The sequence below is a fragment of the Salvelinus alpinus genome, chromosome 3 (assembly GCF_045679555.1).
Source record: "Salvelinus alpinus chromosome 3, SLU_Salpinus.1, whole genome shotgun sequence".
NCBI classification, from domain to species: Eukaryota; Metazoa; Chordata; class Actinopteri; order Salmoniformes; family Salmonidae; genus Salvelinus; species Salvelinus alpinus.
Genome location: NC_092088.1, coordinates 58,220,522 through 58,292,610, shown reverse-complemented (window position 1 = coordinate 58,292,610; position 72,089 = coordinate 58,220,522). Strand labels below are relative to the sequence as shown.

The 72,089-nt window shown below is 42.5% G+C and overlaps 3 protein-coding genes across 12 annotated transcripts in view; 2 read left to right on the top strand and 1 right to left on the bottom strand.

The window, feature by feature from the left end:
• LOC139571011 (heterogeneous nuclear ribonucleoprotein L-like) overlaps positions 1–9,975 on the top strand; it is a 63,276-nt gene extending 53,301 nt beyond the window's left edge. Inside the window, exons 7-13 of one of the 2 annotated variants that reach the window (XM_071393451.1) lie at positions 2,751–2,822; positions 4,145–4,356; positions 4,578–4,699; positions 5,147–5,348; positions 5,942–5,999; positions 6,107–6,205; positions 6,818–9,975. In XM_071393451.1, coding sequence (XP_071249552.1) covers positions 2,751–2,822; positions 4,145–4,356; positions 4,578–4,699; positions 5,147–5,348; positions 5,942–5,999; positions 6,107–6,205; positions 6,818–6,873 — 821 coding nt within the window. In that variant the 3' untranslated portion in view covers positions 6,874–9,975. Of the gene's footprint in view, positions 1–2,741; positions 2,823–4,144; positions 4,357–4,577; positions 4,700–5,146; positions 5,349–5,941; positions 6,000–6,106; positions 6,206–6,817 lie in introns of both variants that reach the window. The other variant, XM_071393450.1, reaches the window with a different exon arrangement.
• A 15,532-nt stretch (positions 9,976–25,507) lies between these two features.
• On the top strand, positions 25,508–55,170 carry atl2 (atlastin GTPase 2). 5 transcript variants are annotated; one of them, XM_071393478.1, is made up of 15 exons: positions 25,524–25,903; positions 34,514–34,878; positions 42,254–42,397; positions 42,553–42,657; positions 42,841–42,891; positions 46,241–46,297; positions 46,412–46,504; positions 46,958–47,096; positions 47,296–47,423; positions 47,539–47,595; positions 47,715–47,786; positions 47,858–48,289; positions 53,259–53,273; positions 53,402–53,651; positions 53,912–55,170. In XM_071393478.1, the coding sequence occupies exons 1-14, from the start codon at positions 25,825–25,827 to the stop codon at positions 53,510–53,512; spliced, it is 1,848 nt and encodes a 615-aa protein (XP_071249579.1). In that variant the 5' UTR covers positions 25,524–25,824; the 3' UTR covers positions 53,513–53,651; positions 53,912–55,170. The 5 variants fall into 5 exon arrangements, with proteins under 5 accessions (XP_071249577.1, XP_071249576.1, XP_071249575.1 ...); XM_071393476.1 differs by having other exon boundaries at positions 25,508–25,903; positions 34,520–34,878; positions 53,259–53,651; XM_071393475.1 differs by having other exon boundaries at positions 25,513–25,903; positions 42,257–42,397; positions 53,259–53,651.
• A 4,237-nt stretch (positions 55,171–59,407) lies between these two features.
• The window catches only part of LOC139571019 (equilibrative nucleoside transporter 1-like), a 58,490-nt gene continuing 45,808 nt past the window's right edge, over positions 59,408–72,089 (bottom strand). For all 5 annotated transcript variants that reach the window (XM_071393481.1, XM_071393483.1, XM_071393482.1 and 2 more), the window contains 9 exons: positions 68,905–69,044; positions 68,219–68,353; positions 68,029–68,126; positions 67,059–67,143; positions 66,708–66,793; positions 66,484–66,592; positions 66,141–66,226; positions 60,768–60,967; positions 59,408–60,479 (listed from right to left, as the gene is read on the bottom strand). In XM_071393481.1, the coding sequence (XP_071249582.1) occupies positions 60,368–60,479; positions 60,768–60,967; positions 66,141–66,226; positions 66,484–66,592; positions 66,708–66,793; positions 67,059–67,143; positions 68,029–68,126; positions 68,219–68,353; positions 68,905–69,044 (1,051 nt within the window). In that variant the 3' untranslated portion in view covers positions 59,408–60,367. The remainder of the gene's footprint in view (positions 60,480–60,767; positions 60,968–66,140; positions 66,227–66,483; positions 66,593–66,707; positions 66,794–67,058; positions 67,144–68,028; positions 68,127–68,218; positions 68,354–68,904; positions 69,045–72,089) is intronic.

The window sequence follows — 72,089 nt, the reverse complement described above, 5'->3', positions numbered from 1 at the left end:
AGCATTTCTGTCAGTGTCAATGTGTTGAAATGCCTACTGTAGCAGAGAGAACTGTTTAGATTAAATCCTGAACATTGAGTGTCTATTCTTGAATGCACTGTTAATGGGGGTACATCGTGTGGATGAAGAGAGTCACAGTTCCTTAGAGGCCCTCTATCAGAGACCCAACCTTTATATCTCTATCTGAAAGGCATTGCCCTGTGAAAGTCAGCCCCTTTTCTCCTAGTGCATCCATCTACTCAAATTAACCAGGGGACATAGTCGACTGCTGAGGGGGTTCACCCTATGATGAATATCACCCTTTACTGCATGGCTAAATGAGAAGTCAGGCGAGATGCTAACTCATTTGAAAGCCCAGTGAGAGTGAGTTAGCCTCCTGCTGTGGTGCCGTTCTTAGGACACTCAAATGTATTCCTCCAGCGTCCTCTGTGGATGTCTCTCACCTCGGGACTGACTGCTTCAGTACCATGCCGCTCTCCGCTTACCTGAGAGGAACATATATTTGATTCACTTTAAATCACCCTCACACTTTTATTATACTGGGTACTGGATTGTATATCAGAATAAGTATAAGTCATGGTTCTATCAGCTGCTGTATAATGAAGTATCCCACACCTAGAGTATATACTGTGCGATCCGGTCTGTAGCACATTTCCTTCTAGAGAACCTATATCCCTGGCATTTAGGAACAGGTGTCAACATGGTGTTACAACACGTTAGAGCGCGATGCTCTACGTGCAACAACATGGTGTCTGGTTCACATCCCATGGGGACCAGCCGGAGAGGCTGTCTGTGACATCACGTCCCCTGTGAGTTGCCTTAGCCAAAGCAGGGTTCATATTGCTGTTGCCCACAGCGGAGATTAGCTGCCTTTTTAGCTAGTAGTCCTCCGCAAGGAGACTTTGCTATGACTCTCATCCCCTGGCCCCTTTGGAGGAAATAGCATTCGACTTGGGTGGGGTAAATAACTAGCAATTTAAACTGAAATTCTAACTGACCATTCCGTATAAAACGGGAGAAAGTCAGCCAAGAAGAGAAGCAACGCTTTAATTCTCTAATCATGCTCAGTGCACCAGTTGGCCAGGGAATTATGATTGCCAAAGCAAATCTGTTCTCTGGTAACTTTACCTGGATAAATAAAGGTTGAGTGCACAGCATGGGTCTGCAGTCTCTCCGAGGGTGTTATTAATGATGGATAGTTTTCCCTTCTTCTCCCCCCCAGAGGACGAGCAGAGGAGAGAGGGTTTTTGTGAGGCATGGGGGGTGGGGGGTGGATCTCAGGGTATAATAATAGATGCTGTTTGAGGCCTGATTGTGGAGGGAGGCATAGGGTGAGATGGGAGGGGGTAATGATGGCTTCCGCTGGCACAGCAAACAGGGCGGTGAACCCTGCTGTACGCCCCTAATCTGTGACTGAAGGTCACTTTGACTATCTGATGAAAGCTCCCTCTCTTAATAATCCCCCTTATCATTTTACACCCATGCAGCATTTCAGTAGAGTGTGTGTGTGACTGTGACTTGGCCTGGGGGGACTGTTGTGGATACCACACGGCATCACCCAACCCCCCAACCACAGAGCTGACCTGGCTGCAATAGTTACATAGATCGGTTCCTGTAAGCTATAGTGGAGCATTACTGACTAATAAAGGAGATCGTGTTACTTGTAAGTTATAGAGGGGCTTTTCAGTTGTAGAGGTAAACTTATTGAACTGAATAATTTGAGTGATATTATCTGGGTTTCCATGTAGATATACAGGAGCTCTGATTCATGGAACATGGAAGGTTCCCACTGGGCACACACTGGTTGAATCAACGTCATTTGAACCAACGTGGAATAGATGCTGAATTGACATCTGTGCCCAGTAGGTTTCTTTTATCTTTTCAACTGTATTGTTAGTCTTCTAATTAAGGCTCAGTTTGGACTGCTCTTGTGGGAGATGGAACTGCAGCTGCTCTTTGTCCAAACTGTGCCTCCATGTATCTCTCTGTGATTCTGTGCCAGTTGTGAACTGACTATCTGATGATGCAACACAGGTTGATGTTGTTTCACTTGTGCTGAAAGAGACAACCTGTGCCAGTAAAGCCAAGACCTCAGTGAGAGGGTTGCTGACTGTTCACGCTAGTGATGTAATTCAGGTACTTTTCCTCCACCAATCTTTGTATAAAAATGTAACAATGTTTTCCACCTGTTTAAAATGTGCCCTTTGTTTTTTCTTTCTATTTTTGAATCTTCTCTCCACTGTTCCTTGTCTATAGATTGCTGAAGGATGTAAATTGTATTTAGTAAAGTAAATTGCCATTGTGGTTAACAGTAGACCTACTTTAGGCCTACATGTATTGGTGTCTCCTTCTCTCTGTATGTAATAGTACAACATAGTACTAATGCATGGGAAAGGTACAACTGTGGATGCATTGAAGTCCTTCTAATGCACAGTATTAGCAGGATTTATATTCTAACGTGTGGTAATCAATAGCATTGTTTCCATGTGTTGCCTAATGACTATAGTACTGTTACTATGTGAACTTGTAAATGAATGTTAAAAGTCAACAGACTTGGGGTATCACCAGTGTATTCAGATTCACCTGTAATGTCACAGGTCTTCTGTCGCTTCTCTAATTATATTATGCTTATTTACCTCCAATGACCTTTTTATCAGCATGTCTATTTGAATAGCTCCTATTTGAATGTGTAGCCCAGAGACATTTTCCTCATACTCTCTCCCTATGCTGTCAATGTGTTGATGTTTCAGAGCGTGGGAAGGGCAGACAGAGACAGGCCATACTAGGGGAGCACCCGTCCTCTTACGGAGACAACGGATACGGTAAGATCCCCCTCCTAACCCCAGCACCAAAACACTACCCTATTACTCAGTGTGCCAACCATATCCCTCTTTGATGTCACACAGGTTGATACATTGCTATGTTTTCATTTGAAAAGCTATTTTACAAAAAGTCCCACTGTACCTAACATCATTACTAAACTTTAGACATACGAGTTCCCACACCCGGTCTCAGGGATGGCTAACTCTGTAAATTCCTTTGGTCTCTACTGAGTACAGCTTTTAGTGTTCGTGCACCTTGTTTGTGGAAAGGTCTTCTAAATGTTCTTAAATGTGATGTTTTGGTGCCTCTGAGGACCTTATTTCTGATTAATGTGCTTTTCTTTCTGCATTTTGTATTTATATTTGGTGCGTCTATTTTCTGTAGTTTATGTAATTCAGGGTTCATCTGTAAAATAGACCTTGGTCTCAGTATGACTCTCTGATAAAATGAAGGTTAAATAAAGAAATATCCGCCTCACACAGACTGCTACATTATCCACACTATCCACACATTCTGCTACATTATCCACACTATCCACACAGACCTCCATATTATCCACACTATCCACACATACTGCTACATTATCCACACTATCCACACAGACCTCCATATTATCCACACTATCCACACATACTGCTACATTTTCCACACTATCCACACAGACCTCCATATTATCCACACTATCCACACATACTGCTACATTATCCACACCATCCACACAGACCTCCATATTATCCACACTATCCACACAGACCTCCATATTATCCACACTATCCACACAGACCTCCGTATTATCCACACTATCCACACATACTGCTACATTATCCACACTATCCATACAGACCTCCATATTATCCACACAGACCTCCATATTATCCACACTATCCACACAGACCTCTGTATTATCCACACTATCCACACATACTGCTACATTATCCACACTATCCATACAGACCTCCATATTATCCACACTATCCACACAGACCTCCATATTATCTACACTATCCACACAGACTTCTACATTATCCACACTTCCCACACACCCCTACTGCTCAGCTGGAGGGTGTAGATTCTCAACCCTATCTGAAGGTGAGAGGAGTAGAGACCTCCCAAGAGGCTAGTAGAGAAAAATAAAACCCACCTCCACACTCCTTTCACCATCAGGGTTGTGTTCATGAGGACCGAACGGGACAAGAAAGTAGTAGCTGATCTCCTTCGTTTCAAAATGTTTTCGCCCGTTTCGTGCCTACTGAGCACAACCCAGGTGGAAGTGAAAGTTGTAACCCCAGCTCCTCCTTTCCCCTTGTGTTATGTATTCCAGGGTCACACTGCCCCCTGCTGCCTCTCCCAGGGAACAGCAGGTACAAGCTGAGCTCCCACGACATCCCAGAGGTGGTGGCCTACCCCCTGCCCCAGAGTTCCTCCTACAACCACGGCTCCAGCTCTGTCGCCATGGTGAGCGGCCTGCACCCCGCCAAGATGAACTGCACCCGCATCTTCAACCTCTTCTGTCTCTATGGCAACATTGAAAAGGTTAGCAGGGGGGCCCACCTGAGGAGGAACTTAAGGGCATCCATGTGTGTGTTGTGGTAGTTTGTCTGTGAATGAACATTTATTTTATCTTTTGGGGGGGAGAGGGGGGCAGTGTGTGTTATTCTGATTGAAGTATTTCTGTTTGAAGGAGGTGTAGCTGAAGGTGTGTGAATCTATTTGAGGATTGCTATGCACATAATGTCTGAAACTGTGTTTGGCAGGTGAAGTTCATGAAGAGTGTCCCAGGCACTGCCCTAGTAGAGATGGGGGATGAGTATGCAGTGGACAGGGCCATCACTCACCTCAACAGCATCAAGGTGTTTGGCAAGAGGCTCAACGTCTGGTGAGTGTCCTTGTTAGTACATTAGAGGGAAGCTGAGGACCTGCGGTATTCAACCACGTAATTAATATTATTGTCTACTAGTATCTTATTACTCTTTCTCTGTTATCAAATCCAATTACCGGTACAGAATCAATGTGTGGGTGTACAGGTTAGTCGAGGTAATTTGTACATGTAGGTAGGGGTCAAGTGACTATGCATAGATAATAAACAGCGAGTAGCAGCAGTGTAAAAACAATGTAAATAGTCTGCGTGACCATTTGATGAATTGTTCAGTAGTCTTATGGCTTGGGGGTAGAAGTTTTTAAGGAGCCTTTTGGACCTGGACTTCAACTCCCTCCCTCTCCATTTCTCTCTTCCTCCTTTTTCCCTCTTCCTCCTTTTTCTCTCTTCCTCCTTTTTCTCTCTCTCTCCCCCTCTCCTCTCCCTCTCTCATCTCCCCCTCTCCAGTGTGTCCAAGCAGCATGCGGTCATCCCCAGCCAGGTGTTTGAGCTGGAGGACGGCAGCAGCAGCTATAAGGACTTTGCCATGACCAGGAACAACCGCTTCACCAGCCAAGGCCAGGCCTCCAAGAACATCATCCAGCCACCCTCTTGTGTGTTGCACTACTACAACGTCCCCCCCTGCATCTCAGAGGACCAGCTACTGAGGGTAGGGGTGTGATAAGGTCTATGGTGGAGAGGGTGTGAGCAGAGGCCTGAACAGAGGCCTGAACAGAGGGGTTGAAGGTCAAGGCTAGGGGATGGGATGTAGGGAGTAAGGTAATGATTAACTCCCAGAAGTCCATCCTTTGTACTGCACTACTGCAAATCCCTCCTGGCATCTGAAAGTACCAGCTGCTGAGGGTATGGCTGGGATGGCAGGGTAGGGTATTGGGAAGGGTTTCTGAGGTTCGTATGGGGTAACGTTTAGCATAGACTCATCCTGTGTGCTGAACTATTACACGCCCCTCCCCCTTTATGAGAGATGCCCAGCTGGATCGTGGGTATGTGGTTGGGATGAGGGTTCATATCTAATATTTTGTCAATAGGGCTAAGAGGTGAAATTAGCCTGCTACTCTTTTGCTGCACAATTAAAATAGCTTGCATAGAAGAAGACGACCGCTGATGGTTCTGCCTGTCACTCACTGTCAAAGATGTTTGTAGTTTGACCGAGAGACTAAAGAGCTCCACCTTGTGGTTGTGGTTAGAACAGAATTATTGTCTCGCAACAACCTTTATCTCAGCTGTTCTTTTTTTTTACAGTTATGCTCAGAGCATGATGTGCCAGGTTTCACCAAGTTCAAGATGTTTGATGCAAAGCGTAAGTTTGGGCTTTTTTAACTTTTTCCATTTGTGTGTGTTCGGCTGTTGAAGGAGTTAAGTGTACTTTCATACTTAAGTTGTCCTTTTCTCCTCTCTTCTTGTCAGCCTCCTCCAAAACCATTTCTGGCTTGTTAGAGTTTGACTCCAAGACACACGCTGTCGAGGTCTTGACCGTCCTAAACCACTACCAGATCAGAATACCAAGTAAGTGACCAGATGGCCTTGCTTTCCTCAACAGTGACCGCATACTAGCACCAAACACTCAACCGTTAGTAGTCACTCTCAGCATGAGAACTGATAGTGCCACATACAGTCGGAGAAATGCCCATAAAATTGGATTCAGACCAAACTTACATGAAGACCTGAAGATAATATATATATCTTTCCTGGGTGAAATAGCATGAGGGAAATGTTATAAAATCCAAAAGGGGAGAAAGCTGTAAATGCTGTCTGTTCTAGCAGCAGGTGGTTATTTTTTACATTATTTCTGTGTTGGTTGGCACCACAGGTGTTTCAGCCTGGCCCTGTGGAATCAGTCGCTATCAGAGAGGGAGATTAGATGTGTGTGTGTGTGTGCTTGTGTGTGTGTGCTTGAAGTGAGATAGAGGGAGCACACTAGGACAGGAGTCTGCACCATCTGCCGCACACCTTTTCTCTTCCCAGACCGGACTTAACGCTCCCATCTTCAGAATTCTCACTGCCAATGTCCCCTGTCCCCAGCAGAGTGTGCACGTGTGTGGGCATGCCATATGATCATGTGTGTTTGTTTATGTGTGTGTAGTATGTGTGTAACCTCGTGTGTCTGACCTTTTCCAGATGGCTCTAACCCCTACACCCTGAAGCTGTGCTTCTCCACGTCCTCTCACCTCTAAAGACCACAGGACCAGTGCACCAGCAGGAGAGGGAGAGATGAGATGGAGATGGAGAGAAGGCGAGAGAAAGAGAAGCGATGGGACTGGGAGGGACAGACTACTAAGCTGACAAGACTGATAAAGAGGGCCCTCATCCAGACTGACTGGCTCCTCTTGAAGTGGAGAAGACTACTGAAACACAGACGTGTGAAACACTGGAGATTGCTGAAGAGGTTTTTTTTATCTTGCACCTCTTATTTTGGAGTATTTTTTGTTCTCTTCGTTTTTTGTTTTCTCTGTATAGAGAGAGCCAATCAGAACTAAGATCTGAGAGATGACACCCTGTCTCTTCCCAGCATCCATTGGGGCTGAGCATGGTACCTTAACAGGTGACACCTGAAAAGACTTGTTGTGGACAGAATGAGATGACTTGTTCATTTTTGCATTGTGTTTGAAGACTGGATAGAGGACATCTATTATGCCGATGCTGGTGAAGATTATCCAAGATGGTCGCCATATTTATGGGTTGACAGCGCTGCTTTTATGCTCAGCACATTCAGTTGAGCAGCAAAAACTCAGTCGGTACTTCAGTGAAACAATGTGTCAATATGAATTTTAAATCACACTGTAATATGTATAGAACTGAAATGGAAGTTCTGTTATGGAGGGGTGGGACGGGGGAAGGGGTAATATCTATCTTATTTGAAGACATTGTGTCAGCAGGTGTTTTGCTTTGGAGTGGACTGTTTAATGACGCGTTTGTACGATGTTTACACATGAAGAGCCCATGGTCTGTGTAGTATGTCAGTGTTTTGGGGCACTCTGTTTGAGTGTTAGTACTGTGTTAGTATCATGGCTCGCCTGCACTGGTTCAGTGTCAGTAGTTTTGCACATTCAGATTGTTTTAGTGTTTAGTGGCACGCCGATATGTCTTATGTTCACAAATGGCTGTATCCAGAATCATTGTACATCATCCCTAGCTCTTTTCCTGATCAATTAGCAAATATAGCAACAATGTTATAGAGATATGTTTTATTTTTAATCCCTCAAATACCTAAGGTTATTTGGGAACAGCCCTGCCAAAGAGGGTAACAAATAATATGATCGTACAAATGCTTTGTACAAGAATTGTGGAATTCCATTTTACTTGCAAAATAAGGAAATGACACGTTAACACCATATTCCATGGGTCTACTCTGTATATTGTACTGTATAATGTGAGCAAATACATAGGTGTTATTCAAACCTTTCTGCAAGTAGCAGATTGTAGTATTTGCCACTACAGTGAAGGGTAATCCAGGCATCAGGATCAGGGGTTGGTTGGATCTGGATGCATGCTGTGAGCGTGACACTCATTAAACATTTAGCAGTCTTCAGATCCTCTTACATCTTTATGATTCGATAATTGTTCCACATCGTGAGTTACATTTCAAAAGGCTTGAGTTACCATAAACAGCAGTCTTGTGCTTCGTTTAATGGTATCATCAAACGTAAGGAGGGTCTTAAATTCTCACTACACGCATGTTCAGATAGGTAGTACCCATGATGTCCATGTCTGACTGGTCATTAAATGGCGTTGTGTCTGTGTCTTTGTGGTGGATTTTGTGTTTGAGTTTGGTAATCTGTGCCAGTGATAGTCAATGGAGTGACACCAGAATAAAATCTTCATAAACACTACTGATTGTGTAGTCTCCAGCCCTATGAGTTTAGAGAACACACTCCCACCAATCCTCTTAAACAAACTTCAGAGGATCCCTCTGCCCACAAATGTATCTCTGAGGGCATAACTTGTAAAAATAGAATACTGCAGCCTTTTGGCTTTCAAGAGCCACATTGTCAAAAAAGGAAAATGGGTTCACACAGCGAAAGCTTTACTTTTCATGACTTGAGAAAACATAGATGTACATTTAGATGTGGAGAGAGCTGGTTGGGAGGATGGGACAAAAGAAGAGGTAATGGAAGGATGGAAACGGAGGCATACACACACAGTAACATTATTCATGCTAATTATTTTTCCTTTCAGATGAGATACTGTACACAGCTAGTGACATGTACTGAAATAACAAACACGTCTTGCTCTCTTAACTGAAAAACCAAGAAAAATATAAACTTATACAAACCCAAGTGGGCACACAACTCACAAACACCTCTCTCCACCCCCACACAATCTCTCTCTTTCACACTCCAGCCTGGTCTCTACCCACAACTTTAGAGAATGTTCCCTTCAGTCTCATTAGGTCATTAACTAACGTTTTCATAGAAATGTTCCCGTGATGTGCAAGGAGAGTTTCAAACAGACCATTCCCTTAATGTCAAATAGAATTTTCTCAGAACATGGTTACCATGTTCACAGAACTTAAGATATTAATGTTATAGACACATTTCATGGGAACGTTGCAAGACCATTCATGTGTCCAGTTTTCTGAGGGTTAGGAGAATATTCCATCAACATCCCACCAAACATACACAGAACATGGTTGCCATGTTGTCAGAACATAAGATATTAATGTTCTAGACATGTTTGATGGGAACGTTGCAAGAACATTTGTGTTTCCAGTTTTCTGTGGGTTAGAAGAACATTCCATCAACATCCCACCAAACATACACAGAACAGGCTTGCCATGTTCTCCGAATAAAAAATATGAATGTTCTAGACACGTTTCACAGGAACGTTGCAAGAGAATGTATGTGTCCCAAGAAAATGTCTTTACACATCACTGTTACCAAGCCAATCAATGCCCTGATTAATGAACCACTGATCCGTTCATAGCTCTTTGTCTGTTGGCGAGGGATAGTTTTTAACATACAGCCTTTTAAACTTACGCATTTGACACACGATTGCATTGTGCATGTTCATTTATACAGTAATTATTCTTCAACATGTCCTCACCTATGATTTAAAGTCACAACCTCTTGGTTCATGGTATTCTGATCCTTCTGCTACGCCACCATGTCCATGTCAGGTATCAGTTAGTCTGGCTATTCTCTCATCATTGATTTTATTAACTTATTTCAACAATTTAAGGGCTTTCCGTATAGTTGTCTAATTTTGGTGGGGCATATCAACCTGTTTTAATGATACTCCTGAATCACTATGATCAATAAACTATTTTCTTGAGTGTACTTTTAACAGAGCTGAGATTTACTTCAAAGTGTATTCACCCTATTGCTTACACCTATCAAGTTGTTACAGATCTACACAAGTGCCTACTGTAGGAAGGAGGGGTTAGGGCAGTGTTTCCCAAACTCGGTCCTAGGTACCCCAAGGGCTGCACGTTCTGGTTTTTGCCCTAGCACTACACAGCTGATTCAAATAATCATCTAATTATCAAGCTTTGATCATTTGAATCAGCTGTGTAATGCCAGGGCAAAAACCAAAACGTGCAGCCCTTGGGGTACCTAGGACCGAGTTTGGGAAATATTGGGTTAGGTTTTCTTCTAGACAGAGCCTAACTACACTGTCCCAATAAGCACATTCCCTACAGATATCCTTATTAGGACAGTGAATAGGGTGTTTGGTATTGGTGGCCTGGGTTTGAGACCTGCTAGGGGAGTCACCCTACTCTCACATTCTTAGAAATACATACTGAACAAAAATATAAACGCATCATGTGAAGTGCAGGTCTCATTTGTCATGAGCTGAAATAGAAGATCCATAAAATGTTCCATATGCACAAAAAGCTTATTTCTCTCAAATGTTGTGCACAAATTAGTTTATATCACTGTTAGTGAGCATTTCTCCTTTGCCAAGATAATCCACTCACCTGACAGGTGTGGCATATCAAGAAGCTGATTAAACAGCATTATCATTACACAGGTGCACCTTGTGCTGGGGGGGCAATAAAAGGCCACACTAAAATTTGCACTTTTGTCACACAACACAATGCCACAGATGTCTCAAGTTTTGAGGGAGCGTGCAGTTGGCATGCTGACTGCAGGAATGTCCAACAGAGCTGTTGCCAGATAATATAATGTTAATTTTTCTTCAACAATAAGTTGTTTTAAAGAATTTGGCAGTACATCCAACTGGCCTCACAACCGCGGCGCTGAGGAGTATTTATGTCTGTAATAAAGCCCTTTTTGTGGGAAAGGAAAAAAACTGGTTGGGTTTGGCTCTCCAGTGGGTGGACCTATGCCCTACCAGGCCCACCCATGGCTGTGCCCCTGCCCAGTCGTGAAATCCGTAGATGAAGTCCTAATGAATGTATTTCAATTGATTGATTTCCTTCTATGAACTGTAACTCAGTAAAATCTTGGAAATTGTTTCATGTTGCGTTTATATTTTTGTTTAGTATATGTTAATGTCATTAATGATGTTTTGAATTGCATTTATCAGACATTTTGATTGTTTATATGGAAATTTCATTAGAAATTTGAAATATTATTTATGCTTCTTTGTTTATAGATTCCTCCTCTTTCACACATTTATGGAACTTTGGCTACCAGCTTTGTGTCTTTTGTGCACAACCTCCAGAAGCTTGATCAGGTTTGATGTGTTTCTGGACGAAGAAATCAACGCTGTCTTTGCGGAGTTTGCATTTGACTAAAATGTTGTTCTCTTTCTCCTCGATTAACTCAAAATAATGGGAGCATTTACACAAGGAAAAGGTTAAGAGAGGTAATTGTAACGTTGAGAGTCGGGATGCAAGTTCAGGGAGTGAATACATTTAATAAATAAACAAAACAAGAAACACAAACAGCGCACCGACAAGAAACAGAAACAATGACGACAGGGGAAGAAACCAAAGGGAGTGACATATAAAGGGCAGGTAATCAAGGAGGTGATGGAGTCCAGGTGAGTGTCATTATGCGCAAATGCACGCAACGCTGGTGGCAGGCGTGCGCCATAAACGAGCAGCCCGGTGACCGAGGCCGGAGAGGGAGCACACGGGACAGTAATACAGCTGCCATCTTTCTTAGATTTTTTTTAGCTTGATAGCCTATTGGAAATGAGTTAGACTACAGCACGAATTTCGTTAGCATGAGACAAGGCTTTAATAAATCATGTATATATATCTCGCATGTAGAGATATGTTTCTGAAAGTAATACACTGGTTACTTGAAAAACTAACTGTAATAATATTACAATATTTGAAGACAGTAAATTACTCAGTTACTCATAAAAATAATAAAACTGTAAGTAATATATTGCCCCCAACATTGGTCCCAAGTGATTCTGTTGCAATTTGTCTATTTTTCCACATTAAAACTTGGAGATGGAACTCTGTGTTGTGTATTATTTTGGCATAACTGGCATCATCATTGCTTTAATGGCAAATGTGAGAAAGTTCAGACATGCTATTGTGCTACTGTAAATAAATACATTTCTGATATTCTGAGAATATGGCAACCATATTCTGGGTATGTTTCTGTCAGAAGCAACACTATGATGAGAGCGGATGTCATTCCTTATCATAGATGTGTTTGTTCTAGATGGTATATGTGATGTGGATTTCAAAAAGACGATAGAGAGTTCTCTTTTAGATGCTCAGCTATCTGAAATAATACTGATTCCCAGGAGCGGTGCGTGGGTAAAATCACTTGGAAATGGATAATTGCATTGCTTGCTCTATAACCTGTTAATTCAAATGACTTGCGACCGTGATATATAGGCCTAAAGGCCGAAACAATAAGACACAGTGGCAGAATAAATTCAAACACACCTTTGTTTTATCACAAAACCGGATAGCAACCTCTGTCCAATGGAGTCCACAAGGCATATTGCATGTACAATAACAGACAGTTACATGGCCTACAGTATGGTCAAGCAAGTTAATGTTTCTGACATTTTCGGACCACTAAACAACTATTGATTCTGAACCACAGAGTTACCGCAAGTCGCAAGAAAACAGGATCTGCCTCCACTATTCCAGCACCATTTCAACTTCAACATTTCAACATCATCAAATCACCTAGTCTATTACAGTGACAACTAAAAGATACCAAAAACTATTTAGTCCAATCCACATACAGTGGGGAGAAAAAGTATTTGGATACACTGCCGATTTTGCAGGTTTTCCTACTTACAAAGCATGTAATCTGTAATTTTTTATCATAGGTACACTTCAACTGTGAGAGACGGAATCTAAACAAAAATCCAGAAAATCACATTGTATGATTTTTAAGTAATTAATTTGCATTTTATTGCATGACATAAGTATTTGATACATCAGAAAAGCAGAACTTAATATTTGGTACAGAAACCTTTGTTTGCAATTACAGAGATCATACGTTTCCTGGAGTTCTTGACCAGGTTTGCACACACTGCAGCAGGGATTTTGGCCCACTCCTCCATACAGACCTTCTCCAGATCCTTCAGGTTTCGGGGCTGTCGCTGGGCAATACGGACTTTCAGCTCCCTCCAAAGATTTTCTATTGGGTTCAGGTCTGGAGACTGGCTAGGCCACTCCAGGACCTTGAGATGCTTCTTATGGAGCCACTCCTTAGTTGCCCTGGCTGTGTGTTTCGGGTTGTTGTCATGCTGGAAGACCCAGCCACGACCCATCTTCAATGCTCTTACTGAGGGAAGGAGGTTGTTGGCCAAGATCTCGCGATACATGGCCCCATCCATCCTCCCCTCAATACGGTGCAGTCGTCCTGTCCCCTTTGCGGAAAAGCATCCCCAAAGAATGATGTTTCCACCTCCATGCTTCACGGTTGGGATGGTGTTCTTGGGTTGTACTCATCCTTCTTCTTCCTCCAAACACGGCGAGTGGAGTTTAGACCAAAAAGCTCTATTTTTGTCTCATCAGACCACATGACCTCCTCCCATTCCTCCTCTGGATCATCCAGATGGTCATTGGCAAACTTCAGACGGGCCTGGACATGCGCTAGCTTGAGCAGGGGGACCTTGCGTGCGCTGCAGGATTTTAATCCATGACGGCGTAGTGTGTTACTAATGGTTTTCTTTGAGACTGTGGTCCCAGCTCTCTTCAGGTCATTGACCAGGTCCTGTCGTGTAGTTCTGGGCTGATCCCTCACCTTCCTCATGATCATTGATGCCCCACGAGGTGAGATCTTGCATGGAGCCCCAGACCGAGGGTGATTGACCGTCATCTTGAACTTCTTCCATTTTCTAATAATTGCGCCAACAGTTGTTGCCTTCTCACCAAGCTGCTTGCCTATTGTCCTGTAGCCCATCCCAGCCTTGTGCAGGTCTACAATTTTATCCCTGATGTCCTTACACAGCTCTCTGGTCTTGGCCATTGTGGAGAGGTTGGAGTCTGTTTAATTGAGTGTGTGGACAGGTGTCTTTTATACAGGTAACGAGTTCAAACAGGTGCAGTTAATACAGGTAATGAGTGGAGAACAGGAGTGCTTCTTAAAGAAAAACTAACAGGTCTGTGAGAGCCGGAATTCTTACTGGTTGGTAGGTTTTCAAATACTTATGTCATGCAATAAAATGCAAATTAATTACTTAAAAATCATACAATGTGATTTTCTGGATTTTTGTTTAGATTCCGTCTCTCACAGTTGAAGTGATGATAAAAATGACAGACCTTTACATGCTTTGTAAGTAGGAAAACCTGCAAAATCGGCAGTGTATCAAATATTTGTTCTCCCCACTGTAAGTTAAATATGATGTGGCTGTCCATGGTTCTGTGTGTGTGTGTGTGTGTGTGTGTGTGTGTGTGTGTGTGTGTGTGTGTGTGTGTGTGTGTGTGTGTGTGTGTGTGTGTGTGTGTGTGTGTGTGTGTGTGTGTGTGTGTGTGTGTGTGTGTGTGTGTGTGTGCGTGCGCAAGTAGAGAAACATGGTGACTCACCCTACTTGTAGAGAAATGTCAATGCCATCCTCCTCTCTTTCATGTTGACGAAACGGTCTATCCCTCTGTCATAGAGTACACGGTTTTATTTTTTGTTGTCCAAGGCTACCTGGCTAAAATGCTTGCTCGCTAGCCTAACTTCCATTTATGGGCAACGTTAGCTAGTTAACATTAGCCTTCTACATCTAGCTATATATTGAACTTCCATCCTCTCAGGCCAGGGGCACAACAATGTATGAATTAATGGTTGGATCAGAATCGCTGTTATAATCATTGCCCAGTCCCGAGAATTAAGTAAAACCACAAGTCCAAATCCCTGTCTCCATCCATGGCCCTGGGTCTGAACCCCATCCTGTGTAACTGGGTCCTGGACTTCCTGATGGGCCGCCCCCAGGTGGTGAAGGTAGGAAACAACACCTCCACTGGGGCCCCACAAGGACGCATGCTCAGCCATCTCCTGTACTCCCTGTTCACCCATGACTGCGTGGCCAAGCACGCCTCCAACTCAATCATCAAGTTTGCAGACGACACAACAGTAGTAGGCCTGATTACCAACAATGATGAGACAGCCTACAGGGAGGAGGTGCGGGCCTTGGGAGTGTGGTTCCAGGAAAATAACCTCTCATCCAACGTCAACAAAACAAAGGAGCTGATCGTGGATTTCAGCAAACAGCAGAGGGAGCACCCCCCCTATCCACATCAACAGGACCGCAGTGGAGAAGGTGGAAAGCTTCAAGTTCCTCGGTGTACACATCACTGACAAACTGAAATGGTCCACCCACACAGACAGTGTGGTGAAGAAGGGTCAACAGCGCCACTTTAACCTCAGGATGCTAAAGAAATGTGACTTGTCACCTAAAACTCTCACAAACTTTTACAGATGCACAATTGAGAGCATCCTATCAGGCTGTATCACTGTCTGGTACAGCAACTACACCGCCCGCAACCGCAGGGATCTCCAGAGGGTGGTGTGGTCTGCCCAACGCATCACCGGGGGCAAACTACCTGCCCTCCAGGACACATACAGCACCAGATGTCACAGGAAGAGCAAAAAGCTCATCAAGGACATCAACCACCCGAGCTACAGCCTGTTCACCCAACTATCATCCAGAAGGTGAGGTCAGTACAGGTGCATCAAAGCTGAGACTGAAAAACAGCTTCTATCTCAAGGCCATCAGACTGTTAAATAGCCATCACTAGCACATTAGAGGCTGCTGCCCTATATAGATAGACTTGAAATCATCACTGGCCACTTTAATAATGTTTACATATTTTGCATTACACATGTCATATATATATATATATATATATATATATATATATATATATATATATACTGTATTCTATCCTATTCTACAGTATCTTAGTCTATGCCACTCTGACATTGCTCGCCCAAATATTTATTTTTCTTAATTTCATTCCTTTACTTTAGATTTGTGTGTATTGTGTGTATTGTTGTGAAATTGTTAGATATTACTTCTTAGAAATTACTGCACTGTTAGAGCTAGAAACACAAGCTTTTCGCTACACCCACAATATAATCTGCTAAACACATATATGTGACAAATAAAATTGGATTTGATTTGATTTAGGAAAGGGACAATTTTAGCTAGCTGGCTAGCTAGCCACTGGAGGACAACAACAGAGATGCAACAATTCAAGTTTATCTGTCAATGATGTATGCTCTCAATGGGATTTGATAGGAGTGATGCCAAATCCAAGCTGGCTTCCCTTGACAATTGTCTTTGGTGTGCCAGGACTATTCACAGTTGAGCTCAACGCTGATTGGCAACTTGTTTGGTCATACTCGTTTGGACCTGACAGCATCAAATAGATGGCTTACACATAGAAAGACAGAGAGGCGCTGTTTTGCTCGCCCGGATGCTTTCTCCTGTGAGATGCATTCAATCTCTTGTAAATTGTAGGAAAATTATGAAACACAGAGAGACAAAAAAAAATAAAAATGTATTGGTGCATTTTGGGGAAGCCTGGCTACCTTTGGCATCCATGAATGCATGCCACTGCTGATCTCCATCTTTCTAGATCAGATAGGTGTGTTGTAACTGTTGCCAAATAATGATGTAAACATATATTGCTAAGAATGTGAGAGTAGGGTGACTCCCCTAGCAGGTCTCAAACCCAGGCCACCAGCACCAATGACCAACACCCTAACCACTGTCCTAAAATGAGCTATCTTTAGGGCATGTGCTTATTGGGCCAGTATAGTTAGGTACTGTCTAGAAGAAACCCTAACCCCTCCTCCCTAGGCACTTGTGTAGACCTGAAACAACTTGATAGGTGTAAGCAATAAGATGAATGCACTTTGAAGTAAATATCAGCTCTGTTAAAAGTACACAAGAAAAACTCTTATTGATGATAGTGATTCAAAAGTATCATTAAAACGGGTTAATATGCCCCACCAAAAGTAGACAACTATACAGAAATCCCTTAAATTGTTTAAATAAGACAATCAAATCAATGATGAGAGAGAAGTCAAATTAACTGGTAACTGACACAGACATGGTGGCGTAGCAGGAAAATCTGAGTAGCGTGAACAAGGAGAATATGAGTTCAAATCCCAGATGAGGACATGTTGAAGAATAGTGATTGTATAAATGAACTTGCAGAATGTAATCATGTGTCAAATATGTCAAGTTAAAAACACTGTGTGTGAATATTCCTAATCTTGCCAACAGACAAAGAGCTGTGAATGGATCAGTAGTTCACCAATCATGGCCTTGGCAAGATGTAATTGTTTGGGGGAAAGAATATTTACTGACTGATACAAAGAAATGTTTTTATGAAACGTGTCTAGAACATTAATATCTTATATTGTGAAAACATGGCAACCATGTTCTGTGTATGTTTGGTGGGATGTTGATGGAATATTCTCCTAACCCTCAGAAAACTGGACACATGAATGGTCTTGCAACACCCCATGAAACATGTCAGAAACATTAATATCTTATATTCTGAGAACATGGCAACCATGTTCTGAGTATGTTTGATGTGACGTTGATGTAATGCGCTCCTAACCCCCAGAAAACTGATGTATTTGATACCATTCCACTGATTCCGCTCCAGCTGTTACCACAAGCCTGTCCCCCCCCCCCCCAATTATGGTGCCAACAACCTCATGTTCTTGCAACGTCCCTTAAACGTGTTTAGAACATTAATGTTGTATATTCTTAGAAAATGGTAACCACATTGTAGATAATTTATGTTTGACATTAAGGGAATGTTCTCCTAACTTTACCACCAAAACATGCTACAAATGTTCTCAGAAGGTTTTTGCTAACATAGATAGAATGTTCCACCTAACTAACAAAAAACTGGACACTCAAACATTAGGGGAACATTATGTGTTACATTACAAAAATGTTGTTCGCTGGGTAGTTTTGCTGCACACTCATTTTATTTTATTATTATTTTTTAATTATTAAAATCACCCCTGGTACCCAGTAACCCGTTGGGGGGTGCTGGTCTCTCTAGTGACCCTCTAAATTAACAGCGCCTGTTGCTGTCCCTGTGTGGGTCTCTCATATTTCTCTAGCCTGCTGCGACACTCTAAGAATAGAAGTAAAACAGATTAGAGCCTGAGCCTCTCTCTGCTGAGGCCTTTTCTAGTTCCCTGATTTTCTTTATTTAGCCACTGACCCACTCATCATTTCTCCTTGGAACGCAGTGCAGGTCAAAGACTCATTAGCATATTAAGGCTGTATGCATGTTTTTATCATCACTGGGTCTTATGGTCAGCACTTCAAGTATTATGAGTGATATACATAAGGATTTAGGAGGAAGATATTAGCTATGAACTTACACAGACTTCACTAGAGCACAGAGAGGGACTCCAATGAGGAAGTCAAAATTAGCACAGATGTCCTTCAGCTCTATGTGGCCCAGTTTTATAGGGGAGCCAGACCTATCTACGTAAACAGGTGCCGTTGAGCCCAGAGATACACAATGAGATCCTTGTCTCTTCATACAGTAGATTCCCAGTAACCAATCCATTGTGATTCTAGCCTCATGTGCAAGGCTTGATGGCTCTCCTGTAAGCTGACAGCTAGCTCTAGTTCTCTGTACCTGAAAACCACACATGACATTTTATAACTGCAGAGGAGCATGTTACACATGGAAGAAGTCCTTCAGGAGAACCAAGAAGCCACATTTAATCCTGGGATAGGCTCAGTTGTCCTGGCCTTTGGGTGTGCGTAGGCATATGTGTGTGTTTATCACGTGTGTGTGTTTACTGTATCCTGAGAGTGTGTGTTGGTCCATTGCCACCTGCCCGGATACCCGACCGCAGTCTTTATCTTGGGTTGAGTAAATCTTTTATAGCACTGTGAGGGGTTATTTGAGGGCAGCTGTGAATCCCACCTTGAGCCATCCGGTGGACAGTCATACCTCGCCAGTCCAGCATCACAAACCAGTGAGGTCTGGTCATGACCTTGTCACATACTGTAGGTCTTAAGCCTGTGCACTACAACTGCGGTAAACTGTATGCGTTTCGGCAGAAGTTCATTAATTTCAGAGGCAATCCGCACAGCTGCGACTCATCTGCCAGGTTGCGGTGTGTGCAGTATGTCGCAGGTGTTGGATTTTTCCAACTTGTGCGTTGCTTTGCAATGCGGTATCAGAAACAAAGTAGATAAGCCACTGCAGAAGGTGCTAATGTGTAGCGTGATCCTTTTTGTTGTAATGCGGCACAAGGATTGCGATGATTACGCAAAATGTACCGTACGCCAACGTAGTGATGCATCCTGTGTGCACGCAGCGTTACAGTGTGTGCGGCAATGCAGACTTTGTATGAACAGGGTCAAGCTGGGCCCTAGTGTCAAAGAGGACTACTGTAGGTAAGTGAATGGGTTGGTACAGCTTTAAGGAGAAATATTCACTTCCTAATAACCCTCTGCCCAACTTTTAATGAACTCATTTATATAACTCCCATGAAACCTGGAGAGAGAGCCAAGTTCAAGCCCTGCCAATACAAACACACTATCTGACAAATTAGGCTACGAAAGCAAGTTTGTGGAAGTCTGACTAGCTCCAATTAATCAAATAGAGGGTTATCTTGTGCTTATTCTTTTTATTGTGTCAGTGTTGAAGGATTATAATGCATATGTCTCACATTTTGCAAAACACTCACACCTATTCATTACATTATGGACCTCCACACCTACCACTTACTGTACAGTGACTGATCATCACATTTAGCATGCCCTTCTGTGTCACCTCTCCTATTCAGAATGAATTTATGACGGAGGTTTGTCCTTGCCCTTGTTTTTTTCCACAAGAGAAGAAATCGAGCGTGAACACGAACAATAGCCACAACTATGCCGCATAAAATTCAACATAGTTGGGAACAGATTTTCGATGTCCCAATACCATGGTATTTGGTCTATGGACTGATAAACAAAACAACAATTGATGGATCAATTTGTTCTTTTCAATATAAGCTATTATATGAAATGATCGCTACAAAAAGAACGCTCAGTATGTGGGGCATTAAACAGTCAGACCGGTGCAGACTCTGCCACGTGGAAACAGAATCAATAGAGCCTCTCTTTTGGTAGGCTGCTGTCCATCGGTTGCTTTTTTTGGGAGTCAGGTCCAAGAATGGTTGTTATGTCATCACATCAGGACCTGCAAACTGTATTGTTGGGGGATTTGAAGGACCATAGTCAGTCAACAGGAAATATTGTGATCTTGGGTAAAATGTTTATTTTCAGGGCATTTTCGTCAGAAATGTTGCAGATGGGAAGATTCAAGTCCTTAGCGAGACACCATGGTAGAATGGAGGGATGTATTGCAAGACAAAATATTTTACTGGGGAAGATTGTATTTATCTGTGGCTGTCTGAAGGTTAGAATTCATGAGTGTTGGGATAAATACATAGCCTACATATACACTACAAGTCAAAAGTTTTAGAACACCTACTCATTCAAGGGTTTATCTTTATTTTTACTATTTTCTACATTGTAGAATAATAGTGAAGACATCAAAACTATGAAATAACACATATGGAATCATGTAGTAACCAAAAAAGTGTTAAACAAATCAAAATATATTTTATATTTGAGATTCTTCAAATAGCCACCTTTTGCCTTGATGACAGCTTTGCACACTTGATGACAGTTTTGCAAACAAATGTTTGAGGTCCTCCAATCAGGGGTGAGGGTGGGGCTGTGATTATTGTATGTTTTGCGTTTAGTTATTTATGTTTTGTGTTTTGGTTTCACGCTGTGAGCGGTGTGTGTGCTGGTCCTGGTGGTTATGGGTGCCCTTGCTTCCATGTCCGCCCGGGCGTCGGGCAAGGCTTGGTCCTTCCCGCCCTTGGAAAATCACTTTGGCCAGGGGCTTCACGCTGCTGGCATCACTGGGCGGGTGGCCCGAGCTCACCCACTGAGCAGAGCATCCAAGGATGGGAGCGGCCATTCGTATTGTTTTTCTATTGTATTGTTGTTTTAATTCAAACTTAACAAACATATATATATATTTTTTTTTTAACAATAGCCATCATTCCACACATTTTATTTATTTTGACATGCCATGACTTTGTTGACTTTTAAACAACTGAAGCAAAATTAGGTGAAGACCTGAACAATCTTGAGGGCCAGCTCCTGTTTTATTGTGTTTGTTCTGTTCCACAAGGAGACCATTTCGTCAATCAACGTTACTAGATGCTTACTGTTCTTATCCAAATAGTGATAGCAGGAAGCAGATTATATGAAGTGAGGTAAATAGCAGAATGCACCTCTCAACCAAAGAGTTGTATTGGTTTTTAAAGTGCTTCAATGTGTACTACTACTAACCATAATGGCTAGACAAAGATAAACCGATACAGAATCCAGTCAGCTCCATGGGCTATATACAGTATACACATTTTTCAGTAGACTATGTGATTTCCTTAGTCCCTCTATGGTAGGTCTATGGTAGGTCTACAGAGCTCTCAAGTTCCAACCTCATCCTCTCTGACCTAATTTTCTCCTCAAATTGTCTAGAGAGCAGTGTGAGCAGACGACAGTGATGTAAGTAGATCTAGCAGTTTCTCTCAAGTGCACTGCGGGTACTAGCAATCCTTGGTCTACTCTTCTCTGAAGAATACAAAAGGGTTTATTTCTCTCTCCCCCTCACCACAAACCCCACCTGCCACTGCTGCTAGAATCAATAGGCCAAGTAAAAAATATGGGTACAATTAGAGACAACTTCAGCTTTCAAGTCTTCTCTGGGTGTATATACAGAAGGAACACATACTGTGGTGGTTATGCTATTAGCTGGCCAAAATTAGACTACATGAAGAGTGCAATACTGTTAATATAACCGCGTGTCAGCAACAAAAGAGTGATCAAATTAAGATCCCACACTTGTAGCCTACAGTGCACTCATTTCATTCTCTCCTCTGCCTCTAAAAATGCTCTGCTAAGCCTGAAGCAGTATTCAACCAAACCGAGACTTAATTTCTGTGTGGCCTGGTTTGAATGACCCAGTCTCCTCTGGAACTTCTCATTTGAGAATCACCTCCACATCTGATATTTATGAATGCGAGAAAGGCATTTGGAAACTTGAATAACTAAAGCTATCACTGTGTAGAGTCTAAATAATTTGTATTTTTTAGGAGACTCTACTATTGACATAGACATTAGCCTATATTAGAAATGAGGTATCTAAAATTAAAGCTAACCAAAATAAACAAATAAAGTTCAATTGTCAAAAGCAAATGCTATACCCTACATCAAATTCCTTATAAGTAGCAAACCAGTCAGCACAATTATTATAATACATTTTTTAGGGGTAGATCAGCTTTAATATTGCAGATAGATTGAAGCCTCCATCAATGTAATTGTCTGCATCATTTCCAATGCCACATATATTTTTGGGAAAATACATATACACATACAGTGCCTTCAGAATGTATTCAGACCCCTTGACTTCTTTCACATTACAGACTTATTCTCAAATGGATTCAATTGTTTTTTTTAAGTGAAGTTTGGGATCACTTAGAAATGTCCTTGTTTTTGAAAGAAAAGCTATTTTTTGGTCCATGAAAATAACATCAAATTGATCAAAAATACATTGTTAATGACTATTGTAGCTGGAAACGGCTGATTTTTTCTTGAATATCATATATTCAATGACAGCTTAGGAACAGTAGGTTAACTGCCTTGCTCAGGGGTAGAACAACAGCTTTGTACCGTATCAGCTCGGGGATTTGAACTTGCAACCTCTCGGTTACTAGCCTAACGCTCTAACCACTAGGCTACCCTGCCGCCCATATTCTGTGGACAGATTAAACGAAAGTTGAGTTGTTTGGAAGGAACACACAACACTATGTGTGGAGAAAAAAAGGCACAGCACACCAACATCAAAACCTCATCCCAGCTGTAAAGTATGGTGATGGGAGCATCATGGTTTAGGGCTGCTTTGCTGCCTCAGGGCCTGAACAGCTTGCTATCATCGGTGAAAAAATGTATTCCCAAGACATTTTGCAGGAGAATGTAAGGCTATCTGTCCGCCAATTGAAGCTCAACAGAAGTTGGCTGATGCAACAGGACAACGACCCAAAACACAGAAGTAAATCAACAACAGAATGGCTTCAACAGAAGAAAATACGCCTTCTAGAGTGGCCCAGTCAGAGTCCTGACCTCAACCCGATTTCAAATGCTGTGGCATGACCTCGAGAGCGGTTCACACCAAACATCCCAAGAATATTTCTAAACTGAAACAGTTTTGTAAAGATGAAAGGTCCAAAATTCCTCCTGACCATTGTGCAGGTCTGATCCGCAAATTCAGAAAATGTTTGGTTGAGTTTATTGCTGCCAAAGGAGGGTCAACCAGTTATTAAATCCAAAGGTTCACATATTTTATCCATCCTACACTGTGAATGTTTACAAGGTGTGTTCAATAAAGACATGAAAACGTATAATTTTTAGTGTGTTATTAGTTTAAGCAGACTGTGTTTGTCTATTGTTGTGACTTAGATGAAGATCAGATCAAATTTTATGACCAATTTATGCAGAAATCCAGGTAATTCCAAAGGGTTCACATACTTTTTCTTGCCAATGTATATATATATATATATATATATATGAACTCAGCAAAAAAAAGAAACGTCCCTTTTTCAGGACCCTGTCTTTCAAAGATAATTCGTAAAAATCTAAATAACTTCACAGATCTTCATTGTAAAGTGTTTAAATACTGTTTCCCATGCTTGTTCAATGAACCATAAACAATTAATGAACATGCACCTGTGGAACGGTCGTTAAGACACTAACAGCTTACAGATGGTAGGCAATTAAGGTCACAGTTATGAAAACTTAGGACACTAAAGAGGCCTTTCTACTGACTCTGGAAAAACACCAAAAGAAAGATGCCCAGGGTCCCTGCTCATCTGAGTGAACGTGCCTTTGGTATGCTGCAAGGAGGCATGAGGACTGCAGATATGGCCAGGGCAATAAATTGCAATGTCCGTACTGTGAGACGCCTAAGACAGTGCTACAGGGAGACAGGACGGACAGCTGATCGTCCTCGCAGTGGCAGACCACGTGTAACAACACCTGCACAGGATCGGTACATCCGAACATCACACCTGCGGGACAGGTATAAGATGGCAACAACAACTGCCCGAGGTACACCAGGAACGCACAATCCCTCCATCAGTGCTCAGACTGTCCGCAATAGGCTGAGAGAGGCTGGACTGAGGGCTTGTAGGCCTGTTGTAAGGCAAGTCCTCACTAGACATCACAGGCAACAACGTCGCCTATGGGCACAAACCCACCGTCGCTGGACCAGACAGAACTGGCAAAAAGTGCTCTTCACTGACGAGTCGCGGTTTTGTCTCACATGGGTGATGGTCAGATTTGCGTTCATCGTCGAAGAAATTAGCATTATACTGGGACCTGTTGGATCGGAGGGTGAGGGCTAGGGTCATTCCTCCCAGAAATGTCTGGGAACTTGCAGGTGCCTTGTTGGAAGAGTGGGGTAACATCTCACAGCAAGAACTGGCACATCTGGTGCAGTCTATGAGGAGGAGATGCACTGCAGTACTTAATGCAGCTGGTGGCCATACCAGATACTGTAACTTTTGATTTTGACCCCCCCTTTGTTCAGGGACACATTATTCAATTTCTGTTAGTCACATGTCTGTGGAACTTGTTCAGTTTATGTCTCAGTTGTTGAATCTTGTTATGTTCATACAAATATTTACACATGTTAAGTTTGCTGAAAATAAACACAGTTGACAGTGAGAGGAGTTTAGTACCAGTCAAAAGTTTGGACACACCTACTCATTCAAGGGTTTTTCTTTATTTTTATTATTTTCCACATTGTAGAATAATAGTGAAGACAAATAACACATGGAATATATTTTGATTTGCTTAACACTTTTTTTGGTTACTTCATGATTCCAAGAAGAGCAGAAGCTAATGGGGATGGATCTATAATAAATACAAATATGTGTTATTTCATCGTTTTGATGTCTTCACTATTATTCTACAATGTAGAAAATAGTAAAAATAAAGAAAAACCCTGGAATGAGTAGGCGTGTCAAACGTTTTGACTGGTACTGTACATATTACGGACACAATTGTGTTTAGAGTCCACAAGAGGCAGTATATTGATATATTGATAGCATTAGTGATGCGCGGGTTGACTCAACCTGCCGCAGGGCGGGAGGGTTGAGCTCCCTACCGTGTCGCTGTGCGCCTCCTGTATTTTGTAACAAAGAGGAGGGCTCTGTATAGCTCCTTAAAAACTGGGTGGTTCGAGTCCTGAATGCTGATTGGCTGAAAGCCGTGGTATATCAGACCATATACCACCAGTATGACAAAACATGTATTTTTACTGCTCTAATTGCATTGGTAACCAGTTTATAATAGCACTAAGGCACCTCAGGGTTTGTAGTAAATAACCAATATACCACGGTTCCCCTTCTTTCGGGATGTAGTGGAGTAACAGTAGGCCTAGTCAAAATATTAATAGCAAAGTCAAGTACAGATACCCCCAAAAACGACTTAAGTACTACTTCAAAGTATTTTTACTTAGTTACTTTAAAACACTGATTGGACATCAGCCACTGATGGTGTACTGCATTGGATCTTTCTTAGGACCCTGCGGATAACCATCAGGCAACGTGAACTTCCTAAATGAAAGCAGCGAAACTGGGTTCTTTGACGTCAGCTACGTGTGACTATTTTAATTTAAACAGGACAAGATGGCGGAGGTGAGATTGAGCGGGCTGAGTAAGAGGAATCATTTCGAACAAAACCACAAAAGACACGTCTTTGACGAAGGTAACGTTTTATATAACAAGAAAATATGGAGTTGGATATGTGCTTGAGACTGACGAACTGAAATGTACCTCGTTTGGCGTTGTTTCTCCTGAGTGTCGCAACCTCCAGTAGCCAAGCTATGTTTTTACTTTTACAGGGACCCGGCCAGTGAAAGGTGTATTGTGTAGCTATGCTGGCTAGCTATGCTCGCTAAATCGTCCCCGCCTGTGCAGACCAGCCGTCACTCACCTCACCTGGCCTGGTCCGTTATTTCAGACTGCGCGTGTTGCCCGCTGTTCCGTGGTACAGCCCCAGACAGTGGGGTACTTTTTGCATTTCATACGAGAGTTGTAATTGACATGCATCTATGGTTGTAGGTACATGTGTTTGCTAAATAATGTAACGTTATCGAACCAGCTGTCACTAACAGTTTCCTTGCAGCAAGCCCTCTCGAAAACCGTTTTCTCCATAGGGTTTTCAGCGGTTAGTTTCGCTGGGTTTCAACGTTTTATAAACGTCAATCATCACTTGCAAAGCGGTTTTCAAAATATACTGCCCTTATCTTTCATATCAGTAGGATAAAAATATAAAATGAATGTAGCAGATCCATACCCTGTGTGCCTCCAGTTGATGAACTACACTTCTTCCCCAGTTACGCTTAAGCCCCGACTTTCCGACCTGAACATCACTGACTTTTTAAAAATGTATTTTTTTAACCTAGTTTTTCTTGAAAAGCACCATGACCATCCAATGCAGGTACCATCAGGCCAGTATAATAAAAAAGCAAATTATTTCAACTTATACTCAGCTGTGCCTTGCAAGTGCTACACCAACTGATCGATTTTGTTATCATAGCTTGAGTTTTGAAATATGATCTGAGAAGAACGATATTGCCAGGCATATAGCCAATATGTTGTGATAATGTATTAGGGCTGCGTACTGAACAGAACTGAAGTGTTTTAATTATATTAATGTTAAAATTGAAGACCTGTTTGAAAAAATATTAATTAGAGGTAGACGGACTATGATTTTTCAACGCCGATACCGATTATTGGAGGACCAAAAAAAAGCCGATACCGATTAATTGGCCGATATTTTTTATTTGTAATAATGACAATTACAACAATACTGAATGAACACTTATTTTAACTTAATATAATACATAAATAAAATCAATTTACCCTCAAATAAATATTGAAACATGTTCAATTTGGTTTAAATAATGCAAAAACAGTGTTGGAGAAGAAAGTAAAAGTGCAATATGTGCCATGTAAAAAAGCTAACGTTTTAGTTCCTTGCTCAGAACATGAGAACATATGAAAGCTGGTGGTTCCTTTTAACATGAGTCTTCAATATTGCCAGGTAAGAAGTTTTAGGTTGTAGTAATTATAGGACTATTTCTCTCTCTACCATTTGTATTTCATATACCTTTGACTATTGGATGTTCTTATAGGCACTTTAGTATTGCCAGTGTAACAGTATAGCTTCCGTCCCTCTCCTCGCTCCTACCTGGGCTCGAACCAGGAACACATCGACAACAGCCACCCTCGAAGCAGCGTTACCCATGCAGAGCAAGGGGAACAACTACTCCAAGTCTCAGAGCGAGTGACGTTTGAAACGCTATTAGCGCGCACCCCGCTAACTAGCTAGCCATTTCACATCGATTACACCAGCCTAATCTCGGGAGTTGATAGGCTTGAAGTCATAAACAGCGCAATAACTGCTGGCAAACGCACAAAAGTGCTGTTTGAATTAATGCTTACGAGCCTGCTGGTGCCTACCATCGCTCAGTCAGACTGCTCTATCAAATCATAGACTTAATTATAACATAACACACAGAAATACGAGCCTTTGGTCATTTTATTTATTCATTTTTTATTTCACCTTTATTTAACCAGGTAGGCAAGTTGAGAACAAGTTCCCATTTACAATTGCGACCTGGCCAAGATAAAGCAAAGCAGTTCGACACATACAACAACAGAGTTACACATGGAGTAAAACAAACATACAGTAGAAAAATAAGTCTATATACAATGTGAGATAAGGGAGGTAAAGGCAAAAAAAGGCCATGGTGGCGAAGTAAATACAATATAGCAAGTAAAACACTGGCATGGTAGATTTGCAGTGGAAGAATGTGCAAAATAGAAATAATGGGGGGCAAAATAAATATATACAGTAGGGGAAGAGGGAGTTGCAGGGTCTTGGAGATGACCTGGAGCCAGCGAATCCGGTAACTATCATTTTGACAACAAAACGTTTATTCTTTCAGTGAAATACGGAACCGTTCCGTATTTTATCTAACGGATGGCATCCCTAAGTCTAAATATTGCTGTTACATTGTACAACCTTCAATGTTATGTCATAATTATGTACAATTCTGGCAAATTAATTACGGCCTTTGTTAGGAATAAATGGACTTCACACAGTTCGCAATGAGCCAGGCGGCCCAAACCGCTGCATATACCCTGACTGCTTGCATGGAATGCAAGAGAAGTGACACAATTTCCCTAATTATAAGAAATTCATGTTAGCAGGCAATATTAGCTAAATATGCAGGTTTAAAAATATATACTTGTGTATTGATTTTAAAGAAAGGCATTGATGTTTATGGTTAGGTACATTGGTCCAACGACAGTGCTTTCTTCACAAATGCGCTTGTTCAATCATCACCGTTTGTCGAAGTAGGTGCATCGATTATATGCAACGCAGGACACGCTAGATAAACTAGTAATATCATCAACCATGTGTAGTTAACTAGTGATTATGTTAAGATTGATTGATTTTTATAAGATAAGTTTAATGCTAGCTAGCAACTTACCTTGGCTTCTTGCTGCCCTCGTGTAACAGGTAGTCAGCCTGCCATGCAGGCTCCTCATGGAGTGCAATGTAAGGCAGGTGGTTAGAGCGTTGGACAAGTAACCGGAAGATTGCAAAACGGTGCTGACAAGGTAAAAATGTGTCGTTCTGCCCCTGAACAAGGCAGTTAACCCACCGTTCCTAGGCCGTCATTGAAAATAAGAATGTGTTCTAAACTGACTTGCCTAGTTAAATAAAGGTTTAAAAAAATTGGGGCAAATCTGTGTCCAAAAATACCTATATACCTATTACTATTACTGCAACTCGCTGTTGGCTGGGCTCCCTGCCTGTGCCATTAAACCCCTACAACTCATCCAGAACGCCGCAGCCCGTCTGGTGTTCAACCTTCCCAAGTTCTCTCACGTCACCCCGCTCCTCCGCTCTCTCCACTGGCTTCCAGTTGAAGCTCGCATCCGCTACAAGACCATGGTGCTTGCCTACGGAGCTGTGAGGGGAACGGCACCTCAGTACCTTCAGGCTCTGATCAGGCCCTACACCCAAACAAGGGCACTGCGTTCATCCACCTCTGGCCTGCTCGCCTCCCTACCACTGAGGAAGTACAGTTCCCGCTCAGCCCAGTCAAAACTGTTCGCTGCTCTGGCCCCCCAATGGTGGAACAAACTCCCTCACGACGCCAGGACAGCGGAGTCAATCACCACCTTCCGGAGACACCTGAAACCCCACCTCTTTAAGGAATACCTAGGATAGGATAAAGTAATCCTTCTGACCCCCCCCCCTTAAAAGATTTAGATGCACTATTGTAAAGTGGCTGTTCCACTGGATGTCATAAGGTGAATGCACCAATTTGTAAGTCGCTCTGGATAAGAGCGTCTGCTAAATGACTTAAATGTAATGTAAATGATTACCGATTGTTATGAAAACTTGAAATTGGCCCTAATTAATCGGCCATTCCGATTAATCGGTCGACCTCTAATATATCTCGAATCGTAGATCTGTTTGCTTTTTGACTGCAAAAGTCCTCTTTACACAGGTTGGTGACCACTTGTCTGAAGGCTTGATTATGTCGTACTCGAGGCACTGTTTGTTCAGATAGGAGAGGAAGGGTAGTGCCTGTTGCGAACCGCAACATCTCCCACCTCGCCCTAAAGTCAAAATGTTTACACTATTTAAACGTAATTGTTTAAAACCTGGATGTTTTTATTGAGGTATGTCTTCATGTGTTCTGACCACAGGCATGTTAATAGGATTATTTGAACACTTCCTAATACCATTGACACCAGTATTTCTCATGTTCTCAACTTTCTTTCATTGTCCAGCAGCCAAAGACACACTCCTAGTCATATGAACAACCCATGGTAGTTGCATCTTTAGATCTTCCCATTTTTAACATTTAGAAATTATATTTTAATCTCTCATGAAACAGCACGCAGTTGTGGTGCGCATTGGAGAATGGTGTTTTCCCGCCAGTTGCATTTTGGAACCTTCACGCTTAGCCAGCCGTGTGCATTGCTGCCCTTATAATGTAAAAAAAAATGTTTTTAAGCTAAATGTTCTGATCGGTTGCATCAGCCTCATTGCTTTTAAACATTCTTATTTTTTTTGTATACTGTGGTTGTATTCATTTGGGATCTATCCTCCTGCAACTGTCCCAGAGTGTTTGGAATATTTATTTCTCGAATAGAACAACATACTAAGTACAAAAGTTGACCTAATCTATATGAGGATAGTAGACTGACATAGGCTGCTGCTTTTGCTGTTCATTACTCTTGTTTGCTGACAAAGTAAATGTGGACAGTTCTTCTAACGTCTTCAATATGCTCCTCGGAAATCGATAAGGATGCACGCCGTTGCATCATCGTGTCGGTCTTTACTATTAGCCTACTTCGAAGCTGTGATGCCTGTGAGAATGACCCGATCACGTGACTGGCATTGGCTAATAAGAATTGAGATCTGAGAGGGCATGATGCTGCTTTTAGACGAGGGCCGCAAAAACGTCCTACCAGTCGACATAACAGGACAAGAAAGATGGTGATGGCACGACGCTATGCGCTGCTATGGTGATTTCAGTAAACACAGTGCAAATCAACATCCAGTAGAAAACAACGCTACAGCAAAAGTTGAAATATTTTAACTCTGGCGTCAAGTCCCATCTACCGTAGCGTCTGACTGCATTTACCGCCAGCCTCAACGGTATTTACTGTCATGCTCTAATTGAAAACAATGACATCCCTCTTCAAGCTAGCTTGGCACACCAAGCTTTCTTTTTTTGCTAGCTAACATTCTCTAGTTAACCCTGCTGTTTGGGATATTAAAAGTGGGGTGTTATTAGTTTGAACTCCTTTTTGATTTAGACAACCAGGCATTCCTAAGTTATTTGTGTAAAGTTAGGGACCCTCTGGCTTTTCTTTGAATCTAATGTTCCCCTCTTGAAATAGCCAGTGACGACTTTAGTCTTCTTGCAGTGTAACTGAAACCCAGTTCAACTAGGCCTAATGTTAACTGGTCACCAAAGTAGGCTTAATATATAGAAAAGGAAAATCTTTGCTCCTCTGGTTTTGCATGCCCATTCTGTGTCCTTGCGTCAGATTCCTTGATTGAAGCAAGGAGAAAACACCAGATGCGTTTTCTCTCCCCCTCAGGTGTAACGGCTGTCATCAACTCTATTGTAACGTGATAGATGTGTAGCCTTAGCTACATTTTCTCAGCTGTTCTAATCTATTGGTTACACATGGGGAAAATTCCTTTCAACCCTACTTAACATCTTTCTCACTGAACAGCAGTCACAATCTGGCACAATTATTTGTGTACCAATGTTGATGTGTACAGAAATCAGTCAGTAGGAAAATGGAAGATTCTGAAGATAACCTGGGTTATTTTTGACATTTCAGTAATGTGTGTCTCTTAAATCCTTTAGCCTTGTGACATGCCACTTGTGTAAGCAGCAAAATACAGCTGGCTTTGTTTGTGGCAATAGTTAACACTCACTGGGGCTGCACTTCGTCCTTGGGTTACAGGAGCTTCATTTTATAAGCTGTGCGTACGTATAAAATATACCCCAAAATGTGTGTGCACCAGTTTTCACGCAAAAGTTGGCATTTAAAACATTTTAACTTGAGGTGAGAATGTGCTCACCTCACCGCTAACTTTAGACCATGCGTATGCACATCTGCTAGTGGTTGAAAGTAAGTATTTTGTGCAAATGGAGGATATGATAGATTATTCATAAAACAATAATGCAGTTGAGCATTTACCCTCCTTGACTCCGGTCCAGAGAGGGAGTAGTCTCCTGGAGTTGGCAGGGTCGCCAAAAAGGAGAGTGGGACTCGGGTTTTGCTTTGTATGAAATGTTCCTTTCCTCTGAAGAAAATTCCCACAGACACGTGGCTAAGTGTGTTGTCGTGGCTTCTCAAGTCTTCAGATTTAGTAAAGGGGAGAGGGAGAGCTGTTTCAGATACTGAGCTGAGATGTAGACCTCCACTGCCTCATACATGGCCTGCCAATAGACCCTGATCAGGGCTGATACGATGCAACAGGAGAGAACTGTGGGAAGATAAAAGTAATGATAAGCCTGTACATTTTTGGATACGTCTCAGTTTGCTCAAAGGTAGAGGGATTGGACTGTATTTGCCTAACCTCTAGCTTCCCTCATCAGCACTCGCAGTAAATGGTTTCTTCCCATCAACCCTATAGGAATGCTCAGCAGCCCAGTCCCTGTAGAGTAGTGTATGTTTTGTCTATCTCCTATGGCTCCTATAACAGCATTGGCACTTCATTCTGCTGACTACAGCTACTTATTCCACTGCCTTGATAGACGCGTAGTGTTATTAAGGTTAAATTGATACATAACTTTATTGGGTTAGGGTACCCACATGGCCAGATTTCCATGTTACATGGCTTGTTTAGGGAAAACAGAAGGAAATCAGTGGACTACCTGTGCTAATTGGCTATCTGCTTTTCTGAACACCTGTGTGTAAACGGAAGACAGACACCACAGACGTGTGGTCACTGAAAAATACTTTTGGCTAAAACTACTTTTCATTTGTGAAATTATTTTGTTGTGATATGAGTGTAGAGGGATTTGTTTCTAGAACCTTACAGCAATTGCTGTATCATTCACATTTTAGATGGTGTATTTGGCTGTTGTCTTCCATAGCCAATTCACCCTTTAAACAGAATATGTAAGGTCCTTGGAGTAACGTTAGGGTCCTTTAGTCCAATATTGGGCTAAGAGAGGTGTATGTTTGGGTTATCCTTTTATGCGGGATATTAAGTACCGTTTTATATGTGAATAAAGTTCAGAGCAGTCTGGCAACAAGTTAGATGGCCTTCTTACCTGATTCTCCCAGCGAGTCTTCTATTTCTCATCCTGACCCGCTATCATGCTACTCTGCATGTGTTGCAGGTGATTATTAATCAGACTGGTGTAAATTGCTTGTCTGCCCATGTGTGGAAATACTGAGGTGTCAGGAGCTGGGGCTTTTGTCCTGACTCGTTTCTATATAAATTCAGCTTTACTGTCACTGAGGCTAAAAAACCAACTCTGTGATATGGATGTCTGTCTAGCTGTAGAATACATTCATAAAACCACTGTTAGTCTCTGGCTTATTGTTTGGTGTGATTTTAGTGTTTGACTTGTCTTCTTTTTTTTGTACAGCGTTAATCTAGCAGTCTCAAACCCACAGTGAATGCCGTCTGTTGGCAGACGAGACAGTCAGTATACCAGAATCAGCAGGATGCCTCTTCGATGTAAGCTCTGCTCCACAGAATGCTCCGCAGAATGCTGTCCTGTTCTCTCATACCTTCTGTTCGGCAACCCCTCTCCTGGCATCAGCCATAGTTCCCAGTCAGCCCACTGCTGTTCGGCAGAGAACAGCCCAGCACCCAGCATTCAAACCTGCCTTACACCAAATCCTCACTCTGAGCTTTGGATGGGGTTGTTATTAGGTATGATGGTTGTTCTTCGACGTGTCCAAATTACACACGTCTTGTAAGACTGTCAGCTCTGAGGAAAATGTCAATGGGCAGATTGACGTTTTCTTTGGAGTCTTACTTGGTGTTTCTGGTATGTTGTGAACCATACTTTCCAAAGGTCTCCTTGAAACACAACCAGTTTTTTTTTTGTCTAATTACGATGGCAGTTGTAGGATGCTTGTTTGCATGAGCACTAGCAGTCCCAATTACTTGTCATACCAGTTCCCAGGGTGTTGGTTTAGGCGTTTGTCTACTGTGATAAAGTGACGTGTCTGATGTAGAGCGATTCCCACACCTTTCTAGAAAGGGAATGCCTTCCATTAGACACCCTTTCCGGGAAATATTAAAAAGTTAAACTGAAAGCTGTTTGAAATGCTTTCCTTTTGTGACATTAATCTCCCTGAGGTCATAGCCTTGATACATAAAATATACTGCGTAGTGTATGTGCTATAGACACTGGGCCAAGTATGACCATATGAAGGCCTAGTACATTCATCTCACAATACCCCTGGCTTTTGTCCCCCTTTTGCCAATACGTTTCCTAATACCCAAGTGTGTGCAGTGCAGGCCTGTGGCAATGTACTGGCAGCATGCAACAAATACCATGGCCAGGAATTGTCATGGAATGTTCAATAATATGGAAAGTGTCTTAGGGTGACTGAAGTTCAGATGCTGGAATCCTCTAAGATAAGACTAACGAATAACTTTTTTTGAGAGGACTCAGACTACACTTCTCTCTGAAACCTTTCCTTGTGATGTGTAAAGTTTAAACCACACCATGTGTATAAACTGCACTGGTGCCCTCTCCCTGCTCTTAACAGCATGTGTGTCCTGTTCTGTCAGGTGCAGGTGGTGTGGAGGATGTTCCTCTGTCCCTGCCAGATCGGAGGCCTCGTCGCAGGATAGCGCCTCGGGCAGAGGCTGACAGCGAGACAGACGAGTGGGAACAGGCCCCAGAGCTGAGTCATGTTAGGGAGCAGCCAATTGAAGAGCAGCCTATGGTGGGGTTGGAGAAGGCTCGGCCCATCCAGATAGTCCTGGCCCACGAGGACGACCACAAATTTGAGCTGGACACGGAGGCCCTGGAGAAGCTCCTACTGCAGGAGGATGTCAGAGACCTCAATGTGGTGGTGGTGTCTGTCGCCGGGGCCTTCCGCAAGGGCAAGTCCTTCCTGCTGGACTTCATGCTCCGATACATGCTCAACCAGGTAAAACCAGGTTCACACTTACACCTACAGTACATACAATTCACTGTATTATATAGAATACTGATATTTCTCTGACTATGTGACCTGACCTGGAAAACAAACTCTGGCCCTACTTCTAGATTAGTTAAAATAAACTCAGGGCCCTAAATGGAATCGTTCATCAAGCAGATCTGGTTGAAGATTTTGTTAAGCAAGAACCAATTTAACAACTTTGTTGATGCTGTCAGTAAGTGCTTTTAACCACAGTTCACAGCGAAAAGACAATCTATTTTCAAGTCATTAACATAACCCTTAGGGTAGTGTGAATTAAAAGGTATTATGTAACGCTGCTAACCTTTTTCAGGGTCATCTCTCGGTTGTCGGTTCAATACCAACATTTGTAAAGAAGTTTGGAGATCCTGAATAAACCCTTTATTAGAGTCCTGTATTCCCAGATTAACGAGACGCTTGCACACCTTATTGTCTGCTGCACATAATGTCCATCTAGGGGTTTATAAAACTGCTGTAAACGGGAAGTCAGCTAATGGCTCTACATAGATATTATAAAAAACAAAAAAAATCCATTGGGGTTAATTTAGTGGTGTGAAATTTCTACAGGCTCTTTACTTACCCCAAAATACATCTTCCATTCCTAGACTGCTAGATTATCGCTACATGTCGTTTCACACACACTATATATACACTGCTCAAAAAAATAAAGGGAACACTTAAACAACACAATGTAACTCCAAGTCAATCACACTTCTGTGAAATCAAACTGTCCACAAAGGAAGCAACACTGATTGACAATAAATTTCACATGCTGTTGTGCAAATGGAATAGACAAAAGGTGGAAATTGTAGGCAATTAGCAAGACACCCCCAATAAAGGAGTGGTTCTGCAGGTGGTGACCACAGACCACTTCTCAGTTCTTATGCTTCCTGGCTGATGTTTTGGTCACTTTTGAATGCTGCCGGTGCTTTCACTCTAGTGGTAGCATGAGACGGAGTCTACAACCCACACAAGTGGCTCAGGTAGTGCAGCTCATCCAGGATGGCACATCAATGCGAGCTGTGGCAAGAAGGTTTGCTGTGTCTGTCAGCGTAGTGTCCAGAGCATGGAGGCGCTACCAGGAGACGGGCCAGTACATCAGGAGACGTGGAGGAGGCCGTAGGAGGGCAACAACCCAGCAGCAGGACCGCTACCTCCGCCTTTGTGCAAGGAGGAGCACTGCCAGAGCCCTGCAAAATGACCTCCAGCAGGTCACAAATGTGCAAAAGTGGAGGCTGTTATAGCAACAAAGGGATACTCCATATTAATGCCCATGATTTTGGAATGAGATGTTTGATAAGCAGGTGTCCATGTACTTTTGGTCATGTAGTGTATGTCAGGTAACTTGGGAAAGGGATATCGTTATATTCTGCTCTTTAAATAGTTTTTTCAGACTCCAGTCACCAAGTCAGACTGTTCTCATCAAGTCTAGGTCCAACATGCTCCTTATCAGCTTCTACCCCTAAGCCATAAGACTGCTGAAAAATGAATAAAATGGCCACCCGGACTATTTTAATTGATCTCCCCCTTTGTTTTTATTATCTCTCAATTTACACCTACCAACATGTACAAATGACCTTGACTAACCAGTACCCCCGCACATTGACTCTATATCGCACATTGACTCTATATCTCTATATACATTGACTCCCCCCCCTGTTATTGTTAGTTTATTTTTATTTTTTTCTTAAATATTTTGAAGACAATAATTTAACTGCATTGTTGGTTAAGGGCTTGTAAGTAAGCATTTCACGGTAAGGTCTACACTTGTTTTATTTGGTACAAGTGACAAATAACGTTTGATTTGAAGCTGCATCACACTCAATGTCACTGTAGACTGCTGCTAGAATCCCTGCCTGCCTGGGTCTGTTAATCTCAAGTCAGACACTGAATGAGCTGAGGACAGAGAAGTAAAGTCTGAAAAAACGTCAGTGGGCTCAGAGGAGCAGTGATTGCTTATTGTTTCTTTGAGACGACGATGCACTCAATCTCATCCAGGGTCAGGTTTTCAGGATTGCTCTGTTGCACTAGTTCCAGTCCAGGATGAACCGAAAGAACTGCAGAGATCGTTGAGTATCCCCCATGTTATTCTCCAGCAGGTTATAACCTTTAGATTAATCATTTCATTTCCTCCTGGTGTCTGCACTGCACAGCTGTGCTCTTATTACGGCCTAGAATTTGAACACTCCATTCCAGTCACGTTTCCTGCTGGAGAGAGTCTGCTCTTCTGTGTGTGTGGCAGTTAGATTGACTGACTGGACTGGTTGACATCCACAGAGAGAGGAGACTGAGAGACAATAGAACTAAAGCTTGTTATCTAAAGTCTGCTCTTGCACACACTAATATCCTTGTTTAATTGCATAGTCCGGGTAGCCATTTGATTACCTGCTCAGGAGTCTTATGGCTTGGGTGTAAAAACTGTTGAGAAGCCTTTTTGTCCTAGACTTGGCACTCCGGTACCGCTTGCCATGCAGTAGTAGAGAGAACAGTCTATGACTGGGGTGGCTGGGGTCTTTGACAATTTTTAGGGCCTTCCTCTGACACCGCCTGGTGTAGAGGTCCTGGATGGCTGGCAGCTTACGCCCAGTGATGTACTGGGCCGTACGCTCTACCCTCTGTAGTGCCTTGCGGTCAGAGGCTGAGCAATTGCCGTACCAGGCAGTGATGCAACCAGTCAGGATGCTCTCGATGTTGCAGCTGTAGAACCTTTTGAGGATCTGATGACCCATGCCAAATCTTTTTAGTCTCCTGAGGGGGAATAGGTTTTGTTGTGCCCTCTTCACGACTGTCTTGGTGTGTTTGGACCATTCTAGTTTGTTGTTGATGTGGACACCGAGGAACTTGAAGGTCTCAACCTGCTCCACTACAGCCCCGTCGATGAGTATGGGGGCGTGCTCGGTCCTCCTTTTCCTGTAGTCCACAATCATCTCCTTAGTCTTGGTTACGTTGAGGGATAGGTTGTTATTCTGGCACCACACGGCCAGGTCTCTGACCTCCCTATAGTCTCGTCGTTGACTGTGATCAGGCCTACCACTGTGTCGTCTGCAAACTTATTGATGGTGTTGGAGTCGTGCCTGGCCATGCAGTTGTGGGTGAACAGGGAGTACAGGAGGGGACTGAGCATGCACCCCTGTGGAGCTCCAGTGTTGAGGATCAACGTGGCAGATGTGTTGCTAGCTACCTTCACCACCTGTCAGGAAGTCCAGGATCCAGTTGCAGAGGGAGGTGTTTAGTCCCAGGATCCTTAGCTTAGTGATGAGCTTCTAATTAGCTTAATACAAAAATCAGTTTAACCTAGTTTTTTTTTTTTTTTTGCACGGGCGCCCACAAGCCGCACGGCTTGTCTGAAAGTAGCCCAATACCAGTTATAAAAATATGGAAGCGTGTGTTTTCCTGATCTTTCATATTTGAAGATATTTATAACTAAACCAAGATGGTTAATCTGTGTTTACAGTGGGAGAAAATTAAGCATAGTGGGCAGAACAAGGAAGGTGGGCCAAGCACGAGCTAGCGAAATCCTATTGGCGCGTTGTACGTATTTGCATATTTCCATTAAGGAACTCCACTTCTGAAGTGTGCGTGTCAAATTCAATTTGACCTTGCACTCCTAAACAACACGTGTGTTTTTTATTATATATATATATATTTTTTTTACTTTGTTGTGTGAAGTCTATAAAAGTTAGTGCATTGTATTTTTGGGAACAGAAAAATGTATTGATCAGATGAGAAAATTAACCGAATGTCGGCCTAGTTTCACGTAGTTCCATTCTCTTCCAATACCTGTGACTGGATTTTCCTCTCATTACCATATTTGGTGGCGAGAATACAGTGCCTTCCATCTATTCACTCCCTTTGGCTTTTTTTCCTATTTTGTTGCATTACAACCTGGAATTTTAATTGGATTTTATGTAATGGACATGCACAATTGTCCAAGTTGGTGAGATGGAGAAAAAAAATGAAAAAATGTAACAACAAAAGTAGTGTGGTAATATGTATTCACCCCCTTTGTTAAATAAGATCTGGTGTGACCAATTACCTTCAGTAGTCACATAATTAGTTCATTGCACACGGGTCACATGGTCGGTCACATGGTCTGTCTCTCTCAGCAAAAAAAGAAACGACCCTGTCTTTCAAAGAATTCGTAAAAATCCACATTTTCATTGTAAAGGGTTTAAACACTGTTGCCCATGCTTGCTCAATGAACCATAAACAGTTAATGAACATGCACCTGTGGAACGGTCATTAAGACCTTAACAGCTTAAGGTCACAGTTATGAAAACTTAGGACACTGAAGAGGCCTTTCTACTGTCTCTGAAAAACACCTAAATAAATGTGGTACCTCATGTGGTACCCTTCCTGCAGGCTGATCCTGACATAACCCTCCAGCATGACAATGCCACCACGCACAGAACGAGCAGTATGGCTGATTTCCTGCAAGAAAGGAATGTCAGTGTTCTGCCATGGCCAGCAAAGAGCCCGAATCTCAATCCCATTGAGCACGTTTGGGACCTGTTTGAATCGAAGGGTGAGGGCTAGGGCCAATTCCCCCCCCCCCCCCCCCCCCCCCAGAAATGTCTGGGAACTGGCAGGTTCCTTGGTGGAAGAGTGGGGTAACATCTCACAGCAAGAACTGGCAAATCTGGTGCAGTCCATGAGATGCACTGCAGTACTTAATGCAGCTGGTGGCCACACCAGATACTGACTTTATTTTGACCTCCCCCCCTTTGTTCAGGGACACATTATTCCATTTCTGTTGAATCTTATGTTCATACAAATATTTACACATGTTAAGTTTGCTGAAAATAAACGCAGTTGACAGTGAGGACGTTTCTTTTTTGTTGAGTTCATGTGTGTGTATATATATCTGTTCTGAAAGGCCCCAGAGTCTGCAACACCACTAAGCAAGGCGCACCACCAAGCAAGCAGCACCATGAAGACCAAGGAGCTCTCCAAACAGGTCAGGGACAAAGTACAGATCAGGGTTGGGTTATAAAAAAATATCTGAAACTTTGAACTGAGCACCATTTTAAATCCATTATTCAAAAATGGAAAGAATATGGCACCACAGCAAACCTGCCAAGAGGGCCACCCACAAACTCACAGACCAGGCAAGGAGGGCATTAGAGAGGCAACAAAGGGACCAAAGATAACCCTGAAGGAGCTGCCAAGCTCCACAGCGGAGATTGGAGTATGTTTCCACTTTAAGCCGCACACGCCACAGAGCTGGGCTTTACGGAAGAGTGGCCAGACAAAAAACATTGCTTAAAGAAAAAAATAAGCAAACATGTTTGGTGTTTGCCAAAAGGCATGTGGGAGACTCCCCAAACACATGGAAGAAGGTACTCTGGTCAGATGAGACTAAAATGTAGCTTTTTGGCCATCAAGGAAAACGCTATGTCTGGCGCAAACCCAACACCTCATCACCCCGAGAACAACATCCCCATAGTGAAGCTTGGTGGTGGCAGCATCATGCTGTGGGGATGTTTTTCATCGGCAGGGACTGGGAATCTGTTAAGGAATGATGGATGGCGCTAAATACAGGGAAATTCTTGAGGGAAACCTGTTTCAGTCTTCCGGAGACTTGAGACTGGGACGGAGGTTCACCTTCCAGCAGGACAATGACCCTAAGCATAGTGCTAAAGCATCACTTCAGTGGTTTAAGGGAAAACGTTTTAAATGTCTTGGAATGGCCTAGTCAAAGCCCAGACCTCAGTCCAATTGAGAATCTGTGGTATGACTTAGATTGCTGTACACCAGCGGAACCTATCCAACTTGAAGGAGCTGGAGCAGTTTTGCCTTGATTGGGCAAAAATCCCAGTGGCTAGATGTACGAAGCTTATAGAGACATACCCCAAGAGATTTGCAGCTGTAATTGCTGCAAAAGTTGGCTCTACAAAGTATTGACTTTGGGGGGGTGAATAGTTATGCACGCTCAAGTTTTCAGTTTTTCTCTTATTTCTTGTTTTTCACAAAAAATATTTTGCATGTTGTGTAAATCAAATGATACAAACCCCCCCAAAAATCAATTTTAATTCCAGGTTGTAAGGCAACAAAATAGGAAACATGCCAAGGGGGGTGAATACTTTCGCAAGCCACTGTAGATTTCAAACGGATGCTTTAGCATTATAGCCCTGTGACATGGCTGGGTTACACCTTCTGTCTATGGTATACATCTCAGATATAGTACAGACACTTCAAAAAAACTTCCTTTTAGAATTAAATATTTTGACTTATCTGTTTCTGTGCATGAATCTGTTATTCAATGTGTTTTTATGTGCTAATAGCAGTGAGGCCAAATGTTTAATCAAATAATTGTATGCATTTTCTATCTACTTAAAGGGGTCCTAAAATTCCAAATCATATGTCTAAATGTTCCTTGGTATGACCATCTTAAAACAATTCCATGTGTTAGCTTAGAAAGGGGAAACACTGGGCCGCATACTCTTGTCATACCAAGGAGCTACAGTTTTGCATAATTAGTTACTTTGTCAGTCAAATCCCATTGTAGGCCTACTACAACATTGCATTACTCTTCCATTTTCTACAGGGATTTGTCGGCACTTGTAGAGTAACGCGCACACTTCTAATGGCCTTGTTTTCATAACAGCAGCTGTTATCCTGTTTGGTGTTCTTCAGACTTAAGTTTTTTTTTGGACCAGGGGGTTCAAATTAATTCCATGGAAGGCCTAGTGTCTGTATTTTTTTTAAATTAAGACCTAGACAACCAGGTCAAAACAAATGTTTTCACATGCGCCGAATACAACCGGTGTAGACCATACTGTGAAATGCTTACATACCAGCCCTTAACCAACAATGCATTTTTTAAGACAATACCTTAAGAATAACAAATAAAGAGCAGCAGTAAATGACAATAGCGGGTCTATATTCACGGGGGTACAGGGTCAATGTGCGTGGGCACAGGTGTCGAGGTAATATGTACATGTAGGGAGTTATTAAGGTGAGGGGAGTTCTTAAATAATTAGTGATCTTAATTCATCAATCAATTACAAGGGATCAGTTTGAACCCTCAGACACTCAGCCCTCCGTGGAATGGGTTTGACATGTGGCCTAGACTGAACGGAGTCTGACATGTTGCAGTTGGCACATGCTGTTCTGTAAAATTAGCCAGATATCTCAGGCGGACTAGTACTAAGAATGATACTACAGTGACCTCCGGTGGTGGTAATTTGCAAATGCATGTACTAAATTCCTTTTTTTTTAAATATATAACTGTAGGGCTTTTACCATATTACCTACATGACACACACACACACTTGCCCACAGAAATCAATAACTTATTTGAGGTTTTCTATACCTATGACTCTGTTTTCTTGTCCTCTCACAGCAGCAGGAGCAGTCAGACTCGTGGGTGGGGGGTGATGATGATCCTCTGACAGGGTTCAGCTGGAGAGGAGGCTGTGAGAGGGAGACCACAGGGATCCAGGTCTGGAGTCAGGTGTTTGTGGTCAACAAGCCAGATGGGAGCAAGGTGAGCCTTACTCTGACACACAACCATTGTTCCTCTCAATTTCAGTCTTAATATGTTTATGATCTTATGTCCATTTCTGCTGTACTTTCTTTAAGTGGATTTCCATCATGTCTTGATCAACTAAAGGTGACTTGCAGTATCCTAACCCTCGACAGGTTGCTGTTCTGTTAGTGGACACACAGGGAGCCTTTGACAGCCAGTCCACCATAAAGGACTGTGCAACAGTTTTTGCCCTGAGCACCATGACCAGCTCTGTACAGGTGAGTCTATGGGATGGACCTGCCCGTGACTGAGTTATTAGTATTTTACTGACCATGTACCCAGAAGAGTGCATACATATTGTGCCAGTTGAGTTCCTAGTTCGTTGCTGATTTGAAATGGTATGTTGTCAAGAACTGGCTTACGTACAAAGGATATTTCATGGTATTATTGTGTGTTTTCAGGTGTATAACCTGTCTCAGAATATTCAGGAGGATGACCTTCAGCATCTCCAGGTATGTTCGTCATTCCTCCTCACCTTAAAACCTCTACTTCATCACCCTCCCGGATCCGGGATCCTCCTCATCAAAAAAGCTGACTAGCATAGCCTAGCCTAACGGGACAGGGATATTATATAATATAATTTTCATGAAATCACCAGTCCAATACAGCAAATGAAAGATAAACATCTTGTGAATTCAGCCATCATTTCCAATTTTTAAAATGTTTTACAGCGAAAACACTATGTATTTCTATTAGCTAACCACAATAGCCAAACACACAACCGCATATTTTCACCATGTTTCCACCGCATAGGTAGCTTTCACAAAACCGACAAAATAGAGATAAAATTAGTCACTAACCAAGAAACAACTTCATCAGATGACAGTCTTATAACATCATGTTATACAATACAATTATGTTTTGTTTGAAAATGTGCATATTTATAGCTACAAATCCTGGTTATACATTGTGAATACGTAGCATCGATTCACCAGAATTTTATTTTGGACACTCACCTAATCTGACCAAAGAACTCATCATAAACTTTACATAAAAATACTTGTTGTATGGCAAATGAAAGATACACTGGTTCTTAACCTTTCACGGCTACTAACCCCGGATCCGGGAGCACCCCCCACCCCCCACACACTGATTAGCATAGCTAGCATAGCTTCACAAGTAGATAGTAGCATCTAAATATCATTAAATCACAAGTCCAAGACACCAGATGAAAGATACAGATCTTGTGAATAAAGCCACCATTTCAGATTTTTAAAATGTTTTACAGGGAAGACAAAATATGTAAATCTATTAGCTAAACACGTTAGCAAAATACACCACTATTCTAACTCCATCAGTTTCTTACTCCTTCAGGTGCTATCACCAATTCGGCTCAACTAAGATATTGATAGCCAATAACCTATAAAAAAAACCATCAGATGACAGTCTGATAACATATTCATGGTATAGGATAGTTTTTGTTAGAAAAAAGTGCATATTTCAGGTAGAAATCACAGTTTACAATTGCACCGACCATCACAAATCCACTAGAATTACTAGATAGAGCAACGTGTATGACCAATTTACTCATCATAAAACATTTCATAAAAATAGACAAAGCATAGCAATGGAAAGACCCAGTTCTTGTGATTTCAGACCATATTTCAGATTTTCTAAGCGTTTTTCAGCGAAAACACAATAAATCGATAAGTTAGCATACTACATGTGCAAACGTTACCAGAGCATCGATTCCAGCCAAAGAGCGCTATAACGTAATCACCGCCAAAAGATATTAATTTTTTCACTAACCTTCTCAGAATTCTTCCGATGACACTCCTGTAACATCATTTTACAACATACATATACAGTTTGTTCGAAAAGGTGCATATTTAGCCATACAAAACCGTGGTTACACAATAAAAATACTAGGAAATCAAGCCTCAATATGTCTGACGTCATCTATCAGAGTGATCTAGTTTAATTGAAAGCTAATCATATACTTGACTAAAAAATACAGGGTAGACAGGAATCGAAAGACAAATTAGTTCTTAATGCAACCGCTGATTTACATTTTTAAAATTATCCTTACTTTTCAATACAGGGTTCGCCAGGTGAAGCTATACCAAACAAAATGGCGAAATATGCGTTTAAAATATTTCGACAGAACAACAATTTATCATATTAAATATTGCTTACTTTGAGCTGTTCTTCCATCATATTCTTGGGCAATGTATCCTTTCTATGTTATAAACGTCTTTTGGTCGATAGATGTCCTCTGTCCTTCGAAATGTCCACCACCAACGACCGACACCCCGAAACGTTTCCAAAGCTAAAAAGGGCACGACAAAGAAATTCCTCAAAATCGCACTAAACGGATATAAATTGCTATAAAACGGTTCAAATTAACTACATTATGATGTTTTTAACAACTATAACGACTGAAAACATGACCGGAGAAATATCACTCTCTAAAAAACGATTTGGAACGAGGCAAGTCCGATGGCCTTCACGCTTCAGGCGCACGACGAGAAAGGGCGGTCTCTATACATTTTGGTCTTTTATAATGGCTGTGAATGTCCCATCGATTTCATTGAAAACGTGATGACGTACAGACACCCAGAGGAAGACGTAGGCAGTGTCGGTTTCTTCATAGCATTCACTGTCGCCTTAAAAACAGACTCCAGATCAGAGGTAAAAATTTCTGAAATCTGAACCCTGTCATGAAAAGTGCTGTAGAAATTGTTCTGTACCACTCAGAGACAAAATTCCAACTTCTATAGAAACTAGAAGGTGTTTTCTATCCAATAATAACAATAATATGCATATTGTACGATCAAGAATTTAGCACGAGGCAGTTTAATTTGGAGACCCAAATATGCTAATGCGGAACAGCACCCCCTATAGTTGCAAGAAGTTAATGCAACCGCTGTGTTAGATTTTTTAAAATAACTTTACCATAACATACAGCTTGCGTTATTGTGAGACAGCGCTCACCAAAACGGCGGAGAATAGGAGTCAACATTTTACACAGAAATACGAAATAACATCATAAATGTTTTCTTACTTTTGCTGAGCTTCCATCAGAATGTTGTACAAGGAGTCCTATTTCCAGAATAAATCGTTGTTTGGTTTTAGAATGTCCATTTCTTCTGTCGAATTCGCGCCACAATGCTAGCCAAGGTTGCTAACATTCCCATCCTCTCTTGGCGCAAAGAACGGAAATCCCCAAAAGTCCCAATAAACGTTGAATAAACTGATAAAACTCGGCTGAAAAAAACTACTTTATGATGTTATTATCACATGTATCAAATAAAATCAGAGCCGGAGATATTCGCCGTGTATACCGAACGCTTTTCAGAAGACAATGTCGAGCTTCCCCGCGCGCCGTCAAAGACAAAGCAAATACCGGACCTGTCACTCCAAAAGCTCTTGTTCGGCCTCAGATCAAGCTAGACACCCCATTCCACCTTCCACTGCCTGTTGACATCTAGTGGAAGGCGTATGAAATGCATGCATATCGATAAATAAAAGCCAGTTGAATAGGCAGGCCCTGAAACAGCCTCGTTTTCAGATTTTTCACTTCCTGTATGGAAGTTTGCTGCCAAATGAGTTCTGTTTTACTCACAGATATATTTCAAACAGTTTTAGAAACTTGAGTGTTTTCTATCCAATAGTAATAATAATCATATTGTATGATCTAGAACAGTACGAGGCCGTTTCATTTGGGCACGATTTTTTCCAAAGTGAAAACAGCGCCCCCATATTGACAAGAAGTTAAGAACGTTACACATTTGTTAGTGTTTGAAAACAATGTTGGGGCTATGATGACTAACATCCATTGTCTTTACTCCGTATGTTTAGCTCTTCACAGAATACGGCCGGCTTGCTTTGGAGGAAATCTATCTAAAACCCTTTCAGGTATGTTACTGTTCTGAAAATGGATATGCTTTCTTCAATATACTCAACAGTTTTGACGAGCACATTTGTCCTTTCTGAGCACTGATTCTCAGTAACCCTGTGTTTGTGTTCCAGTCACTCATGTTCCTGATCAGAGACTGGAGCTATCCATACGAACACAACTATGGACTGGAGGGAGGGAACCGCTTTCTAGAGAAGAGACTGCAGGTAGGTCTGGAGGAGAGAATGAGGCCTGTGAAGGAGAATTTTAAAATGGGCTGCTCCAAATTTAAACATGGTATCTAGTCCAGTGTGGCATTTCAGGAGAGGAATTTCCACTACAGTTTTGAACAAAAGTAGTTTGAATTCAAAATCTTGGATGCATTGTAATGAGTAATTTTGTTCAGTTTAGCTCTGAATGGAAAGAGACTTGCAGTATCACTTCTTAGAGGAGGATCTGGAAGTGTAGATATCATACCACTGTATGCCATGTGTTGGGTAGCATGTAACAGCTGAGCGTCTTATTGGGTAGCATGTAACAGCTGAGCCGCGTGTATGGAAGCGTTGACTTGTGTTATGTTGGGTATCATGTTCCAATTGGGCACTTGTGGGGTAGCATTGGACAAAAGACCAGTGTCTTTCTTGGATATTATGTAACAGCTGTGGCGATTGTTTCTGCAGGTGAAACAGAACCAGCACGAGGAGCTGCAGACTGTGAGGAAACATATCCACTCCTGCTTCTCCAACATCGGTTGCTTCCTACTGCCCCACCCTGGCCTCAAGGTGGCCACTAACCCCATGTTTGACGGAAGATTAAAAGGTGAGGCCTTGCACTACAGAGAATTATCCTTTCCACCCCCTGGCCCCCGTCCATATGACACTAACCCCATCCACCCAACATTATCCCATCCTCAGTGACTCCCTGACCCTTTTCTGAAATGCTGAAGTGGAGAGGAAGCTTAGTTAACCCAGGCAGGAGACAGCTCTGGGCTTTACGATGCTTCTGACTGTTTGTGTAGACATTGATGGTGACTTCAAGGAGGCGCTGAGCAATCTGGTGCCCTTACTGCTGGCTCCTGAAAACCTGGTGGAGAAGGAGATTGGAGGGGCGAAAGTGACCTGCAGAGATCTAGTGGAGTATTTTAAGGCGAGTAAGCGCTCTGCATCTCCCATGGCGACACACATACTGGAAATGCCTGAAAGTGTTCTAAAAATGTCTTCTCTTTACAACGTAAATTAATTTCTCTACATTTACTTCCCAGGCCTATATAAAGATCTATCAAGGGGAGGAGCTTCCTCATCCCAAGTCCATGTTACAGGTCTGTATTGGTTTGCTCAACATTGATGTTAATAGTTTTGAGCAAGCCTGTGGAGTCTCGTATTCCGCTCAAACCCTCCCGAGTTTGACTGTGCTCACATTTTCTACCATGTTACCTAGGCAACGGCTGAAGCCAACAACCTTACAGCAGTTGCTGGAGCAAAAGACACGTACAGCAAAAGCATGGAAATGGTAGGTTTGTTCACCCCTAGTTTGACGGTGTAATATTGTTTGGTTTCTGAACTGTGGTGTTTCGCTGGTAGGTGTGTGGAGGGGACAAGCCCTACATTGCCCCTGCAGACCTGGAACGTTGCCATGAGGAGGTCAAGGAGTGCTCGGTGCGTCAGTTCCGCTCCGTGAAGAAGATGGGTGGAGAGGACTTCTGCAAGAAATACCAGGAGCAGCTGGAGGGTGTGCTGGATGAGGCCTACTCCAACTTCCACAAGCACAACGAGGGCAAGAACATCTTCTATGCCGCACGCACGCCCGCAACGCTGTTCGTCGTCATGTTCGCCACCTACATCGTCTCAGGGCTGACCGGCTTCATCGGAATGAACACTATTGCCATGCTGGCCAACCTGGTCATGGGCGTGGCCCTCATGATGCTCTGCATGTGGGCCTATGTAAAATACTCAGGGGAGTTCAGAGATGTGGGCACCATCATAGACCTGTTGGCGGAGACACTCTGGGAACAGGTGGGTGTTTTCATGTTAAAGATAGAAGTATGGATAAGTGAATTAGAGTACTGTAAGTGTTTTTATTTAGGACGAGTGACTTTCCAGAATTCCTCCTAGTTGTCTCCCCTGTCTGTGACGTTGATTCCCTTCCCTCAGATTCCAGATATCTAGGGGCTCTCTAGTTCCCCATTAGCCCCAAACTCGATCTAGCTAACAAAATGGCAACATGGACTATCAGAGTTGACCCTTGTATTTTTTGTTGTTGTTGTTGCCCTGTATCTATTCACACATTCAGAACTCTACGCACGCACACACACACCCCTACATTCATATATGCTACTGCATCTCTATCTGTTTAGCCTTGTCACCTTACCCCTATACATATCTACCTCTATCTGTCCAGTATCCCTGCACATTGTAAATATAGAATGGAACTGACCCTGTGTGCAGTCGGAAAGTATTCAGACCCCTTCACTTTTTCCAGATTTTGTTACAATACAGCCTAATTATAAAATCGATTAAAAGAAATAAAAAACTCCTCAGCAATCTACAAACAATACCCCCATAATGACAAAGCAAAAACGGGTTTAGAAGTTTAATAAACATACTGTCTTTACATAAGTATTCAGACCCTTTGCTATAATACTTGAAATTGAGCTCAGGTGAATCCTGTTTCCATTGATCATCCTTGATGTTTATACAACTTGATTGGAGTACACCTGTGGTAAATTCAATTGATTGGACATGATTTGGAAAGGGGCACACCTGTCTATTTAAGGTCCCACAGTTGGCAGTGCATGTCAGCGCAAAAACCAAGCCATGAGGTGGGTGAAATTGTCCATAGATCACTGAGACAGGATTGTGTCGAGGCACAGATCTAAAACATTGCAGCATTGAAGGTCCCTAAACAAAGTGGCCTCCATCATTCTTAAATGGAAGAAGTTTGGAACCACCAAGACTCTTCTTAGAGCTGGCCGCCCAGCCAAACTGAGCAATCGGGGGAGAAGGGCCTTGGTCAGCGAGGTGACCAAGAACACAATGGTCACTGACAGAGCTTAAGAGTTCCTCTGTGGAGATGGTTGTTCTTCTGTAAGTTTTTCCTGTCTCTGCAGCACTCCAACAATCAGGCCTTTTATGGTAGTGGCCAGACGGAAGCCACTCCTGAGTAAAAGGCACATGACAGCCTGCTTGGAGTTTGCCAAAAGGCACCTAAAGGACTCTCAGACCATGAGAAACAAGATTCTCTGGTCTGATGAAACCAAGATTGAACTCTTTGCCCTTAATACTAAGCGTCACGTCTCAAGGAAACCAGGCACTGCTCATCACATGGCCAATACCATCCCTACGGGGAACTGTGGTGGCAGTATCATGCAGTGGGGATGTTTTTCAGCGGCAGGGACTGGGAGACTAGTCAGGATCAAGGGAAAAATGAACGGAGCAAAGTACAGCGAGTTCCTTGACGAAAACCTGCTCCAGAGTGCTCAGGACCTCAGACTGGGGCGACGGGACAATGAACCTAAGCACACAGCCAAGACAACGCAGGAGTGGCTTCAGGGCAAGTTTCTGAATGTCCTTGAGTGGCCCAGCCAGAACCGGACTTGAACCTGATCTAACATCTCTGGAAAGAACTGAAAATAGCTATGCAGCTGTCCACCCATCCAACCTGACAGCGCTTGATAGGATCTGCAGAGAAGGGGAGAAACTCTCCAAATACAGGTGTGCTAAGCTTGAAGCATCATACCCAAGAAGACTCAAGGCTGTAATCGCTGCCAACAGTGCTTCAACAAAGTACTTAAGTAAATGCGATTTATTTTTAATTTTTATACATTTGCTAAAAATTCTAATCCTGTTTTTGCCTTGTCATTATGGGGTACCGTGTGTAGATTGAGGGGGGGGCAATTTAATCAATTTTAGAATAAGGCTATATCGTGAAAAAATGGGGTCAGAATACTTTGGCTTACTAGTTTTTATTAACTTATTTTTTTGTACATTATTGGTTACTGCATTGTTGGGTTTAGAGCAGGGGTGTCAAACATACGGCCCGCGGGCCGGAACCGGCCCCCAAGGAGGTTCGATCAGGCCCGCAGGATAATTTGAAAGTGGAAAAAATGCATAAAAGACATGGAATTAATATTTTTAATTCGCTGCAATTCATGGATTATCCGCTAAGGGGCGCACTCTTTCCATCAGAGTAGAAGACAAGCTGCATCACTGAGACAGACTGAAAACAGCAGACGGTATCAATGCGCCATCTGCTGCTTGTTACGACGTTGTTAATACCTTAATACCTCATTAGCCAAAATGTCGTTATCCAAACGGAGAAAAGTAGATAAGGAGTGTAGAATTTTCAAAGAAAAATGGACCACGTCCTATTTATTTACAGAGATGCACGGAAAACCTTCGTGCTTGGTGTGTTTGCAACAAGTTTCGGTATTGAAGGAATATAATATTCGACGCCACTACGAGACTCATCACAGCGAAAAATATGACGGCTTGCAAGGACAACTGAGAAGAGATAAGATTAACGAATTGCTGGCGGGTCTGAGGAAACAGCAGTCAACTTTCATCCAGAGCCAAGAAGTCAGTGAAGCAGCGGTAAAAGCCAGCTACCTAATTGCTAGCGAAATAGCATTAGCATCGAAGCCGTATTCCGACGGTGACTTTGTTAAACGATGCATGATGAAGGCGGCTGAACTTGTATGTGCCGAGAAGCGACAAGCTTTTGCCAATATTAGCCTGACGAGGAATACTATAGCAGAGAGGATTTCGGAACTATCGGCAGATTTAGACAGTCAATTGAAACAGAGAGTCAAGTCATTTATTGCATTTTCCGTGGCAATTGACGAGAGCACTGACATCACAGACGTGGCCCAACTGGCCATATTTATTCGAGGAGTTGATGAGACATTGACTGTTACTGAAGAGTTTCTTGAGTTGGTGCCAATGATGGACACCACAACAGCCGTGGACATTTTCGGCTCTGTCGTTGCTGCATTGGACAGAGTTGGAGTGGACTGGTCCCGCGCTGTCAGCCTGGCTACAGATGGCGCGCCATCCATGGTCGGAAAGAAAGCAGGTGTCGCGACAAAGTTCAAAGACAAAGTTCAAGCCCTTAATGGAGGAGATCGTTTCTGGACATTTCACTGTATTTTGCACCAGGAGGCATTGTGTTGCAAGTCGCTGAAAATGGACCACGTCATGGAGGTGGTTGTTCGCACTGTAAATTTCATCCGGTCCAGAGGTCTGAACCATCGTCAGTTTGACAAACTTCTCAGCGACAGCAACATTACCCACAGCCTGCCATACCACACTGAAGTGAGATGGTTAAGCCGAGGCGCTGTGCTGAGGCATTTCTTTGATCTACGAGAGGAAATCGGACAGTTCATGGAGAAAAAAGGAAAACCGGTGTTGGAATTACAATCTCAGGAATGGCTACGGGACCTTGCATTCTTGGTTGATATTACTGAACACTTGAACAATCTGAACAAAATGTTGCAAGGCCGCAAAAAAGTTGTCACACAGTTTTCTGACAACATACATGCATTTAAGTTGAAGCTGACTTTGTGGGAGATGCAACTGGCAAATGGCAACCCTGCTCATTTCCCCTGTCTGAGAGATGTGTGTGTGACCAGACCTGATGCGGACATGAAACGGTACAAAGACAAAATTGCAGGACTACTGCGGGAGTTTGAGAAACGTTTTCAGGTATTTGGTGAACTTGAGACAGAATTTTCAGTTTTTCGCTCACCTTTCACAGTTAAAGCTTCTGATCTGCCGGTCGAAATTCAGCTAGAGATAATTGATTTGCAGTGTGATGCAGATTTGAAGGGCAAATTTGCCTCTGTAGGTCTGGACAGATTTTATCAGTATCTACTACCAGGGTACCCCAAATTAACAGCCCTGGCTGCTAAAATTTTGTGCATGTTTGGGACAACCTACCTTTGTGAACAAATTTTCTCAGTGATGAATATCAATAAAACAAAAATGCGTTCAAGGCTCACAAACAAGCACTTAAATGACATTCTGAAAGTGACAGCTAGTCAGGACATGACACCTGGTGTTGATGCACTTGTACAGGCCAAAAGATGCCAAGTTTCAGGAACAAATACAAGTCCAGACTAGACTAACACCTTTAAAATGCTGCCTTAGATACTGTTTGCATTGAAAGAATACAGCTCTGTGAAGATGAATCCTTACTGTGGTGATTTAAAAAAATGTGCACTTTAATGTTAGTCAGCAGCTTCAAAACAAAAGTTGTGTGATGGAATTCTACTGTTCATACAACTCCATAAATTTTCAGTATGTATTGTATGTGTATGTATGTTTCATGTATGAAGTTTACAGATTTACAGGACAGGCGAACACTTTCTTCATTACACATTTAAAATCACTCTCCTTAGTTTGTAAGGTGTACGCAGGGATTACATTTAGATTTTATATGCGTATGTGTAAGTGGTTTAAAAATTCCTTTCTTTAAAAGTCTCATTTAATCTTAAAGTGCATTACTATATTTTTCAGTACCAATTAAAGTTTTGTGCCTTTGTACAATCAGTGGGATCAGTTGCAATGCATATTTGTGAATGATAAAAGTAAATTGCACATTTGTCTAAGGAAATATGAGGTGTTTCATTAAATGTTTTGTAAAAGGATAGTTCATTAAATTTCAATATTTTCCTAATGTTCTTGTGCTTCTTTACACCAAAACAAAGGAAAGACATGATATTTTGGTTATTTATAGCAGAGTATGGTATAATTTTAATGGTCCGGCCCACTTGACATCTCCCTAGGCCGTATGTGGCCCACGATGCGAAATGAGTTTGACACCCCTGGTTTAGAGCTTGCAAGAAATGCATTTAAGTATACTTGTGCATGTGACCTTAACTGTCTTTTTTTACTATCCAATCAGCCTGCCCTTTCCCTGTCCAATCAGCTGGTGATCTGTTTTCTTTAATCTGATCTTGCTCTCCCTCTCCTCTCTGCCTCACAGAGGACTTCCAGAAAGGTGAGGTGGAGGTTTCCCTTCCTGCCCATGTTCCTGGTGCAGTTCAGTGTACTCTTTGTATTTGGTTGTCTGGTTGTCTCTCTGCTGACGTTGCTCTTCTCTGCTAATTCCTCACCTCCCGTCTGCAGGTGCTTTCCAAACTCTTCGAGTCGGCCAAGAGTCGAATCACATGGAGCTTTTTCCTACCAGCAGCACAGAGAAAGAAACTATCCTCAAACAACAATGACAAGACTGACTAACTAGCCTTTCTGGCTAGCTGCTTGGCTCTTTATTTCCAAATGCATCTGCATTCCGCTCTTGTCATTCCTTGTGGCCTATGGGGCTGGTCTTAATTATAGGGATGCTGTCTGCCTGGTTCACCCTACATGTAGAGCGCAGGTTGGCACTCGACCTACTCTTCTGATAAATCATCTGATTGTAAATACATCATAAATCATCTTGACACTTCATAGATATTTTTTCAGTTGCCATGATCTGAGTTTTTACATTGAAATCTTGTTTTAAACGATCATTGTTTTCGGTCTGCATGTTGGATGGTAAATATTTTTTCACTCCTTTCACTCCCTTTGTCCTTATTGTCATGTTCTTTTCTATTGATTTTGATTCAGTCATGTCCCCCTGTGCTCTCTCCTCTCCAGGTGTTGAAGCCTCTGAGTGAGCAATATATGGAGGATAACGTTAGACAGACTGTGGTCAACTCCATCCGAGCCAGTCTGACAGAACCGGTCACGCAGCACGCCAAGTCACACTGACCCCCCCCCTCTCTCTCTGCCATCCGCTCACCCACTCACTCACTCAGTGTGCTAAGTCCTAGAACTGTGCAAACCAAAGTATACCCACCCCCAGCCAACCTCGTCTGCTGTAGTGTCCTGTGTTAATGCTGGCTTCTCTATCAGATCCCTTCTGTTGGGAGGTAGACTATCAGTGAGTTAAGTGGAGTTGCCAGTCTTCTCCTGCCTTTACCAAAATTGGACCCATTTCTCGAATGTGCCATTTTGTAGATGCAACCCCACCCCCACCCAGGATTTTAAATTATGAAGAGTTGTCAGTTTTGTTGGCTCGGTTTTAGTTTCTAATACTGTCATTAAACAGATTGCAGTTGCTTGGGTTTCAAGGGAAATTCAGGGAAATGCAGCTCTGACGCTGTGCCTTTGGAAGCAAGCTGAACTATCTGCATGGTCATATACTGTAGCCAAGCCAGTCTGTTCCTCCCCCTCTTCTGATATTGTTTGGTTTTTAACTGTGGTGGATTTAGGAAGCATTTGAGCCTCATTGTTTTTAAGGTACTGAACATGCTTTAGCGTCTACCTACCAGTATTTCCCACTGCATGGTATTAGGTCAACATAGTGCTAGAATAGGTCCTAGAGTTCAAGCTATTGGTTAGCGGGGAAATATTCAGACCATATAACTTGTTTTTCTTAAACCCACAAGTATAGTGGGAGTGATCAAAGGTATTGCAAATCTAGCATGTTTTTCTCTTAATACAGCACTGATCATTTATGCCAACACCTTAGTACCAATTCCATCCACAACTGTCTCGCCTAGGAACGTGCCAGTTTGTACAGTCTTTTTTTGTTTTACAAATAAGGCATGATGTATATGACATTGAAACTTTGTATACATTTTATAGTGTTATGGCTTTTTTTTGGGGGGGGGATTGGCCTAAAAGTGATTTGTTATGGAATGTTTTGTGATTGGTCTTACATGTAAAATTGCGTATTTTCTTTCTACTATACCAGTATGTAAACAAACTCCAGGCTAGAGCACTTCAATTCCACCTCGGACAATGCTTTCTGGAATATGAGTGGGCCGAATGTCTTTTTGCATTTTAATTTGACTAATTTATTTTTCAATAATGAGGACATTGACCTTAATGATTAAAATCAATTTACTGTTCATGACTCCTTTTTGTTTATTGGAACAAAGGAAAAATTCACAGCATTCCAGTTGACGTTAATACAGTAAGTGGAAGTTGAACACCAAAGCGAGGTTTGCTATCGTAGAGCTTTGTTTTTGACCTACCTCCCCACCCAGTTTACACTGGTTTCATTGATACATAAATAAGTAAACTAGGCAAATCAGTTGAACAAATGTTTATTTACAATGACGGCCAAACCCTAACCCAGATGATGCTGGGATAATTGTGTGCCATCCCATGGGACTCACAGCCGGTTGTGATAGACCCTGGTTCAATTCCAGGCAGCAGTGATGCAGTGCCTTGGAGCCCAAAGTTATGGTTTGTCTTTTGGTTGGTGATAGACCCCACAATTCAATCTACTGTCACTTTTAGTGTCTGATTCTCCAACTACCACAACAGAGACCTCTTTGTATGAAATGGGGTGTGTGTGTGTATATACAGTCAGTTGACAGAGAGCATTGTCACAAGAAAAGAGCTGTCCTTGTCCAGGCTGACAATTGACTGGGATAGAGCAGATATTGTTACACTGCTGCACTGGGAAAGGTCTGCCCTTAATGCCAGAATAGTTGTGGTCTAACAAATGAATGACGCACTTGGCTCTACAATGTCAGTTGGTCTACAGACTGGACAATTAAGGAAGTCCAAAAACACGAAGCAATGGACTATATTCGACATTGTTAAAACTTCAATCCCTTTCCATGTCAGTGTGGGTATGCAATACCTATTGGGGCCAAGAGAGGCAGACCAAGTCGTACGTAAAAACAAAATTACGGGACTGCTTCATGTCAACTATCTGGTTGACTTTCACTCCATTCTAGATGAGATCGACCACATTATGCTTTTGAAATGGTGCTGTTTGGATACACACACACCTGTTAATATAATGCATATGGGATAAAAGGCTTCTTAAAGCATAAGAACTTAATTTACCACGTGAAACTTTAAATATAAACACTGACAGGCACATTACATTTTTTTATTCATAAAAACAACCTGACATACGATCCAGGCAAATTCAACTTGTACCAAAACGGTTTGAATAGAACTACACAAAACTAGGGCTTACCCCAATTAGTCGACTGGTCAACTGTTTGGTCGACCGAGATTGTTACTGTTCAACTAAAACAAATATATTTGCGCCCATCTCTGTGAACTAATCCATTGCGGAGGCCTACACAAAAGACAATTGATGCTTGATCTGTAATGTGGTCGGAGGGTTTGACGCAATTGCGAAGCCTCCAAGAGGCATGCAGAGGCCAAGTCAAGCTCCGTACCACACCGCCATGTGCCTCCCAAATGTGCAAAGCGGAGGGCTCTGTATAGGTCCGCATTGACATGATTGGTTGACCGTATGTGGGGGCGGTACATCCTGTAGAAAACAAACTCAGCCCCTTAACAGCTCTACTGCTCCGCAAAGTATGAATGCCCGGACTTCTTCTCAGGCGGCATCAACTTAAATTTTGAATGGCCAATGCAGACATTGCATTGACCATGTGCCCAGATGCACAATGCACTTTTCTACTGAATGCGCCCTCTCCCGCCAATATGTGCACATTCATTGTTTCACACCTTCATAGTGTGAATTGTTTTCATTTGATTGTTAAGAGTATATAAATTACCCATTACATATTACCAGTAGTACATTTACCATTAATTCCTAATCTACAATGTTTGTTATTTTGGTTATTGTCATTTCTGTTAATGCATTCAATGTTATTATTTCAGTCTTTCCGTTATTGTCTGTGGACTAATTGTTTGCAGAGTGCACAACCTATGCTACACTTGTGAGAAACCAGTTTATTTTATTTCATTTACGAGTTTCGTCAATTTAGCCATGTCTTTTGTTTGGGGCGCTCCTGCCAGTGTTAAGGACGTGCAAGCATAGTAGGCCTATAGGCTAACTGGCCTGCGTGCAAATGTGCCCATTTGGGGATTTGATAGTATTTCTGATTGGCTTAACACACCACCACTACTGACATGTGGAGCTTCTCAAAGTAATGTTTTCTTCACCTCAAAACAGCACGTTAATGCTGTCTGTTTTAACAGCCATTAAGAACTACAATAGTTCCTGAATGTATTTTAAATGTTTTTCCTGCCCTCTCCTTTCGTTAACCACTCAGCATGAAAGGTTAAAATGCCATGCTCCGATCCAGTGGAAACACAAGTAATCAGGTAGGCCCATTTTATCAGTGCTTGACTGATTTAGGTTCCGGTAATCATTTTGTGTGCTGGTACTGTTTATATTCTATAATTGGAAAAGGAGCTCAAGCAGTAAAACATTTGAGGCGCCTGTATTCAGCTCCGGTGGGCGCCCGCCAAAATCAAGCACTGCTTCTTATCCCTTGCGCAAATAGCCAGCTATGTCCCAATCTCACTGGCACCGGAAACTGAGAGCCCAAAATATTTTATACAATGTTGCAAGTTCGCTAGCGCAAGCTTCGGGCCTGACCCAAACTAATAGTTGATACGTTTCATGATTTTGATATATGAAGACGTTACTATAAATAAAATTATTCAAGAAAATATGCATATGAAAACCATAACTGGCACGCAGATCGGTAGAAATAGTAAGATAAATTGGCATTACACATGATAAAAGTTGCTTAAAGGATAGAAAAAACAGTGGTGTAAAGTAATACAGTAAAAATACTTTAAAGTACTAAAGTATTTTTTGGGCTATCTGTACTTTACTACCTTTCTAAAGAAAAATGTACTTTTTGCTCCATACATTTTCCCTGACATCCAAAAAGTACTCGTTACATTTCTAATGCATAGCAGGACAGGAAAATGGCCCAATTCACGCATTTACCAAGAGAGCATCCCTAGTCATGCGACTAATTTGGCGGACTCACTAAACACAGATGCTTCGTTTGTGAATTGTTTTGTGTGCCCCTGGCTATCTGCAAATACATAAAAAAAAAAATGGTACCATCTGGTTTCCGTAATATAAAGAATTCTAAAAGATTTACTTTTAATATGTGAATATATTTAAACACCAAATAATTTTACTAAAATAGTATTTTACAGGGTGACTTTTATTTGAGTTAAAGTAAAGAGCCTTTAATAGAAAATTACTCAAGTATGAAAATTGTGTACTTTTTCCACCACTGAAGAAAAAAATAAAACGCAACATGTAAAAAGTGTGTTGGTCTTGAGCTGAAATAAAAAAAGATGCAAGAAATGTTCCATATGCACAAAAAGCTTATTTCTCTCCAATTTTCAGCACACTTGTTTACATCCGTTAGTGACCATTTCTCCTTTGCCAAGATAAATCATTCAGCTGACAGGTGTGGCATATCAAGAAGCTGACTATACAGAATAATCATTACACAGGTGCACATTGTGTTGGGGACAAAAGGCCACTAAAGTGTGCAGTTGTCACACAACACCATGCCACAGATGGCTCAAGTTGAGGGAGAATGCAATTGGCATGCTGACTGCAGGAATGTCCACCAGAGCTGTGGCCTGAGAGTTGAATGTTAATTTCTCGACAGAGGCGGCTTAGAGAATTTGGCAGTACATCCAACCTGCCTCTCAACCGCAGGCCCAGGACCACCACATCAGTTTTCTTCACCTGCGGGATTGTCTGACCAGCTACCCGGACAGCTGATGAAACTGTGGGTTTGCACAACTGAAGAATTTCTGCACAAACTGTAGAAACCATCTCAGGGAAGCTCATGTGTGTGCTCGTCGTCCTCACCAGGGTCTTGACTTGACTGCAGTTCGGCGTCATAACTGACTTCAGTGGGTAAATGCTCACCTTGGATGGCCACTGGCACACTGGAGAAGTGTGCTCTTCACAGATGAATCCCAGTTAACTGTACAGGGCAACTGGCAGTATGGCGTCGTGTAGGCAAGCGGTTTGCTGATGTCAATGTTGTGAACAGAGTGCCCCATGGTGGCGGTGGGGTTATGGTATGGGCAGGCATAAGCTATGGACAATGAAAACAATTGCATTTTATCTATGGCAATTTAAATGCAGAGAGATACCGCAACGAGATCCTGAGGCCCATTGTCGTGACATTCATCCGCCACCATCACCTCATGTTTTAGCATGATCATGCACAGCCCCGTGTTGCAAGGATCTGTACACAATTCCTGGACGCTGAAAATTTCCCAGTTCTTCCATTGCCAGCATGTTCCACTTCCCGCCAATATCCAGCAACTTCACACAGCCATTGAAGAGTGGGACAACATTTCACAGACCACAAGAAATTAGTTGAAGTATTTTATGCAAATAATAATAAAAAGTAGGCCTGTAAATAAGACAAATAAAACCCAACATTTTACCACTGATCAACTCGATACGATGGCGCTATCTGCATATCTGTATTCCCAGTCATGTGAAATTCATAGATTAGGGTGTGGCATGAATCGTTTTTTAAATTGACTGATTTCCTTATATGACCTGACTCAGTAAAATCTTCGTTGATATTTTTGTTCATTGTAGTTCTGATACAAAATGTTTTGATAAACCCGAAGAATGGCACAAACTGACAGCGCAAATGAACGGGTGAGTTTACAAAAACTCTCCTCCCCTCACGTTCACTAGCACATCGCATGTAATTAGTAGCTGCATATTTGTTGTAGCTGTGCTTAAAATACCTTTACATGTCAGGGCAAAGCGCTACCATAATGAGCATTTACACACGGACGTAGGCTGGTAAAACAACTTAATTGAAATTTAAAACCTATTCTAAACTAGAGGGCCAATACAACTCAATGATAACATATACTAAGACATTAAAAGCTGCAGTTTCACAATCATTTCGCAATCCATATAAATACGTGTCCTGCACCATTTACGGCTCATAGCGGCATTTTGGCCTAAGAGCTGAAATACTCCCTTGAGCTGAGAGCGCTTCTCCGGTCTTCCACCATGTTCCCTGCAGGATGAGACATGTTGGCAACTAGAGCACGAGATGAGAACAGTTACATAGCCAGCTGAACTAGATTAATTTTGCATTCTTTCAAAATGGAGAGTATTATAATTCAGTGGGAAGAGTGGAAGCACAAACACTCAAGCTCTGAGGCTGGCTGCATCCGAGTGTTGTAGTGTTGCTGCCGTGTGACAGTCAACACAGCAAAGTTCACCTCCTCCTCCACCCCTCGTCCTGCACGGCGGGTAGAGAAGCAGACAGTGTTCTGTGGGGTGGTGTTGTGGGGACTCCAGGTCTAGATAATGATTCTGAAAACAAAGGACAGGGCAGCTCCAAGAGCCAAACCCAGAGACAGGAAGAACGCCATGATGGTCCCGGCCGTCTCCGCTTCGCGTTGTGCCACTTTCCTGTATGGAAATAGGAGGGACAAAACACATGACCAGGAGAAGAAAACAGGACTGTATACAAATGATGAACCAGTGCAATGTCTTTCTCGCCATGAGAAGACTGTGGAAGTACAGTGTTTCTCAACCTGTGTTACAGGAACCGGCAAGCTATGTTTCCCTTCTATGGAGTACCGCTTGTGAACTGACTATAATTAGTCAGCTTTCCAGCTGAGGAACCAGTCAGCAGTGCCGGTCCCTGGTACAGAGGGTTGAGAACTCTGCTGTAGTTGTCACTGGTGATGGTCTTACTTTGGTCCAAAGCACATGCAGAGGCTGGCCAGGTATCCATTGCTGAAGGAGAAGAGGATAATGAAGACGATGTACCAGGCGTCGTGGGTGAACAGCACGGGCAGGTTGTTCCTGGGCTGGACGTTACACAGCATAAAGAGAGGCACAAAGACCACACGGAGACCCACCATGACGGGCAGGATGACGCTGTCCTTACCGGGCTGACAGGACAAAAGAGGACATCTCAGTACGCATCAACACATCGTACAGATCCACTCCACTCTTATACTGTATACTCTGTTTAAAACAGATCACTTATGAATGTGAACCCTGATCGCAATCACCTCTCTTCATATTTTATTTTGTCAACAAGAAAGTTGCTGGTCAGGTGTGCTGAAATGTCAGGTTGCTGAGGGTTATACCCACTTCCTGTGTATCTTCAGTAATGTATGAGTGGGAGACAGTAGTGCAAGGTTATGTAGCCTGAGACAGAGCCACACCCTGGATAAGACGGGGTTTGAAACCCACACACATTCAAATGAAAAGCTTAGACAAGGAGCCTGTGAACTCCAAATGAAACCTTTAGTTACAGAATTCAGAGCTGGCAGGAGAAATAAACAACTCAACTCACACTCAACTTCAGCACGAAGCGAGGCTAATAAAACACAGCGCTGTAAAAAGGGATAGGGAAACATTTTCAGTGAAATAATTTAACTATTCCACCCGTGGCCAAGCTTAATTGCATTGCATTTGATTATTTCAATTGGATTGGATAGCAGTAGGGCCTGTAGAATAGAACACCACAGAGCATTGAGTGGTGTGAGGCTGACTAGGGTTCAGGGCAGGTTTTCAGATGGGCTGGAGATTAGATTAATGAGGTACTCACAGCTGGCTAAGGGATGTTCTAGGGTCAGCAATGTGTTATCAAGGCTGTATCTCAATCTAATGGTTTAGATTGTCTGGCAAAAATATGTTGAATCACGTTATAAGGGTAGCCAAATTGTAGTCAAAGCAATTTCCTTTCATGTAAATTAGTCAGAATCACAGGAGGTTGGTGGCACCTTAATTGGGGAGGACGAGACTGTTCTAAAGTAATCATAGGGGTCATGATGTAGAAGGGAGGGAGCGGAGGTAGAATTAAATAGAAACAGAACACCATCTAGATCTCTATGGGGAAACCTCTCAGCCAGTGAATTACAGACTCCAGAGCTGGGAGTTGTTACAGCCCCAGTCATGAGATCTAGTTAAAAACAGGAAGCTACTCCAAATCAACAGGGGGTCTTTCATTTCACCACTCCTCAACCACCCACCAAAACCGACTTCCTTCAGCAGTCACACAACCTCTTCATCCTAAAAACACAAGGGCTTTTTTCCAATACAAACCACTGGCCTACACATCAAGTGTTCTGTTCCAAACCAGATTTTTCACAGAATTCTGAATGATTGATAATACATTTAATTTGTAAAACGCTTCTCACACACAAGGCGCAAACATAAAATAATCCAGAACAGACAACAAACAAAGAGATATATAACAGGTGACATCAGATCCGGAGGACATGAGAACAGAATTAGCAGAATTAGCAACTGCACGGTCTTGAGCTGTGCCATAAAAGGAGGACAGCCCTACTAGTGTCTGGAAGTGCATTCCACAGCCGCGGAACAGCGCAACGGATAGCCCTGTCACCCATAGTTTTTAGTTTGCTACGAGGCTGCTGAAGTTAGATGGAGGAGCAAAGGGTGCGTGTGGGGAAAAAGGGTAGAAGGAGGTCAGACAGATACTTGGTTCCAGAGTTGTGGATACCTTGGTAGGAGTGTAGTCAGTGCGTGAGCATATGGAGAGCCAGTGGAGTTTGGACAGCACCAGAGTGATGTGCTCTTGGGGGGAGGTGTGGGTGAGGACACGTGCACCACAGTTCTGGAAATATTGTATCCTGTTTAAGCACTTGGCAGATGCGCCAACAAACAGGGCGTTACAATAGTCCAGACGGGATTAAATAAAGGCGTGGATGAGTCGCTCAGCTGCAGGATGTGATCCCATAGGTCGTAACCTGGCAATGTTCCGTAGATGGAAGAATTAGACTGGTCAAACTCTTGATATCAGCCTCAAACGAGAGCCGACTGTCAAATATCACACCCAGGTTGTGAACCTCACTGGAGGGGAGGACCTTGACACCATGCCAAAGCAGTAGCTACTCTTCCTGGGGTCCAGCTAAATTAAGGCAGATTATACCATTTTAAAACATTACATTCCCAGATTTCACAACACACTGTGTGCCCTCAGGCCCCTACTCCACCACATATCTACATGACTAAATCCACGTGTATGTATAGTGCGCTTGTGTGTGTCTGTGCCAATGTTTGTGTTGCTTCACAGTCCCCACTGTTCCATAAGGTGTTTTTTTAAATCTAATTTTACTGCTAGCATTAGTTACTTGATGTGGAAAAGAGTTCCATGTAGTCATGGCTCTATGTAGTACTGTGTGCCTCCCATAGTCTGTTCTGGACTTGGGGACTGTGAAGGGACCTCGTGGCATGTCTTGTGGCATGCCACGAGGTGTGGCATGAGTGTCCGAGCTGTGTGCCAGTAGTTTAGACAGACAGCTCGGTGCATTCAACATGTCAATACCTCTCATAAATAAAAGTAGTGATGAAGTCAATCTGTCCTCTACTTTCAGTCAGGAGAGATTGACATGCGTATTATTAATATTAGCTCTCTGTGTACATCCAAGGGCCAGCCGTGCTGCCCTTTGCCAATTGCAATTTTCCCGAGTCCTTTTTTGTGGCAGCTGACCACAAGACTGAACGGTAGTCAAGGTGCGACAAAACTAGGGCCTGTAGGACCTTCCTTGTTGATAAGAAGGCAGAGCATCGCTTTATTATAGACAGATTTCCTCAAAAGGTTCTACAGCTGCAACATCGAGAGCATCCTGACTGGTTGCATCACTGCCTGGTACGGCAATTGCTCGGCCTCTGACCGCAAGGCACTACAGAGGGTAGTGTGTATGGCCCAGTACATCACTGGGGCTAAGCTGCCTGCATCCAGGACCTCTGCACCAGGCGGTGTCAGAGGAAGGCCCTAAAAACCCCAACCCCTCTTTTTACGCTGCTGCTACTCTCTGTTTATCATATATGCATAGTCACTTTAACTATACATTCATGTACATACTACCTCAATTGGGCCGACCAACCAGTGCTCCCGCACATTGGCTAACCGTGCTATCTGCATTGTGTCCCACCCACCAACCAACTCTTTTACGCTACTGCTACTCTCAGTTCATCATATATGCATAGTCACTTTAACCATATCTACATACTACCTCAATCAGCCTGACTAACCGATGTCTGTATGTAGCCGTGCTACTTTTATAGCCTCGCTACTGTATATAGCCTGTCTTTTTACTGTTGTTTTATTTCTTTACCTACCTATTGTTCACCTAATACCTTTTTCACACTATTGGTTTGAGCCTGTAAGTAAGCTGTAAGGTGAAATGCTGTTGTATTCAGCGCACGTGACAAATACACTTTGATTTATCTCCATCTTAGCTACTACTGCATCAGTATGTTTTGACCATGACAGTTTACAATCTAGGTTTACTCCAAGCAGTTTAGTTAACTTTAACTCAACTTGCTCAATTTCCATATTATTTATTACAATATTTAGTTGAGGTTTAGGGTTTAGTGAGTGTTTAGTTCCAAATACAATGCTTTTAGTTTTAGAAATATTTAGGGCTAACTTATTCCTTGCCACCCACTCTGAAACTAACTGTAGCTCTTTGTTGAGTGTTGCAGTCATTTCAGTCTCTGTAGTAGCTGACGTGTATAGTGTTGAGTCATCCGCATACATAGAAACTCTGGCTTTACTCAAAGTCAGTGGCATGTCATTTGTAAAAATTGAAAAAATCAAGGGGCCTAAACAGCTACCCTGGGGAATTCCTGATTCTAACTGGAATATATTTGATAGGCTTCCATTAAAGAACACCCTCTGTGTTCTGTTAGACAAATAACACATACGTTTTTCCAGCAGTAGACTATGATCGATAATGTCAAAAGCTGCACTGGTCTAACAAGACAGCCCCCACAATCATTTTATCATCAATTTCTCTCAGCCAATCATCAGTCATTTGTGTATGTGCTGTGCTTGTTGAGTGTCCTTCCCTATAAGCATGCTGAAATTCTGTTTGTTTACTGTAAAATAGCATTGCATCTGGTCAAACACAATTTTTTACAGGAGTTTACTAAGGGTTGGTAACAGGCTGATTACTGGCTCAAATAGCCAAAGGGGGCTTTACTATTCTTGGGTAGCGGAATGACTTTCACTTCCCTCCAGACCTGAGGGCACACACTCTCTAGTAGGCTTAAATTGAAGATGTGGCAAATAGGAGTGGCAATATCGACTGCTATTATCCTCAGTAATTTTCCATCCAGATTGTCAGACCCTGGTGGCTTGTCATTGTTGATAGACAACAATAATTTTTTCACCTCTTCCACACTGACTTTACACTGACTTTGTAGTGGCATTGGCAATGTCAGTGCTTGTGGAGACAGAGCTTTTTATTTCGTCAGCATATAAAAGCGAAAGCCCTGTCTGTTTCCTCAAGATGTTTCCCAGTGGCAGCATGCAGATATAAAACATTAGTAGCCCGAGGACAGAGCCTTGAGGGACCCTCTGTCAGACCACAACTGTCTGACCTACTAGGATGGCTACAAACTGGTAGCGATCAGTGAGATTGTACTGGACTGGTTGGGGTCCTGTGTCTGACAGGCCCCAAGAGCTTCTCCATGCGGTCCAGCAGGATGGCGTGGCTGACCCTGTTGAATACTACACAGAGGTCCAGCAGTGTGAGAATGCTGGCAGCCCCAGAGTCAGTATTCATTAGGAGTTTATTGATGACCCTTACCAGGGCAGTCTCGGTGCTGTGTCTAGCGCTGTAAATCCGACTGGACGGGTGTCTCAGCATGATTTCACTCATACTCCCCAACAAGGTTTCCAACTATAATTCCATTCTATTCACTTTGATGGGGTGTGGAGGAGGGGTTTACAACCCCTATAACGTCATGTAATCACCAGGCAGTAATCTGGATCAGATTTGGATTAACATTTTTGAGAAGTTAAGGTATTTTTAAACAAAAGTGTTATGTCATTGTATGTTATACTGTTGTCATGGGAATCATTAGCCTATCCTTCTCTCCCTTTTAGATTGATGAGACGCCAAGACATTCTGATCTATGGTCCAGTGAAACGTCAAAGAAGTTGGCCAAGGGGAACAATTGGTCAGGCCAAGTGGAACCATTTTAAGGGAGCACAGATGTTAAGTAGGAATCCACACCAACAAGTCTTTGTCTGTTTGAGACCGTGTCAGTGGAACTAGTGCTCAGGGCCTCAAGACTCACCCACATACACACGGCCGTCAGACTCCTTCCTGCCCAGTCCATCACGTTGAAGATCAGGAAACACGACACAGGGATGAAGTATGTATCTGTGGTGACAAGAGGGACAATAAACCGCATGGTGAATAACAAGTCCACAGACTTAAAATCAATACTGGAACCTATTTCAGCATAATCGCAAGGGCAGATGTTCGGCATTGTCCTTGCTAGTTTTTTTATATAGATGATGAATGCTATGAGCCTGTATGCTGGTCGCTCTCTTCACACGCCATTTATACAGCAAAACACAGGTGAATAAAGACTTGTGTAATCATTTACAACATAAACGTTCCCTCAGCACACTCACCCCAGGCACCTCCATCGGCCATGGTGGATCTGACATCAACTGTGACTGCAGGAAAAGTTCCGATGGTGATGGTGAACACGAAGCACACAGAGAGGGCCATTACCCAGATCTACAAACACAGGACAAAATGAGTACAACATAAGTGGGTGGTTTTAGGCTCCACCACCAATTTCCTCACTTGGGAGGACCACTTAGTTGATATTGTCTTTGTGCAGGTCCCTTGCCTGTTTAAAGATGGCAAACACAGATATCGTGGGCTTGGCTTCCTCCTCTGTCAGACTGACCACTGGACTCTTCTCTGCTGGGCTGTCTGTCACACAACGCAAAAGTCTGTATGATTCCTCACATCCTCTTTTGTTGTTAGCTTTACACAAATTGAGATGCAAAAGAAGCTAATTTAAAGAAGAACTGAGAATGAAATCAAGGAACATGCATAAACAAGCAGATTATAGTGATACTATAATCCATTGAGCCCTGGGCTGAGTATACTACTACACACAAAAGGAGAAACACATTTTTCAATGGCTTCAGGTTATATAAGCAGCGTCTTATTACATTCCAGCTGCTGACTGTACCTTTTTTCAATAGGTTCATCTTGTTCTCCTCATCTCCGCCGGCTGGCTTGGATCCATTACTTTCCAGGTAGTACTGGAAAAACTCCTGCGAGGTAGGGAGAGACTTTAAGACAATTCAACACATTTGCCAGCCTACATTATCTATTTACCCTTATTATACCAGGTAAGTTGACTGATAACAGTTTCTTACAGCAACAACCTGAGGAAGAGTTACAGGGGGGAGGAGAGGGGATGAAATGAGCCAATTGGAAGCCAGGTGGCTATGATGGTTTGAGTGCCAGATTGGAAATTTAACCAGGACACCGAAGTTAACACCCCTACATATTATTATCAGGTTACTGAATCTGTCCATATAGCTGAGTAGGAGGACACATTATGGATATGGGGCTTTATAGTGCTACACCCTGCTAACAACTTCCCTCACATAACCTTGTTGAGCCAATGACGACTTCCCTGACAAAGTGAAGCAGTATTGAGGTCAGAGCCTCCCATTAGGAAAACCAGATCAGTAGGGGCCAATGTTCTGTGTAGATTCGAGCAGCTATTCGAAACTGGTGGGTCGCAACCCAAATGGTTTTGAATGGTTTTGAATGGGTCGCAAGTTTTTCTTTATTGAAAAATACTCCAGTCTGAACTTAAACGACTAAAACCAGGTATAAAGTGTGTAGAAATTATGATTTTTTAAATAATTTAACCTCAACTATATTTCTTGTGGTCTCAAACCAGTAAGCTTAACATTCTTCATCAAGAACATGGACAAAATTGAATGACTGAAAATGGAAGGTGAGACTGTTCCCTTGTCATATAATTGGTACATTTACTAGCATTAACCACAGTTGTCCAGATTGCAAAAAAATAAAAAATAAAGATGTGAATATTGGATTGAGACAGACAACTTGGTTCAATTTGGGTCCCGAGGCAAAACCAGTTGAGAGCCACTGGATTAGAATGTGTTAGTTGGAGGTTTTACCATACTAGGCAGAGCGAGGTAGGACAGGATGGCCAGGAAGACGACCACGCACGCAGTGATGAAGTAGCCAAAGGCACTGTCCTGCAGGGCTGAGCCACCTACACACAGAACACAGGGTCATGACCAGGAAGTGCTTACTATCCTCATCCTGGAATAGAAGTTATGGACCTGTTGCGAGTGTTAGACATACTGGCCAGGGCACAGATCATGGAGAAGGCAGCGAAGGTTCCAGCGAGACCCTGTCCACTCATGATAGGTGTGGTGTAGGAGGCCGGCATCATTGCAGCCAGGCCAAACAGACTACCTTGCAGCACTGCCCCAAACGCTGGGTAGAGAGAGAGAGAGAGGGGAGGAAATTAAGTAAAAGTAGAGAGAGAATGAGTGATTGTAGGTGTTGGATAGAGGGAGTAATACATCTGAAGGCAAGAGAGGGAAAACACTTTATTGGAAGAGATTCGAAGAAAAGGTCATGATATACTCAAAAGAGGAAGATCAAGAGAGGTAGGGTTGGCACATCACAGAGACATAAAGCAAAAACAAATGAGAACATCACAAGGGTTGTTTTACATAAAACATGATTTCATTCACCCCCTTCCTAGTATACACAGTCTTCACAGGGGGAGTGCGCATATCAACATCAAAGCGTTCCAATTGGGTCACCCAGTCCTCCCCTCTGGCAGAACCTAAACCGTTGGAGAAGCTGCTCCTCATCAGGCATCAGGATCAAACCAACAGGAGAGCAAAATGGGGGTGAGCGTATCCTGTTTTACATCCCATTTTAAACAAGCCAACTCCGTAGCAGATGGTGTGAGTGGTGATGAGTTGAAGTGTGTGAGCTTGGTGTGTTAGGTATGAGGTAGGTTGGGGTCCACTTACAATTGATGCAGATGATTTTGATGATGGTGAGAGAGAAGAAGGGGAGAGGACCCATGTCCACTTTGACCAGCACCGCCGTCAACAGAAACACCACCAGGATCACAGACAGGCAGCCGGCGATACGCCAATTCTGAGGAATCCTGGGGGAGAGGTGAGGGGAGGAGTGAGAAAGGAGGATAAAAACAGATGACATTCCTATGACTATTTAGACAGAAGTGGGGGTCACCGATGGACGACTAGGGCTGGGAATCCCCAGGGACCGCACAATACTTAGGTTCCAATACGATACGCATTGCGATTCTCACAATTCTATGTATTGCGATTCGATACTGATTTTATTGCTATTCAATGTTCCAAACATATTGCTCACCATATGTCTGCTGCAGCAGGTCAAGAGAGTCATGAGAAAATGAGTTTTGATCAGTCATGAAAATAAGTGCTGAAAACAAATTGGCTCCCTATTTAAAAAGATGGAGAACAAGCTATGAAGGAAAAATAGTGGAGTTTTGGTGCAGGCACAGCCAACTAGCGCAAAAATAATATTACGATATTGTCAAAACGATACATTATTCCGGGTTGAAATGAGAGGGAGGGGTGAGGATTACAGGTCTTTTTCTGGATCAAAATGGGGATTAGGTGGTGGGCATGGAGCGGCGTGGCCAATGTTGCAGACCAACATTGTGAGGCCCTTCTGTTGGCCGTAGTGACAAAATGATGCAGTTTAAAGCACATTTTCTGCACATCTTGCCATAGGGCTAGGGTTGGCGCCCCCTATTGGCAAACCCCCCACCTCCAAAAAATAAAAAATAAATATGAATCACAAAAAACAAGACGGCTAAAAAAGGACCGCTAGCATGAGCTGGTTGGAGCTGTGGCACAAAATCTGTGTGTGGTGCGTTTGTCCGACGCACCAGAAAGCCTCTCTGGCTGTGCTCCGTGTGATGGGTTGTAAATCATGAAGGCCCCAGCTGCAGAGCATGCAACTCTAATGTCCCAAGAACTGGATAATTATTCAATGATTTGCATTTTTGCCTAATCTTCCTCTCTTTTTAGACCTAGGCTTTTATACATTGCATGTAGGTTCTATACATTGCTAATAATAGGCCACGGAAATAGGCCTACTGTACACCGTTTCTTTCAGAAGCTTTGCTCAGCTGTAAGTTCTCTTTAGACTTTTCCCATCTTGATATTGTTTGCTCAATCTGTGATATTGTTTGACAATTTTTTTAATTCAAAATAAAGCTGATGGAGAATCGCCTATAGACTGACTTTCACAACTGCTCCCATTTGAAAACTGCAACTTTAGGACAATAAACACTATTAGAACAGCGAATTTGGGAAACACTCATAACTTCAACTTGTCTTCATGCTTCTGACAGAATATTTTAAATTGGTATGATTTGTCTTTTGAGTTGCAACAAGGAGGATGGATGCATGCATCATTTATTTTAGACTAAGCTTTGCTCAACTAAGTTTTTTTTTTAATGACTCGTTTGTTTTTTCTATATTGCTAATGTTTGTTCTACCTTGCTCATTATTGTCAAACTTCGCTATCGTCAAAGAATCCTCAATTTGCAGCAATTACAGCCTTGCAGACCTTTGGCATTCTAGTTGTCAATTTGTTGATAATCTTCAGAGATTTCACCCCATGCTTCCTGAAGCACCTCCCACAAATTGGATTGGCTTGATGGGCATTTCTTACGTACCATACGGTCAAGCTGCTCCCACAACTGCTCAATAGGGTTGAGACCCGGTGACTGTGCTGGCCACTCCACTAGACAGAATACCAGGTGACTGCTTCTTCCCTAAATAGTTCTTGCATAGTTTGGAGCTGTGTTTTGGGTCCTTGTCCTGTTGTCGGAGGAAATTAGCTCTAATTAAGCACCGTCCACAGGGTATGGCATGGCAAAATGGAGTGATAGCCTTCCATCTTCAAGATCCCTTTTACCCTGCACAAATCTCCCACTATACCACCACCAAAGCACCCCCGGACCATCACATTGCCTCCACCATGCTTGACAGATGGCTTCAAGCACTCCTCCAGCATCTTTTCATTTTTTCTGCATCTTACGAATATTGTTCTTTGTGATCTGAACACCTCAAACTTAGATTTGTCTGTCCATAACACTTTTTTCTAATCATCCTCTATCTAGTGTCTGTTCTTTTGCCCAGATTAATCTTTTCTTTTTATTGGCCAGTCTGAGATATGGCTTTTTCTTTGCAACTCTGCCTAGAAGGCCAGCATCCTGGAGTCACCTCTTCACTGTTGACGTTGAGACTGGTGTTTTGCAGGTACTATTTAATGAAGCTGCCAGTTGAGGACCTGTGAGGCGTCTGTTTCTCAAACTAGACACTAATGTACTTGTCCTCTTGCTTAGTTGTGTACCAGGGCCTCCCACTCTTTCTATTCTTGTTAGAGCCAGTTTGCTCTGTTCTGTGAAAGGAGTAGTACACAGCGTTGTACCAGATCTTCAGTTTCTTGGCCATTTCTCGCATGGAATAGCCTTCATTTCTCAGAACAAGAATAGACTGACGAGTTTCCGAAGAAAGTTATTTGTTTCTTGCCATTTTGAGCCTGTAATCGAACCCACAAATGCTGATGCTCCCAGATACTCAACTAGTCCAAAGAAGGCCAGTTTTCAACTGTGCTAACATAATTGCAAAAGGGTTTTCTAATGATCAATTAGCCTTTTAAAATGATAAACTTAGATGAAATAACACAACGTGACATTGGAACACAGGAGTGATGGTACAGACAGTACCAGCCAAAAGTTGAGACACCTAGTCATTCCAGGGTTTTTCTTTATTTTTACTATTGTCTACATTGTATAATAATAGTGAATACATCAAAACTATGAAATAACCCATATGGAATCATGTAGTAACCAAAAGTGTTAAACAAATCCAAATATATTTAAATTTGAGATTCTTCAAAGTAGCCTCCCTTTGCCTTGATGACAGCTTTGCACACTCTTGGTATTCTCTCAACCAGCTTCATTAATTATTCACCTGCAATGCATTTCAATTAACAGGTGTGCCTTGTTAAAAGTACATTTGTGGTATTTCTTTCCTTCTTAATGTGTTTGAGCAAATTAGTTGTGTTGTGACAAGGTAGGGGGGGTATACAGAAGATAGCCCTATTTGATAAAATACCAAGTCCATATTATGGCAAGAACAGCTCAAAT

What these genes read in the sequence shown, in the direction of transcription:
- atl2 (XM_071393474.1), top strand. Translation starts at nt 25,825, where the DNA reads ATGGCGGAGGTGAGATTGAGCGGGCTGAGTAAGAGGAATCATTTCGAA. An exon ending in TCTATCTAAAACCCTTTCAG is followed by an intron (nt 46,298 to 46,411) that starts GTATGTTACTGT and finishes TTTGTGTTCCAG; the next exon opens with TCACTCATGTTCCTGATCAG. An exon ending in TTCTAGAGAAGAGACTGCAG is followed by an intron (nt 46,505 to 46,957) that starts GTAGGTCTGGAG and finishes TTGTTTCTGCAG; the next exon opens with GTGAAACAGAACCAGCACGA.